Raw genomic sequence first — 72,089 nt, 5'->3', positions numbered from 1 at the left:
GCAGACAAGGCTCTAACCTAGCTCCAAAGCTGGAGGTTACTTCAAAATTTGCCCTGTTTTGAGTGGGGGATGGTGAGCCAAAACCTTACAACATATATGATTATATGACTCTAATTTGTTTGTAGTTGCTCAAGTTGTGGCACAGTCAGTAACAGGATCTATTTTCAGTCTGAGTAGGAAATTACTTTTTCTAGTCAAGCGAAAATGTTGGCATTCCCTAAGACAAAATGCATGCAGTAGTAGTCTGCTATGAGGAGAGTTAAAAACTAATCTCCTGATTACTTTAATTGTCAAGAAACCTTCGAAGAAAGGAACAGGGGAAAGTGCGAATATTTACAGAAACCTGGGGATGCTTGCGCTGTGAAAGCGAACATAAATCCCCAGATTCAGATTACCTTACATGAAGGCAAACTTGAGGACTTTGAACCAGAAGTTTGTCCCCAGCCTGGGGGAAAATGCACTGGCAGCTTGACAACTGATTGTTTCAGAGGGTGAGAAGCTTGAGCTGGTGTAAGTATAGGTAGATATAACTGATTTTCTTTATTTTTTGCATAGAACTGCCTCTAAATCCGTTGTAGCTCTATCATCTATATTTGGAATGTGTGCGTGTGAGTATAGGCATTTTCCTAAGATAAGAACTGAGATAAGAATGGCTGTACTGGGTCAGATGTAGCATCCCCTTAGCTCAGTATCATGACTGACAACGGGCAGCAGGCAAAGCCTGTAGGAAGCCAGTCTCATCCCCTTCCTGCTTTTGTGGATTGCCTCCTCCAGATCTCTGCTCCACAGGCTTTTCTGAATGCTACAGCACAATACTGCTCTTTTTTTGCCCAGCCAAAAAAATCCTGGGACTTCTTTCCATCCCATCAGGGCAAGGTACCCTGATGGTCCATGCTCTGTTCTGACATAATTGCACAGGCCATCTGGCTTACCATTACAAAGAGCCCTCAGGGAGATGTGGTTACGGGGTGTCATGGTGCAGTTCATACACTCACTTGGGACTTCACCTTTCTGCAGCAGGTGCACACTGAGGACTTCAGCCACTGCTACTTGTCTTTATCTCACACTGAGGTGGTCTCTTTTCTCCTTGCCTTTTTATTTATACCCAAGGCTCTAGAAAAGTCTTAAGATCTCCTGCTCCTCATCCTCCTGGCCCTACTGAAGTTAGTCATTCACAGCAGGAACAGTAGGAAGCTTGGCAGAGGGGCTTTCCAAGGAAGGCTTTTTGCCAGCCCTTCGTACATTCACATCAGAGGGCAAAGTGCCACTGATCAGAGTCTACCAGCTCTGTGGATACCTTCGAAGAAATTACACACCTCCGGAGGTGCTCTGCTTTGTCTTCACTCCAGTTCCTTCCTAATAAGTTTTAGAATATGTTTGATCCTTTTGATCCTTATCCTTTTTCCATTTTTTGGCCCAAGTTTTGGTACCCTTGTCCCTTATTCTGGTGAGAGTTTGTATTTATTTGCATTTTTCCCCCCAGATAGGTATTTGCCAATTCTTTCTGAAGAACCAGCTAAGAACAGTGATCAAAAGAAAAGGCTAGAGATGACTATGAGAACAAAGTAAGCATACAGATACACTTTCCCAAGAAAACCTCCATACTGTGAGTTTAAGGCTCCCAGAAGTGATGATTATGTATTTGTGTCTATTTCTACCTTACGTTGTGTTAAAGATCACTATCAAACAATAGGACATTTCATTTCTACTAGTGTGACATATACTTAAAACTTGGGAATTGGATCATTCTAGCAGAGGCCACCAGCCCAAAATACAATAAGATGCTCCTTTAAGCTGTGTAGGCTGGTTTAAGAGCTGGTGTACCACAGTGTACCATGTGTGGGAAAGAGATGCCTCCTATTGCTTGTTGTTAACCAAAAGCACGTTAGGGCAAGCAGGACAGAGGCTAAAGTGCCTGACATCCTTGTTTCTCCAGGAGATCTTGTTATGAGCAACAAATACAACAATGGCAACCAAAGCCAATGAAGGCAAGAATCTTTGATTTTTGAAATGTCCTTTTGCCATGCCTTTTACAGCAGAAACTGAGGACTGTGGTGTTTCACAGCTTCTCATCTCCTATCTTGCACAAACAGCCCACTCCACAATGACTTCTCAAATCCCTTGCTTCCAGCTACGTCGAATTGCTCACTGCTACATTTTACTACACCTCAAATTAAAGTAAGGCACATCAAAAATATAAGATATTTTCAAGGAAAATTGCACAGAGTGAAGCTTAAAGGATGCCTCAGTGCTTGCTGAATCCTTTAGAAGTACTTATAAAACTTCAAAATGGTTAAAAACCACTGAGCATGTACAAAATAACTTTTTGCTGATGTTAAGCTGATATATTGGGCCTGAAATGCTATACATGTTGGTTAATGTAGCAACATTTTTCACATGTAATCCAAGCAGGATAAATTTAACTGCGCAGAGAAGACTTTCCATCACTGCTTTTTCCTTTTTGTTATTCTCAGTGACCATTATCATCTTATTGCTTAGGCTTGGAGGTTATCATGAACAGGATAATATGTGGGGAAGTATTCTCATTCATTGCATGGGATTTTAACTGCACATATCCCATTATAACTGACAAGAATGGTGCAGCTAAAACCCTGTTGACTGGAGAATATGCCATCCTCAGTGGTTTTCGAGTATATCACACAGTTGTGGAAGAGGCTTCTATTATCTCACAGAATACAAACAGGGAATTAAAGCTTGGCACTGAAAACCTTTGAGGAAGTGGTTCCTACTACAAAATCTACTCATACCCAAACATCTCCCGTCTCTGTAGTGGAAAAAGCACAGGAAAAATGATCTTAAAACCTACCATTTAAAATCAAAAGATTGCTCCCTGATGCAATGCCACAGGACAGGTTCTCAGTGTCAGCCTGACCAATACACTCAGAATGATAAAAAAGGGATTATTGCTGTTATAACCCTTGTTACATTAAGAGGATGCCAGGGAATGTATTTTAGGGGGATAGGCTGCGATGGGCAGGCAATGGCCTGTTTGGTTTTTGTGGTTCGTTGACACAAGCACAGTCAGTGTCCTGAGCCTGCAGTTTTTTTTAAGATGTTCCCTGCCTCCTGGATATGTTTGATGGCTCCTCTCTGCTGTTCTCCCTGCAGAGCAGGCATGACAGAGCTCTGCAGAGCGCTGTGACTTGTGTACCCAGCAGGCTGAGGTAACATGATAGCTGTTTTAATGACTGTTTGTAAAGGATTGACTGTACCATTTGCCATGTGAAGTGGTTCACACTAAATACTACTCAGTAGTCTGCAGTCTGTAAATAGCTGGTAATCTCACAGTATGAGTACGGTGTGTAATCAAATTCTGTAAATTCGTATTTTGAAAATATGGTCAAGTTCATCAATGGTTCAACAGTACCAGTTCAGCTCAAATATAAAGACAGCCTTCCTCCTTTCGTGTGTTGCCATACAGAGAGGAGGCAATGCAGGTTAGGAAGTGCCAACTCTAAACAAAAGACAACAGGTTAAATGTAGGCAACTCATCCCTCATGTTCAAACACCAGGAGTCCTGGGACCATAAGCAGGGACTGGAGTAAGTACGGGTGATAGGTACCAGGGGACACCTCTCCTGCCACAATATCCCTCTAACAGCAATTAACTTGGACATTATGATAGACCCTTTACAGGTTCAGTCCTTTCTCTTCCTCTTTTGTGTCCAAATATAAAATCAAAGCCCACCTATGTCTGAACCCACCCACAGATGGAAAAGCAAACACGTTACCAGTGCAGGGTGCTGGAGCTGAAAAGTGCTCCTGCAGTCAAAATTACTGCTGCCTTGCCAGCCAGACCCCTGCACAAAAGTACCATTGACCAAACATTCTCAGAAGGAAAATGGCAGAGCAATGAGCTCTAAATCTAATTGTGGCTTTGCATGTAACGGATGTAGTTAAAGTATTGGCATATATTTGGAAGGCCTATGTCTGATGCTTAATTCTAAGGTTTACATTACATGATCATTTTAAGGTAGCTGTAGGAGAGCAGAATAGAGAAAGCCCAAGCAGAAGTAAAGATCTGAGATCTGTAAGAAAAAAATAGTTGCATGATCTTTTGGAGTTAGACTAGTGATTAAAATAGAGACAGACAAGCAATTCAATACTTGCAGTCTTAAATTTCACTCAGGGGCGAACATAAGACAGGTAGTTTCACTTAAAAACAGGTGTACACCAGTCCTCAGAGACATAGTAGTGATGATACAGCAATGACAAATATAATTCCAGCTACAAAGAAACTCTATCATCTGTCATCAAAGCCAAACATCCAGTTAAAATACAATAAAAAAAAAAAAGACAATAAAGTTGTAAGGGAAGACTCATAGCAACAAAAAAAGGAAAGACTAAAAAGAAGAACTACCCCCCCAAAACAAAAAAAAAACCTGAAAAGAAGAGTTTTAACTTAGTAGGCCTGTCTTACTGTGTACAGCAGGTAGAGGTAACTGGTTGCTACAAACCTGATTTGTATACTGCCCTGGTCAATGCATGCCCTACACATTACCATAATAGACATAATAAAGTGTTATACTACCACAAAAAAACAAAACAAAGCAAAACAACAACAACAGAAAAAACCTTGCACAAGGTCAAGAATTTAAATGTTAGGAAATGTCAAGATGAAGATGTCCCCTGCCACCCAGATGTGGTATTTCAGGTGTATGAATTAATATGGAATTTATACAATAGCACGTAACGATTCTTAGCCTCAGATCTCCTGGATTCCAACTTAACAAGCCTACCCGCAGTCCTTTCTTTCTACTCACTCTTCCTGTAGAGCACCGGATGAGGTGAATTATTATATAATTAGAGATTGTAACAGAATGCATCTGCACAAGGCTGTAAATTAATGCTGTATGGACAGTATTAAATCCGACATTTCCTAATACTGGAGTGCTTGTCTTTGAAACCCTTGTGTTCTTCTCACATTGATTTTTAAAATAGAAACATAAATACAAAAATCTAAGTGGGGAAAAAATGTTAGCATTTGAAACTAATGATAATCCCTAGGGCTGGAGCACACTTTTTATATCAGTTTCATACAGTTAAGGTAGTAATTATTAGCAGTAGAAGGAAGAACTTGTCACATGTCAGTACATGAAGGTTAGCACTGTAATGCTCCCTGGAGGCTTAGTCTCCCAGCTACCCAGGTCAAGGCCATGGATGGAACAGGGACAAGCTCTCTTCTTTCCCACAGAAACTAAGATGTAGAATGGGAAAAAGTACACACCCAGGTCCAGGTCTTTCCATAACACGGACCCTGTAGGCTGCCAAACGCAGGACACCAAGAGCTCTCTAATATCCAGCATATTGGACACCATCTCTGTGAACCAGTTCATGAAGAGGTACATGATACACTTTGTCAATTTACATATTTGTTAGCTGCAGAAGATCAGAAATCCAGATTCCTGGATTCCATGAGCTGATGGTTGCAGACCACATCATCAAGCTCATTTGGCACATGCGGTCTGAAAGACGATGGCTCTGCACATGGCATGTGGTCTGGTAATTTCAGAGGCAGCTGTATTAATGGTGCTGCCTAAGTGAATTTGTGACACTCCCAATTATGCTGTTAGCAAAAGAAAAGGGCTGTTATTGCTCTGCTTCCTAATACAAGGCAACCAGGACAGACTTTTCAAAAGAGGCTGTGGTTCGCTACATGATTCACAATACTCGGTGGAAGGTCTGAGGTTATAATCCATGTTATCCTGCTGCTCAGGATGTCTTTGAGGGAAAGGATAAAAGTAAAGAGAGTCAGTTCAAGTCTTCTCTACAGAATGGGTAAAATTGAACTGCTGCTGTACACCATCCAGGGGAAGGAGAGGGAGAGGGGAAAAGGACAGAGCTGGGAGAAAGCCAAGTTTTATGCTTGTGGAAGACACTCTGCCCCATGCTATCCTCATTCAGAAACAGACACCTGGCTTGCATGTATTGTAAGCAAGTAGTGGGGACTTGCTCTTTTTGTCAGCCCTAGAAGGCTGCTGTCTCTAACAGCCCCCTTTGCTTGTGCTTAGGGGTGGTCTGTGAAGGAGAGACAACACGTATAAAAGACAACAGTATAAACTCAATTTTCTATTTCTTCTGCCCTCAAATATAGTATTAAAAATCATTAATTTATGCTCCTTATTCAAAATGATTATGGCCAGGTTCCATAATTCCAATGTCTTTAATATTTTTAACTCAGCTCATAGAACTTCTAAAATGGACAATTGAAATGAACTTTAACTTGAGTTTTGGCCTTAACAGAATCAGCAATTAGCACATTCTTGCCAAACTGTCCTGGTGTGCTGTATGTACAAAGAAAGTATTACTTTTAGTGTTGTTTTGGAGATAAAATTCAACACTGATTTTCACAAGTTAAAGACTGAGGACTTGAAACTAAAATATTAAATCATTTTCTTTACCAAACCCCTGAAATATCTGTTTAGACAGTGCTCGGTCTCTTGTTCCCCATGTACAAAGTTATGCAGCCCACATTCAGATTTTTTCCTCAAATTCCAACTCTTTAGAAAGGCCTAAGACTTCCTGAAAAGGTTTTGTTCTATTTCATCTGGAAGTGGCTGAATCAAGCTAAAATCTTTTTTTTTTTTGCTGAAGTGAAATGTGAATTCAGGTATTTGAGAACCAAAGCACACCGCACTGAGTGACATCCCTGTTTGTACTGCTTTGCCAAGGTATGCTTTCAGATAAGAGTCATATTTATGGCCAGATAATTTGTCATCAGTTCTTTGTCAGATTTTATCCATCAGTGAATGCCTTATATCATAAACTTCATCACGTAAAAGATGAGTTGTTATTTTAAGACACTGCCATAGAAAACTTTTAGCATATTGTGAAGTATATATAGTATTCAGTCACTGAAAAGTGATTCCTTCCATCATTCCCACTCTTAAAGAACTTAAACCTTTCAACCGGCTAGTTCATTCCTAGCATACAAAGGATTTGTTAATAGTCAAAAAATGTTCAAAGATTATTTTCAGGGCAATCTGGGCATAACATGAGGATATGCCCAACATTCTCGTCTGTTTGAAGCTGACAAAATGAAGTATCTCCTGTAATTCTGAAGTGGATGAAGAAAAAGATGGAAAACTTTCATACTGCAGTCTTCAAAATAATTTGAAAACTTTTATCATGCATTGCTACATTGTGAAGAATATGAATATACCAACTAATAAAGCAAATACCTATGTAGATATAGTACCATTTATTAGTGTTAACATTACTGCCGTCAGCAGGAAATAGTGATAGGTTGTCAAAGTTCAAACAATTTGACTGTAGCACACTTAAATATTCCTAAAGCAACTTCAGTGCTGTCTTTAAAATAATCAAGAACATGATGGATGATTCCCTCTTCAATTGCACAGCAACCAACAACTGTGAGAAATATTTTGCAGTTTGTATGGCTTGAAAAAATCTCCATTTCAAACAAGCCTTTAATTGTTTTCTCAGCTGAAAGGAGTTCTAATGTGCTTTTGGCAATACATGATTCTTTTATCCTATCAAGATGCATCATTTTAGCTGTGGGGAAATGCTGGAAAACAATAGTATTTAATTTGCTCTCATAAACAAGTCTTTATATGAAAGGCTATGGATAATATTACAGTATAATTTTGCTGCTTCCAAAGCAGCTACTTGTCATTTTCTTCCATATTTTCACAGTTCTATATCAATAGAAGGCTTTAAGAGTTTTGGTTTTGGGAGCTAGGGTAGAATTCTTTTAATGAATTGCCTTATAACTTTCATTCTGCCTTATATCTGACATTCCACCATGAGTAACTCAGAAAACTACAGTAAGCTTTCTGGCAATTATTGCTTTCTTTCCAGATCCATGCTAATTGCTTTTTCATGCATCCTGGAAAGTGCAAGAACCTTTTGTTTTGGGATGTGTCTTATCTTAATGGGATGTTTTTACCACTTCTGTAGTCATGATTCTAATAGAAACCAAACTCAACCAACTAAAATGCATAAATAATCTTCACATGTGAACTTAGATCATGAACGTTCTGTCTACTTTGTACTTCCTTTAACTTACAGGGCCAGAAACTAATTATGATAAATATATGAAATATATAATTTTCTGATATCCAGTAGCTGAACAGCTAGGATAGTGCCACACTTGGTCCTTTAGGCAGGCTAAATGCTAAATGCTAAACGCTTTTTTTCTGGAAATACATTTCACCTCAGGTTGCTTTTTTTTTTTTTTTTAATTTCCCAAACAAGACAAAAAATTTCAAATGTTGTATGAAAAAAATATATAAACATATGTATGCATATTTAGGAATTGTGATTAATTTTATTGCAGTATTTTTGACTATAATACTAAATACTGAACTGTTGTTTTTCCGTAATGACACATCGTCTCATGGGAACTGTAATAACCTGATCAAAAGAATCAGAGCACAAGTTTCAGCGGTTTGATGCTTATTTTCTCTACAATGGTCAGGCTTCCTGACTGAACTGCATCTCTTTTGCACCATTATAGCCTGACAAGATGAAAAGCTAGTATGTATTGGAGGAGATATACCCCTCTGTAGAGAATAGTCACAAACAGTTCGATATGTTAATAAACTTAATTTGAAATGGTTTGGGTGGGTTGAATTCAACAAAATGAAATATTCCAACTCTTAACAAAGCAAAAACAAAACAAAACAATCCTCCCAACCAAACAAAAATCCTTCTAAATAATTTCCTGGCAGAAAATCAGGTAGGGTAAAATCAGAATTTTCTGTGAATATCTGTATTTTTGCTCAAAAAATCATTTTGACAGAAGAATCCCAATCAGTTCGAGCTAAGTGTTTGCAAGCACCATAGTGTAGCATCCTAGAAACTGTCATTTTATTAAAAATCAGGTGAACCTGACAGTTTTGCCCTGCCTTAAAGAAAAAAAAAAAAAAGCAAATCTTATTATAAGGATTCATTTGATCTGGTGGTGGCAGTATGTGCCTGTGGGTGAGAGGAATATTCTAAAATAGCACAGGGAGAACTGTACATTAAGAAAAATTCCTGTTAGTGCCTAGGAAAAAAGTTGCTAATAAAAACCCACTGGTCACTAATTCAATGGAAGCAAATCTCACGCACTAAGTTAGAAAAGGAACAGAGTGAAAAGGCTTTCTTTTGACAGTGAATCCACAATCTCATCTCATCTTATCTATTGCTTCTCATCACCTGTGCTGTAAGCTCCCTTGCAACAGCCTGTGTCTTTAAGTGATGAAAAGCGGGATAATGAACTCTGCCTGAGGAAAATGCCTAAGGGCAGTTAATGAGGTTAGTTAGTTGTACCTGTCCTGGCTGCAGGAATATTAGGCTCAGAGAGCTGTTGCGCACATGTAGTGGGTGCTGCGTGGCTGTGCAGGTTGGGATGTGAGTAGAGACCCACCAGTTAAATTAGTTGGGAAGAAATGCAGCATTTCGGTGGAGTTCACTTGTCCCTGAAGCCGCTTTGCTGTTCAGGATTATTCTGAGCTTGTGTGGGCAGCTCTAAAGGACAGAGATTTTGGAAAAATCCACAAGAGTTGTTTTCTTCCTTTAGCCTAAAAGACAAACATCTTTTCTTTCTCAGCCTTTGAGAAATCAAACAGAACCAAAACCAACACACACACACACACAAACACAAAAGATTATTCTTTATATGAAGTAGGAGCAGCCCTGGAGGTTAGGAAGAAGGGATTTTCACTGAATCCCTCCATTCTTTCTTTTTCCTGGGTAGTGGTGCCAGCCAGTGCCCCCGTGCAGAGGGCCAGAGTGCTTCCCTGCGCGCCGCAGTGGAACTGCCATCAGTACAGAGCAGCCGTGGCCAAAGCTCAGAAAAGTTCACATTGCTCAGAAATTGGGATAAAAAAATTTATAGATAAAACAAAAAAGCAAACTTCAGTCTTGTCAGCTCCTAGTTTTCAGAAACCGTGATTCAAGCCAGCAAAGGTAATGAGACTTGCTTAAGAATCAGTAGTTTTGAATTTGTTTCTTGTCTTTCAATTTACAGTTTTATCTCCCCTGTTGCCACCACCCCTCCCTTTATTTTCTGCCTTCCAGGACTGCAGAATGTATTTGATTCCAATATGTTTTCAAATTTATCATCACAAACAGAGGAGCTAGCTGACCACATATATTTGTTTTTCTGAGATATAAGCTAAAGATTGAAAATAATCAAATAATTCCAGGAGTCTGGGCTCTAGGAAAAAAAACCTCAAACACTGTCAGCTGCAATAATATCACACGAGCTGGCAATCCTGACACGTGCTGGGTTTTGCTGAACTCCCAAAGGATGTGCCAGGGGAGTCACATACCTCAAAAGCTATGTGAATATACCGCAGGTTCTCACCTGCTTTATGTCCTTTTTTTGGGTGCTAGCTACTATCGACTCTACGGTTGTTACCCTAAATGTAACTTTTGAAAATGGCAGACTAAACAGCATTTGGAATAACACCCACTGAACAAAAAAATGCCACCCGTACTGAACTTTGGCGTGGCTTGAGGGCATGATGATTAAAAGCGTAATAAAAAAGCTCTTTTTCCCCTTTCCAATTTCTGGCATTTTCTCGTCCTTCTACCTTCTCTCTCCTCTCCTTCCTCTCGCCGTTTCCCTTCCTTCCCCTTTCAGTAATGACGGTAGGTTTTGACAAGAGGCTCCCCTGTCTGCTATGGGCTCCTCCATTTGTAGTGCTATAAAACCTCCTGTTTCTCCGCAGTTAGCTGTGCCAAACGGTCCATGGCACACAAACTTCAGCCCCTTTCCCACACAGATCAGCTCAAAGGATGGGATTTTGGGCTGTCAGCTGTGCTTTGCCTAATGCTTTTCTACAGCTGGTGATTGCCTGCCCCTGAGACGGCTTCTGAGAAATCAGGATTTTTGCCAGACACTGTAACTTGCTTTGTGCAACTATTGGGCTTTATAAAGAGTCTAGAGAACAAGTTAATTGGATGATATCGGCTTTCTGGTAAACTCTGATTCTCATGCAGATTTTTGAGTGTTTGAAGAATTTTCAGATTCCTGAGATTTTTGGAGGGCTGTCTGAAGAGCTTATCCAACCCGCCTCATTCCCTCTTATAGCCCCCTGGAAGTGTCACTGATAACTTACCACCTCTTGTTCTCAGTTCCCCTCGGATGAAATTGTGTAGACCTGCACCAGAGACATGAAGTTTATAGCTCAACTTGAAAACACTGTGACAAGCCACGGCTTCAGGTGATCCAACAGACAGGCTGCTCTGCTTTGGCTGGAGAGCTAAATTTTCTCTGAATCTGCCACTACACTACTCTCTTAAACTTTATATAACTATTCGCCTGCTCAGTGCCTGAGTTGCCTTGTCTGCAAACGCAGATAATGATACCTTCTTTCCTTTCTTTATCCTTTGAGATTTATGTGTAAAATTCAGTTTGTTTGAGGTACTTAATACTGCTTATAACATAGCTTATGGCATTATTCAAAATTTGATCCAAATTCTAAAAACAGCTTTTCCTTATTATTTACTAAGTGACACCATAGTGCTGGATCCTGAGCAGGCACATAAAATCCTGTGTCTGCTATAAAGACTTATGCTGGATTAACCATTAGATAGCAATTTTCCAACCTTGCCTTTAGGGAGACTCTAAAATCTAGTTACATAATTTTTGTAACTCTTTTTACATCAATAATGTGAAATTTATATGCACAACAAATATATTTTTCCACATTGATTTTTGCAAGTTCTGAATTAGGAAGATCTGAGAGGAGGAAATGCTGCATCCCTCAATGCCTATTCTCTGTTTCCTGCTTGATGTTAAAAACATTGTTCTTCTATTTTTTTTTCCAGATATTTGTTAGGCTAATTGGATTCAGGAAGTGGAGTCTCACAGAATTTGTGAGGAACTGGAAATACCAACCTGATGAAATACTCCCTGTGCACTTTTGAAAGTTTTATCTTACAGTAGTTCTTAGCAATCAAACCAGCTCTTTATTACATAGAAGTAAATCAATGAACAGTTGTGCATCCTGACTACCAGGGCATATTTTCTTTTATACCAGTCAACACAAAAATTGATCAACGTTGTTTGTGTGTGTGTGTGTGTGTGTGTACAAGAAGCAATGGAAGGAAGAGTCGAAGAAGGAGAGCACAGAAATCCCACTCTTAAAAGTAGCCTGCAGCAGTGACAAAATGAACCCAGAACTTTTTGACCTAAGTAGAAGGAGATGCTGTTTACAACTGCAGACTCTAGGTGTGGCTGCATTCATTTGAGTGTTAATCAGGGCTTGATTAGACCAAATGCATACAAATCTGGAGGACCTCTGAAATGATAGACTAAGTCCAGATTCATGTTCATATAATTCAAATTGAAACCTAGTAAAACTGTCCCTTAGAACTCAGCAAAGTTCAGAATTTAATAATTCATGTAAACTACCTATCTTAATAATGGTCTACTGGATACATTCAGTTGTCATGCTCTACTAGCAAGAAAGTTAATCAGAGGTCTGACTTTCAAGTAATTATATAACATTTAATTTACTTAAGATCAAAACTGAAAAGGCAAGTAAACAAAAAGTAATTTTCCTTCTGTTTGATTTCCTTCTACTCTGGCTTGTATCTCTGGACTTATCCATGTATAACTTTCTTGTACAAGCCCATGTATAGATATTCTTAGGGGAGATGCAGCAATAGCAGCTGCACTTTTATTTCATACCTTACCTTGATAGAAATTAACTGTTGCTTGTAAGTAAATCATAAGAAGTTCAGAACTAGAACTGTGTAATATTACTATATTCATTGCCTTACCCTCAGGTCATAATTTCTTTTGGTCTTAAGGAAAGGTAGGTCACTGCCAGTATGATGCGTGCAGTATTTTTTTACTTACCGTTTTTAGTTATCTGAAGGTAAACACAAACCCTCAAAGATCCACCTAAAGATACAGGTTGCTGCCAGGAAAGAACACTTGAATTTTTGATTGACCGTTTTTTTTAGGTCAGCACAGATTCAGTGCTAATACTCTTGGCTCTGGGGTAGCTACAGTATTTAGTGGCACTTTGGTATCCACTCCAAGGCTTCTTCCAACTTTGGGATGTCCTCTTCCATTCCTCAGGAGCTCCAGCCCTCTGTCCTAGAATTGTCTTCAGGTTTCTTTTAGCAGCCACCACCTCTTACTCAACCTGGGATGACAGACTTGCATCTCTTCTTTCTAGGCAGCAAAAACTGTTGGCAAGACTTAAATCTGTCTGCTCCCTTTTGTTACTACCTGTTTGGGGCAGGTGCCTCTCTCCTGAAGGACCAGTGAAGAACATTCAAAAACTGCATTATTTGAAGACTCAGATTCTTGAGTCTGAGCCTGACTCTGAATGTGCACCAGATGTACCCTAGGCAACACATCTATGGATGAATACATTTTCAACAGGCTAGGGAATCAAAAGGATCGAAATCTGATGCTGGCCATAATACTAACATATCTTAACTATGTTATTCTCATATACTTCCTAGCTTGAGAAGGGATTCGAGGAAAGTGAACATTCAGATGTATTTCCAGTCTGTACAAATCTCTTAAATGAGAGAGAAACTGAGGCTGGAACCGCCAGTAAAACTTTGCTGCCTTCAACACCATTCATGACCATGGAGGATCTGACTGTATCAGAGCTCAGACTGGCATAGAAAATGTTCTATCATCATTCTAAGAGTAAGATTACTCATTTTGTGAAATTTCACTGTTATTCATTCATACCCAGGCTGGAACACAGCAGCACAGGGATGTATGCAAAAAATTTAAATTTTGCTTGCCTGTAATAAATAATTAATAGACACATAATAGCTCAGATTCTCTTCTTATTTATAAATGCTGTCTGTAGTGAAGTTACTCCAGGATTAAAGTGGTGTAAAAGGAGGAGTGGTCCTATATATATAAACATATATATTATTTATTAGTACATCATACAGAGTTATTGCTTTAACTTTTTCCTGTCAATATAAATACAGTTTTACAACTTGGAAAAGTAATTTGCTTTTTGTTTTCATTTCCTTTGTCAGGAAAGGCAAAATTATTTTAGTGCCATTTCACATGACTAACACTTTCAGAAACACAAAACAACAAAATGGTCATTTGGGATGAGGGGATAATACGGAAGAGAAGACATACATTCTGCAGATAAATTGATACATAGATTGTATACACAGAGAATAAGAGGAAAAAGAAATGAAAAAAAAGCTAATAATAATGTTTCTGTGTAATGCTTTCCCAAATTAAATTGCTCCGATCCAGTGTCTGTCATGAATCACTGTATCAGAAACTGACACATCTAAAATGAGATTCCTTTGCTATCCTCAGTGTGGATTAAAATGGTTAATTTGCCTTTTATTCCTCAGCTTTATCATCAGTATTTCTCAAAAGGAAATGAAAATTTAGATGTGGGGAGACCTCCCTGTGATTTTCAAAGCAGAATTTAAATGTTGCCTGTGTTAATTGGACAAATTTAATGAAACATATTTAAAGTGTACCCTATAGAAATAGTGCTTCTGATGAGTTTCTTTTAAATAAAATCGTTGCCTTAATTTAACATGATAACAGCCAGAAATTTAAATGGTCATTGTTATCTAATTTCATCTTCAGAATCAGTCTCTTAAATTCTTTTTTCTGAGCTAGCCTGAACTATGTGTGTTGCGCATACATACTCTGTAAAGAATATGCATTGAACATACTGGAACATGTACTGCGTCCTGCTATTTCTAGTGGTGTCTAGTTTCAAAAGTTCACCATGAGTGACATTTTGTGGCATTAAGACAATCTAGGCATGTAAAATTAAAATCATGGCATAGAATACCTTTCATCAGATAATTTGGTGTGAGCTTTTTGTCTTCATGAAGCATAAAGGCATCGAAATACTTGTAAATATTCTTGGCTGAACACCTTTGTCTTATTACCAAGAAAGAAATTTGTTGTTTTCTTTATGAAAACATACACAGAAAGAGTTCAGGCCTTTCCCTTGGCTTCAGATCATGAAATGTATTACTAAAATTGTAAATTTTCAGCAAATATTGAAAGGAGTTCAATGAATTTGCACTACCTTGCTTTAGTTTGCATTTATGCACCTGGAGTGTAGCTTGCAGCCTGTGGGCCTGATTCTCAGTGAGTAGAAAGCTCTAGAAAGACTGTATTTGTCCTAAAGGGGTTTGGGTTGGCTCTGTATTTCTGATCAGCTGTTTGGAAGGTTTTCCTGCTACCTCAGGAGTTACTCAGCACAGCTTTCACCTCAGGTTTTGGCCTGGAATCAGCAAATTTGATCAAATAAAACTCCCATATAGAAAAAATATTTGTTCCTTTTCAGGGATAAGTGGTAAGGTAGTCATGCAGCACGCAAAGTTGGCTACTTCACTGATAGAAGAATATTCATCTATTTTCAATTACGCTATACAAATGTTAATTAAACAGAAAATATAAATGACTGTGGAAAAGCCTGTGGTCTCGAGATGACTCTAGAAACATGTTGAATGACATGTTTTTCAATTGCCCTCAGATTAGGTTGCCAGTTTACAGCTGTCATTCTTCTCAGACAGATTTGATGAAAGGGACAGAAAACTGTTGCAGCGCACCTCACATCAGCAGAGGAGGCAGAGTCAGAGATTGGCCCCACACAGTGAATATAATCAAAGATAGAGAGGAGCCATAGTAATTTAAAATTATAGAACGTGAAATTTTCTGGCTGGTAAAGTCAACAGGCTGAACTGGTAAGATGAACTGTCAGAAGGAAAAATAATAGGTTTTTTTCCGCTATGAAGCAACCAACACAGCACTGAACAACCTAATTGGCATACTGGAATCCTCTTGATTTACTGATATGCATTAGGCTGTATGCAAATTGCTTTATTTTGGGTGCTAGCCTGTTTGTGAAAATGAATATAACCTGACAATTGAGAAAAGCCCTGTACATCACTTTTTGGATCACTTATATGACCACTAAGAGGATGTATTCTCAAAACAGATCCAGTCTAAAGATTTTTTTCAGCAAAATAGTTTGGAAGTACACCAAAATTTTTAACTGGAAGTTTCCACTGTGTCCAATATCCCCAGGACTTATGTTGTGAAGCCAGTCAGTCTCCTGGCTAACAGCCTTATCTCATGACCAGCTCAGCTCAGACAGCTGAGTTTAGATTTCTTTAGACAGATCCAAAGCAGCTAGCTCTAATGGGAGTGCAGGAGATCACCACATCACGCTTCTTATACAGCTACAGTACTGATCTATGCCTCCAAAGAACTGTGTGATGTCTTTGATAGTGCTATATATTTCCCCATGATGTAATGAAAGAAATGTTGGCTGACTGGCTGGCATCTGACAAATGTCAAATTCTGTCAAGCTTTTGCCTTTTTTCTTCAGAGAAGAGAGGAAACAGCAACTTAGGCAGCTAGCACTCCCAGAGTCAAATGCCCGCTTTCCTGCTTGGGTGTGGTTTAGCCAAGCTGCTGTTGTCACATCGGTGAGGGGAATGGAACTGGGCCTGGAGGCATGACTCCTTACGGGCATAGGGGGATCCAAGGAAGTTCAAAACTAGTCTCTGGCCAGCATAGCTGTGGAGTTCAGACTGCTTGAATTGTGGCACTTCAGAAAGTCCTGTTATGGAAATACAACATACGATCTCCTCTTCACTCCACAGAGAAATATGAAGCATCAAATGTAAAAGCACTATGTGACATCTTTGTGAGCTTTTTAATAAGAATGTAAGGGGTCTTGTCCTTAGCTTCCTCTGTTTCACCATGTGGAAGGAGAACGAGTGAGCTAATTGGTTATGCACAGGCATCTTCACCTGCCAAAGGCACAAAAGTCTTCAATGAAACTTCTGCTGGATTTGCAAAGCGGTGAATAAAAGAAAAAAATTATGCCATTCATAATTTATATTTTGCTGTTGGCAACAGATGGGATAAGAGCATGGAGATGACTCTGTGTTATATTTAAAATTAGCATTAGCCTTAAATAAGGTGCTTGTTTCTGTTAGTCAATGTGCTTACATTGGTAGCATATATATAATCTCCTGTTGTCAATCAGCACTCATTTTGATGTACATTTATCTTATGTATGATACATGCTATTCCAAAGTGTTTCTTATTAACCTTAGTATGTTCCTAATCACAAAGTTCAATTAACAAATTCTGTTATAATCAAGACTCTGCCTTTGGAAACATTTTTTATTGGCATTTCTTAGTAATGTGTTTGCAGAAGCAGAAAAAAAACACATGTAGCACAGAGATGTCTTGAAGATTTTGGGAGAGGTTAATTAGATTTCTTTTTTAATACCCTTTAATGGACTCTCTACTGTGTTTGTGACAGGTTTTCTGTTTGTGCCCATAATATTCTGTTGCAGAAATGTAATCCAGCAAAACAGTCTTTTAATCTTGATGACTGAGTAACACTAGCTTCAAGGCTACTTTGACAAGAAAAAGCTGAAATATGTAATATGTAATGAGAGATGAAAATGTCTTTTGTGATCTCAAGGTCTATCTTCATTCATAAAGTGAGATTTGCCCTCTCCTAGCCCCCTGAAGCTCATCAATGTTAGGTCACTTCATGACTCCAAGGAGTTTAGCTTTGATAGCCAAGTTTTTATCCCCTCTGGTTCCATCAATATTCTGTGTGTCTTGGTGACATGAGCAAACTTACCTCCAGATTGTATTTAGTGAATTAGAGTCCATGCACCCGCAATGTAAGTAATCCGAAGATGGTGGAGAACCCCAAGAAATATTGGGAAATTTCAGTTTAAAACTCCCCTTTAAGCCATATCAGCCGATCATTGAAAATAATCACTTAGCAGCAGCAATAGCAAGATGTTCAGTGAAAATCCCTGCAGTACTTGTTTTTGTTTCATAGCATCATTTTTCTCTTTTATCCTCCCTGTTGCTGTGATCAACAGAGGGCAGTTGGGCTTCTTTCTATTTTCAGTTTCAATTAAAATTTCAAAACTGTTCTTGATTGAACTTTTGAACATGCTGAAATGTGAAAGCACCCCCGCTGTCGCTAAAACAGTCTGGAACGTGGTTCCTGGGCATGAAAATTTCAAAGGGAAGATGCTGGTTGCAAGTGGCACCACCTCCACTCTCTGCTCTGACATGCTAGTTATGGTCTCAGGAGAGCCCATTTCCTTTAAATTTTTTTCCTAGATAAATCCAGATGGAGTACTTTGATTTAACATTACTGACAAGAAAAAAAAAACCAAAAAACCAATTTAGGTAAGACCTACTGAATGCAGCAAAAACAACAGTCCCCCAAAGCTGCTGGAGCAGGGAGCTTCAAAGGGAGAAAGCTCAGCACAGTCTGAAAGTCTGGCTGAGAGGCATCTTCCAGAAAGGACAGTGTTTTGAGGATGCTATACGACACATCTGGTATAAATTCAAGCACCTGCCTGGCAGCTCTGCTATTTGTTGGGAATACACAGAGAGATTCCTTGGTAATCACCTTTTTCCCCAAGCTTAGCAGAGTTTTTGTGCAGGGAAGATTTTGGGCATCTAAATCAGTAAAGCTGGGAATACAACACAAGGCCTTTGGCATGTTGGGTTAGGTCATTTGTAAGTCTATTTAAGTCATCTCATTAAGTTATTTCTTAAGTAATCTCATTAAGACAACGTATGAACATATATACATGGTATTTCTTGCGAATACAAATAGCTGAGCTGTATTTTGCATTATTATTGTGATATTATTCCTGTGGGCCAGTGTATAATTCTTTTATAAAATGCTATGGATAAGGAACAGAAATAAAGGAGCAAGTACATTGAGTTATGACATTACCTAGTGAGCATTAGTCACAGCCTGTGAGGCGACTATCCTGTTACAGTGCCAAGCAGGAAAACTACCGTAGCATCAGGCGTATTGTTTAAACACTGTTTGAAATTCCACTATATACTATTTCATATAGGATTCTTATCTTAATATATCTATTATTACAGGAGAGCAAACTGTTCAAAAGTTTCTCGTTGACTTGGGGCTTAATTGTGCTTAACAAATGCTGAAACAAATAAACCTCAGAAAGCTGAGATTCAAAAAAAAATGGGAACAGAACACAAAGACATCACAGTGTAATGGAGAGAAACCAGTTAAAAAAGCAAAAAGTTGGTTGCAAGGATGGGAATTAATAAAATGGAATGAACAACATTTAGCACATTTTCTAAAGCACTCAACTCATTTAGGAGAGCAAATCAACTTCTTAGAGATGTCTAGAATCTACAGGATCTTTCTGGAGAAAAGTATGACTTTAGCACATCTGAAGGGTACCATTAAATTAAGAATTATATATAAAACTAAGATTTTCATAGTGACTGAATATAATTGGGTGGCAACAATGAGGCTGTTACCCCAACTGATGAAATAAAATGATGAAGAGCTCTGCCTAAAAGGCTGAAGCTGGTACTGACCACAACCATTCTGCAACTGTGAAGCCTCCTAAGCACAAAAGGACACCACTCCCCTCCCTCAGCTATCCTTGTCAAGGGGCAGAAACATGTTTACTACCAGAGTTTCTAAAATTAAGTGAGACAAATTTTTGCAGTTCATCACATTTTTGAGGTGGCCTCCTCTGTATCTACAATTGCAGCACATCATGTGAAGATAGCTCCACACCTTTGCATTTGCACACTGCTAACAACAGAGATACCTGAATGTCATCTGACAGACAACAGTGGCAGTGCTGAAAACGTACAGAAATGGAGGCAGCTGGTGCCTGAAAGAAAGCAAGGGAAATGAAAGACATCTAAAACCTAGCAAAAACCCAGACAATCCTGAACTAAAATAAGACTGAGGTGTAAAGCTCTAAACTGGATTACCAAGCTTACCAAGCTCTGTGTATTCCCAACAAATAGCAGAGCTGCCAGGCAGGTGCTTGAATTTATACCAGATGTGTCGTATAGCATCCTCAAAACACTGTCCTTTCTGGAAGATGCCTCTCAGCCAGACTTTCAGACTGTGCTGAGCTTTCTCCCTTTGAAGCTCCCTGCTCCAGCAGCTTTGGGGGACTGTTGTTTTTGCTGCATTCAGTAGGTCTTACCTAAATTGGTTTTTTGGTTTTTTTTTTCTTGTCAGTAATGTTAAATCAAGCTTACCAAGGGACACTGAAAGAACTCTGTTGACTACAGAGAACTCCAAGTCATCCCTAAATTGTTGGCTTTGGTGTGTTTCCAAAGGGGCCCAGAGAGAAAGCACTTCTGTGACAGTGAAATGTAATGAGCGTTTCCCTTTCAGTAATTGGGAGCACCCAAGGCTTGTTATTCTTTTTTGCCAAGTGCCACAGCAGCTTCAGAGAATCAAACACTCAAACACCACCTGAGCATGTGTTGCTGGGAAACAACACACCACCTCTCATTATAGGCAGACTGTCAGGGACAGATCTACAGAACAAGAAGTTTAGCCTGAAGTGCCAGCAATAAAGTGCAAAGATTCCCCACCTTTCCAAATGCATGGGCTATTAGCATAAATGCAATTGCTGTAGGAATATTTTTTCAAGTCTGTTTTATGATAGGTGCTCCATACAAGTCAATTACCCTGGAGGCAAAAAAACTATGCTTTTATAGTGTGCTTTTAGCTGTAGAACTCATAATGAGAACATTAACAGTCATTCTGCACGGGAAAAGAAAATAATGCTCAAGAACTAGTAAAAAGATTAAAGGAATGAGGTGCAGAGAAAGTGATTATCCATTTCAAACTTATTATTTTGGGTTCAGGAAACTAATAGCACATGCACATCCAGAGCTGTTAGCTGTTTTGGTAAAATATTATATTTTACTGTGAGGAGATTCTCCTGATGGCATCTTACTTAAATGGACATAGCCTGTTATGAGCGACTTTGTTCAGGTTATCACTCTCATAAACTATAAGTGTATCAAGAGTTCAAAAAGTAAAATAACAAAAAAGGAGAGAATTTTTCTCTGCATAAAGAGCTATCCAGCTTTTCAGTTATCAGATATTACAAAGCAATTCAGAAAAAGCCTTCAGAATATGGATGCATTAATCCCTCAGAGAAGTTTCAAATCTACACTTTTGATCTGTAGTCTTTGCATTATATTAGGAAGACCTATGACACCCTTAATGCAAGAGTCTCTTTAAGGATGGAGATTAATGAACAGAATTGCCAATCCTAACCCAGAAATATAAAATGAAACCATTAATTTAAATTTAACCAGTCTTAAAAAAAAAAAAAGAAAAATCCAAATCCCAAATATGGTTGAATATAATAGTGCTTAGCAAAGCTCTGCATTGTTATTGCAAAAGGGTAATGAGTCACATCAGTGCTGATGGCAGCCTGCAATGAGAAGACACTGAATGGGACCCTTGCCCCCAAATGGCTCCTGTTCAATGAGAGCTGACATGGTTTAAAGCCGTTGATATAGCATCATATCTTCTTTCAGGAAAATGTAATTCCAAATGCCCGCCCTGTTTCCTCAGATTTGCCACTTTTGACAATTTAGCCTCCCACAATAGCAGTTACATCTATTATGTCTTATGCTAGTTAATAATTTAAATGCAGTTTAAAATATTTTAATAAACATGCTAATTGGGCTAGTTTCCAACCTGCATTTCCACACCTGGTCGGGATGTCGATATAGTTCACAATTAGAGAGCAGATCCCTCTGCTTGCACTGAGTACTTTGGTCACATGTTTTTTGTTTTTTTTTTCTAATGAGCTGTCAACAAGCTGTCAAATGCTGATGCAAATTAGAGGGAGTAGAGGTTGAAGGGTTGGTATATAGAACTAGAATCAGCACTGTGAAATGGACTCTTTCTCACAGCTCACATGTTAATACATCTTCCTCGGGAGAAATTCTGCTGCAGTCACTCAAGCCAGTCCTCCAAGCACAGCCTACCCACATGACTAGGGTTTCCAAGGATTTGTCCATGTTTCTTTGACATTGTTCCATTTTGAAAATCCCTGACTTTTCCATGTGCCCACCTTCCATGTCTGTAACATTTTAGTATTTCTGTGTTCATATTTTTACTGAGACTATATGTGCTTCTGATAGAGGCGGGATTGGGAAGATCATGGTGGTGGCTACTTTGCAGCAGCATTCACTCGGTACTCTATTAGGACTCCTCCTAATACACTCCTGGAAGGGTGTTCCTCTCATAAGATACCCCATTTTCCTTGCAAAACACTGATGACCCACATCTTCATCAGCCTGTAAGCTGATTTAAGTAGCAACTTAAATTTTTACCACAGAAGGCTGGAGCGAGTGTTGAGAACTACACTGTTTCTTCTGAGCAGAGAGTCTGAGCACCCCTCGTGCCCGTGGTCCAGGCTCCACTGCGCAAGTGAAGGCCTTTTTAGAGACCGTATACCCAAAACTACATGCAAGGTCGGAAAGCAAACAGAACAGCCTAACCTGGATCCTCATGGACTCCTCAATTAATACAGAGAAATAATAATTTCTATGAATGCTAATGTCACTGACAACTTTCACCTCCCCTTTTTCAAGGGCTACAGCAGCCTGAACTCTGAGAAACTCTGAGTTTATGTTATCTATCTATATACATACATATACATATATATGTCAATACTATACGACTTTGCTCTTTTCCTGCACTCCTCAAGCACATTTTGGAGCAAATGGTTTCCTGCTTCTGACACTGATAGCAGAAAGTATATCTTCTCATCTAATAACTCTGAATCAAGCATCTAGTCTGAATCCTCTTTCTTGGGGGAAAGAAATTAAAATTTTGTTTTGGTTAGTTAAACTAGTCTGGGGAACAGATCCCACCTGTGGTATAAGGTAACCAGGTATTACTGGAAGGCCTGTTACAAAATGTTTTGATAAATATTCTCTTAAAAGTAACATGAAGTCACAATACTGTGCAACTGTTCTCACTATCATGTAGATGTATGTTAGCATTTTTTCCCTTTCATATGTGGTAATCCTATAAAAATCAACCATGTTTCCACATTTCATTTGGGTTTTTAATGAGCAGCTCTGACCTTTACCATGAAAACTCCCTCCCTGCAAACTCTGTGTTAATAAAGAGCCAATGTGAATTTGAAAAAGGATCCAATTCCCCAAAGGTTGTTAAATAGCGTGTTCTAGCACTCACTGACTGGTCTCCACAGAATAATTAATTCACAGATGTGAAATGCATCTGCAGTTCATTTTTGGTGGCCTGGGATAAAAAAGAATGTACTACAGCTAACCTTCAGATAGTCAGTTCTGCAGAAGGATTCACAGTATAAAAAGCTTTGTGCTAACTAATAATATTCCTGGTATGTGGTCAGGCATTTTTAATCAGTATCTGATTTCAAATTGCTTTGTCACATTCTACCAATGACATTATAAATGTGCAGGAATGATCTACTGGACTGAAACAATGCTGGCCTTTTGCACTTAGTTGAGTATTTAATAACATTAAACAATGTAGATATGGTTAACAACTTGGTAAGATACAGTATGAAGAAAGATTCTTGCACATACATACCGTAGATTCATATACTGATAATGTGTTAATATGGTAATAACTACAGGAGGGTAGATTCATTTTACAGACACTACCACTAAAAGATGAGCGCTTGGTGAAATAAACATGTCACCAGAAGTTTAGATTGGTGCTTTGTTTCCAAGTGACAGAACAATAAGTATGTTATGCAGACTGTGCCAAACAAGTGCTTGAAAACAGCTCTCTTTGTCTTACACACAACAGCAAAAGGAACACATTAGTGCAGGTTACACTTATGACATATTTTACAAACATTGTACCATCTCTGTGTTTTAAAGTGTTGTATTAAATCCTGATGTTGTCTACGGATGAGATAATTTAGAAACTTCTTCCTTATACCTATTTTTAGTCTTGTCTTGGCACAGTAAAGCATGATGAAGAAGTGGAGCATATTTATTCTCAAATAAAATGAACTTTTTTGTTGGTATGTAATCAACGCATGCAGTAAGTCCAAAAGAAATTGGCTCATAAGCCCTCTGAAATATGGGAGCACAATGTGAAGGATGTGAATTCCAGATTATGAAATATTTTAAAAAAAATGTTATCAAGTTTGAAGCAGCATCACCTGACTAGAGAATAGTAACTTATCATTAAAAGAAGAAAAAAAAGATCCAAGATGCTGTGGGTCTGCTAGTTTGACCTCAACATCATACAAGACTTTCAAACAAATTTTGCAACAAAGAATTATAGAAGATAAGGAGGTAAAATAAAAAGCAACACAAGGTTAACAAAGGTAGATTTTGACCAATTAATCCACAGTCTTTCTTTTACTAAGAAACAGAATTTCTAGACATAAGACATGCATTATATTTTATTTATCTGAACTTCAGTAAAGCATCTGATGTGAGGTCATGTGAAAAACTATTAGTGAAGATATAAGTTGTGTAAAGAGATGTCTAAAGGGGACAAGACAACAGACAGCATGGAGAGAGGAGCTAACAGAGGTTACTGTAGAAGTTCCTGTTAGATCCATTACTGCCCTTGACACAAAAATGGGAATGTGCTGATGGAGTTTGAGGAACATGCTCAGGAATCACTGGCAGAAAATGGAGGAACAGCGTATCATGTGAAAAGCACTGAGTGATTTTGAAGACTGGAGTAATGGAAATTCAACTGTTAAAAGAGCAAGCTGAGGCACCAGAGATCTGCTAAGACCTGCTAAGAGCTAGAAGCTCATCTGTTGGAAAGAGCTGAACAGAAGAAGACGTGATGTGCTCCAGCTGACCACAGCATGACAATGAAATGCCCATGTGACACAGTCTTGAGAAAAGAAAATGGCATTTTACGTAGAAAATTTCTAGTAAAGAAAGACAATATCAGAATCATTCCTTAAGGCATCTGTTAGACATAATCTGGAATACTGGTTACCTCTCTGGTTACCCCCATTCAAAAAAGGACTCACAGTGTAAAAGGAGCAGATGAAGAATCATGATCAGGGGAACAGTGAGTATATTTTATGAGCAATTAGAAAAACTGGGTTTCATTCTAGCAAAACGAAAGCTGAGAGAGAATGTGATTGCTTTCTATAAATTCATGGGGAGGGTAAACACTAGGGAAGAGCTGTTTAAAAGACAATGTTGGCACAGGAGCAAATGAGTATGAGCTGGCCATGAATAAATTTAAAATGGAAATTGGAAGAAGGTTCATAATCATGAGAACAGTGAAGTTCTGCAATAACCTCCAATCAGTCTAGGAGAAACATTAACTTGTTTTAAGATGGTATTTGACACATTTATGAAAAGACCTATGCAATATGAAGTGGGAACCTCAGTCACCCAAGAACTCCTTCATGTCCCAAATTTCTACATCCCTAGGGGTCTGCAATTGAAAAAGGAGAGCTCTTTTTCTCTCAGCTCTTACCACAGCTTCTAAAATACTTGTTTTAATAACAATAGGGCAAAGCAGTTGCTGACCTGGACAGAGAAGCTCTGGAGCTGCAAAGCCCAAGACATATGTCCACAGGACTGCCAAGAAGATGCCACTGGTCTCCAGTGTGCACAGGTGGTGCCAGCTGAGCCCTCCACTTGAGCAGACCTGGAGACGACCAGACCATTGCTGCATCTCCTGTTTCTTCTCCCTACTGTACTGGAGATGTCTTATAATACAGAGCAGCGGGGCTGCTCTGAGCTCAGGGGCTGAAATCGTGGCAGCTCTTTTGTAGTCTTTTCTCCTTGCAACTCTTCCCTCTGCTTAGGGACTAGAGTGAAGGTTGTGCTGGAGGCCAGAAACATAAGAAGAAATATTGACATAGCAAATAATACCCCCCCACACACACACTATTACTAGTCTATATTATGTGTGGAGGGGTTCTTCTGAGACTATGCCACTATGACTAGTCAGTATTCTCACTAATTAACTGAAGATAAATTGAATCAATATTAGTATTCAGAATTACTCTTACCTTTGCAGATGGTTACTTCCAGAACAGAGGACTACTACAACTTGAGAGCTGTACATCGAACAGTGAGTGTACCAAATAGTAGTAAGTTTTTAAGTGAAAAAGAGATGAATGGAATGTTTTAGTGTATTTTTTTTTTCTGGGAAAAAACCTCTTCCATTGTTGCTGGCATTGCTGAATCATTAGAACGCATTCTAAGGAAACGTGACCTGCTCAAAGTGTAGTGCAGTTGCACATGTTATTTTAGATTTACCAGGAATGTGTTTTTATGCAAAAATGGTTTTATGCTGTAGACTCGGAAAACAGGAACAGTCTTTGCAACAACCTCATTCTTTGCTAACGTTTTGTGTACCTATACTGCATGGAAAGCAATACAACATTTTAATTAAATTTCTTAAGGTCAGTTGAAATGCCATTGTTTTGACAATCAGCTGTGATCACATAAACCTTGGGGTCCAGATGGCTGGCTGTTTAATGGCAACACTGCATTGACAAATTCACCAATTAGATAGACATTAATATTACATCCTTTCAGATTCTGAGCACAGCCTGACCTCGATGAAGTGGGCTGGTGTCTTGCTTAATCCCTTGTGCATGCTCGCAGAATGTTATCGTGCTGTTGTAGTGGATTCATCCATCAAAACCTCCCTGGCTTCTCAGCATGCTGAACATTATTGAGTTTGTAAAAACAGATGTCATAGCACAGTGCTGGCAGGATTGTGCTCTCTCAAGGGACAGCAGAAGAAACCACCCCCTCCACATGCACATGCACATGCATACGCACACACAAACACACACACACAGACACGAGGGGGCATAGGCGTATTCTCTGAATCCTCCCCTTGCTAGTCTGGACCTGACAGTCAGGGGAGGACCCCTAATTTGTAAATGTTCAGAGGCCTGCAGGGAATCACAGTAGTCAGGAGAACACAGAGCATTTCTGTGCAGATAACCAGCTTCCCTACCCGTGACATTATATTCTTCACATGAAATTAGCTCTTATTCCTTTATAGGCCCAAGAAACACCATGTTGAGAATACAGAATTACAACCTGCATTAAACAGTCCTAGTATGATCTTGCATGAAGCAATTCCTCTGTATGACAGTGAGTTACTGGGGACAGAACAAGCTTCCCCCCCTTCACCTCCTCTTAGGCCAGTGGTGCCTTTTGAGATGTCAGGATCCCAAGATTTGAGAGATTACTTGGAATGCAGGGGAAGGGGCAGTGAGACCTGCTGATGCTCCCTTGGTTCAAATACCGTTCCCCCCCCCCCCTTTATTTTTCTGAGTTAAAAATCTGTCCATTTTAAAGAGTTTTCATTACACGGTTCTATTTTCCACCCTCTTCACCTGGGCAGCGGCCATAATAGCAATGTACACTTACAGCATCCTCTTGTGTCATGGAAACCTCAAAGAAGGAATAGCAATTACCCTAATGTAACTTTGCATGAAGCCAGCTCTCATTCTTTCACTTTTCCTGTGGAATGATCCTTTCTTGCTTCCACAGGGAAGCACAGGACCTGGGCTGCTAGCCTGCATGAATGTCCTATGGTATATGTGGGTGACAATTCTGGAAACAAGAACACTCATCCTGGGTAGAAGAAGTGTTCTCCATAGTTACAGTAAGATTATTACAGAATTTGCAGCACTTCCTCAGTTACAAAAGGGTTATTCTTTAAAATCTCTTCCCTTTGGGAATGTTCTAGTCTGCTGTATCTTCTGAGGTTAAAATGAGGAATGCTACTGGATTTGGCAAAAATTTCTCAGAACATGACATTAAGAGGCATTTGCATTTTTTAAATAACTTTGAATTGTCAGGAAGGCATTTTCTCAGAAGTGCTGGGCTTAATGATGACCCAAAGTGCCCTTGCCTATTAAAGGACCAGAGCATCAGGAGAAGGAATAAACCATTGATACAGAAACACGACAAACTAACATCTCTTATTTGTGTTGAAAATGTACCGAAGGATATGCACTCTGTCAGAATAACAATTCTCCAAACAAATAAATTTCCAGCCTTTTCTGTTTCTCTTATTAAGCTAAGACTGTCCTGAACTGTTTTCTGGTTGCAGTGGTCAAAATTACTTTCTGGTAGATTGCTTGATGTCAATGGCAGTGGGAAGAAAGGCATTTTTCATTGAAAAAATGAAAGATGCTTTCAGAAAATACTCCTCAGCCATTATTTTGAAACAGTAACTTTGTATTCTGTTGGTAACTCAAGAGCAAATACAGATATTAAATATCACTTTCACAGCAGTGGAATTTTCCTAACATAAAAGTAGAACTTTACTAACCTAAATGTGAATTTAGATGTGTACATATGCATGAAGTAAACAATTTGTTTTGCTAATAATTATCTGCAGTAGCAAATGACCAGTTTCTTGCTAGTCACAAAAATGTTTGCAAATCTTGAAAAACGTGTAATTATTTCTCTGCTAATTTGTACTAGAAGTGTGTTGTTCACTTAGCTTATCATGGTTTAAAAAAAACCACTCAGAGGCCATGAGGAGCAAATGAGCTGAGTGAACAATCTGCGAATAACTTCAAATTGCAGAAAGTATTCAGCAATGACTTTCACAAAGCACTGACTCATAGCTGGATTTCCAAAAATTAGGTGCTTAATTCCCTTTAGAAATTAATGGGATTTGTGTGATGTAATTTTAGAAGGTCTTTCATGATCCAGAAGCTGATTTTTTTTCTGATGTCACAGAAGAATACTGATACTATTTAAACATGTTGTATGGTAGTTTTAAAAATGAAAACTCTGAAAGTAGCACAATGTCATCACAAGGAAAGGCTAGGTATTTGCTTGTACCTTGGAGTAAAGTATCTGAATGGACTCTGTTTATATTACAGCAGGAGGGTATTATTTACGAGGTTAAATATTAATTTAAATGTAATATTTAAATAATTACTTAAATAATTACAATTACTTAACATAATGACTGAACAGCAATTAATCATTAATAGATGCTAAGTATTTAATGTTCTTAATGTTAACAATGTTAATATTAATTAGCATTAACATTAATGCTAGTATGTTAACATTATATAACATCATCGTTCAATGATAAATAACAATGGATATTAGTATAATCTTGAATTTCAAGAAGAATTCAAACCCATAAAGTTAGTCCTATGAATTTTTAATGCATATAGAAAATTCCAAGGGAATTATGCATGGTCTAAAACACATTCTTTTTTAGCCTAATTTTTTTAAGCTTTTGAGAGAATTGCATAATTTTATTATATTTCATTTTATTTGTTGAACCAAGCAGGCTTAATCCTGGGTGAGGTCATAAAGTACATTAAGAAAGATACTTATAGCAAAGGGTATAGAATTTTAATTTTAAATTACTCATGAGTTTAGACTTCCAGTGAGTTTGCAGCAAAAAGAGAATGCAAACATCTTGTTTGCTTCAGCAGACAGAAAGAACAATATTCACACTGTTCAAATTCTGTTTTTCCAGCCAAAAATTTACCATGGCCTCTTAGGGGTGATTCTGATTGTTCAGCTGCTCCTATATTGATCGCGAGCTACCTGGGTGCCTGGCTGAACCTCCCTAGTGACTGAGTCAGACCTGAACCCGATATACATGTAGTTTTCCACTGTGCATTGGCAATCTATGAGGCAGAACTTAAAACTCTGTCCTTAGACATGTTTTGTTGACTTCCTAGGCAATGAATCATGATGCCACTTAAAACAAGTATTTTTTGAGGAACCCCTCACTTTGAACTGATCCATGAGGGATCAATCACAGCTTCGTCCATCCATTCACCACAGCAGCACGACATATGATCTGAACTATGCCCTCCCAGACTTGCCAGTCTAGATTCAAACCCTGGCTCACACAACCAAGGGGCATGAATTGCAGTAATGCTGTAACTGAGCATGGTTATAAGGCTCATGCATGAGCATGCTGTGATGCTCTCAGACAGAGCTGTGCCTTTCCAAACTACTCAGCCATGAATTATACTGCCATCCAGCAGGAGGGTATCATAGATGTTCTCTTTTTGTTTTTAAGATGAAGAATGCAAGTGTCCAAGCCATACATCCCAAAATCTTAGCTTACCATGTTAGAAATACCTGACTTGGAAAGAGGCAGCCAGTGGAAATTTTGATATAAGTGAGTTGCAGAAAAACAAGAGTATCTTCTCTTTATAGGATAGGTCAGGATAAGAAAATAGACAGAGCCACCTCATTTCTGATCTAACTCTGCTCTTCTCCTGTTGTGCCAACCTCTTGGAGCTGCAGTTCCTCTGTAGGAAAGAGGAGGAGGGAAAAATGAAGCAAGTAGCAGGATCAGAACAAAGAAAGGAGATATTTATTCACACACTGTGCAGTGAAGCCATGAAATTCATTGTCACAGGGATGTTGTGCAGGCCAAGACTTTACGCAGCATGAAAGCAGTCAGACAAATTAATTGAAGATAAATGCATCAATGACTATTAGAACACAAGTTTAAAGGCTTGTTCACTAAAACAGAGATTGGTGGAAAAAGGAATAGTGCCTTGGGGGAAATGTCAGTACACACTTGTCTTGGTCTTATATTCCTCATAAGACGTGTGCTATTACTGGTGATGGCAAGAGAGAGCATAAAGGCTAGAAAGAGTTTGTTCTGACCCCATGTGGTCACTCTCATAGTCTTAAGAGGATAGTTACATACTTCATGAAAAAATTACAGAGTTTGGGGATAGATACAAGAGGGACAGGATGAGAAGAAATCAGTTCACTTTGCTCTTGCTCTGAGTAATTCATCCATTTCAAATGTCTCACATCTCTTACCTGTCCATACAAAAGCTCAGGCTGTGTCGCTGAATCCGTCCTCTCCTGCTGTTTCTGCCTCTCTGTTTGGACGAAGAAGTGAGTTACAGAGTAGGAGAAGCTTTTTATGTGTTAAGGAGGTGAAACCTTGAAACAGGCTCCCTGCAGCAGATGCAGAACCTCCTGCCCTGGGAATTTTTAAACCAGGTCAGAAAAATTTCTGTCAGGTAGGATCCAAGCACATTTTGTCCTGGAACAGAGGGACTGAGTGGGATCCTTTATTTTGCTATGTTCATTTTGTCCCAGAGTTCCTGTTTCTTTTTAAGTCTGTAATTCTGCAGGATATCCCTGTCCTTTTTCTTTTTTCTTTTCTTTTCTTTTCTTTTCTTTTCTTTTCTTTTCTTTTCTTTTCTTTTCTTTTCTTTTTATCTACTCGGTCCTGTGTTTTAGTACTTGGTAGGACTGAGAGAGGCTGAATACACCGATATAACAGCCTCCCCCGTACCCCCCCCCCAATTTATATTTAAACAGTTTAAAGGGGGTGCAATTTACTGCATTTTACGATGACATTTCAACACATTATTTTCCCTTTATTGGATATACAAGTACTTAAATTTAGTTAGACCCAGTCATAACTCCTTTGAATTTCAGAGATGGATTTGGTCAAGGATGGAGGCAGATGCACCTCATTGTGCTCTGCTCCGTTCAGCATACAGCGAGGGCTACCTGCTTTTGTGAGATCCCTCACATCATAGGCTCCCCCATTTAGAAGAAAGGTGCAAGGTCCCTTCTGCCTGCAGCAATCACATGAACCAGCACCTGATACTTTCTCTGCCTGATGTGACAGCCAGAGAGATTTGGGCTCTTAAAGAACAGCAGCAAAAGCCAAATCACCTTCGCTCTCAGAAGAGAACTGTTTGCTGGAATTTATAGATAAAGACTCTGAAAACAAGCAGATGTTACATCTGTGAACCGGGGGCCTTGCAAAGTTCTGCAAATGAGGGGCCACACTTTCAGTTACACAACTAAGAGGAAATAAGTAAATAAACAAATAAAGCTCTACCATCTAACAGCCCCCATAAAGGTCAAGCTGTTCTTGGCTGTTCTCTCCTATTCTGCAAGGGGAGTCTATTGCTATTTCAAGGTGTGATGATATTCTTCTTGGAAAATATCCTGTCTCCCTGGGAAACAAGTTCAGATGTAGTCCTTGGCACTGCTGATGCAAATACCTCACAGCTATCAAAAGATACCCTTTCAAAATACATTTTTGCCTGTGTATCATAGTCCTTTCCCCCCTGTTAGGTCCTTAAAGAACAAAAGCTCAAAAAGTATTTCTATCACTCTCAAAAATTGGTCTATAATAAATACATTTCTCTTATAATTCTTTCTACAAACAAGCTTAAACCCTTTCAAAATATGTCTCTCTCTCTCTCTCCCATTTTATGGCTTTCTATATGGACAACACTTTCTGTGAATTTCCTTAATATTGCTAGTATATTGTTAAAAATAAGTATCATAAAGCTGCCAAAGATAATCATAAAACAAATATTAATGTGTAGCTCATGTAGTCAACAGAGAGCACAGTTCCTTCATACAATGAGGTGTGTTATTTGTTGTGTGGGTTAGGATTAGCAGTGAACACTCCTGTGTTATCTAGTTCAGCCTTGTCTACATGTCTGTAGCAGACAATCATGCTAGATTATCTTTTTCATGATTTTGTCAGGCTCTATTTGAAATGGTTCAAAGCTGCTTAGTTTTGCTGGTTTTGCAGTATTTGCACTGTAAAGCTCTTCTAAAATCTGACTGAATTTTAGAAACCTTCTTCTCGCTTTTAGACTCACATAATGTGTCCAATTTATATGAACAGTTCTTCCCTGTCCCTGGTCTTCATCATCCTGCATACTGTGGTGTGCAGTCACATTTGATCCCAAACTTTGATTTCTGTAAGCAAAGGTCTTCTATCTGAAGATAGAGTCTCTTCCCTATGACCACGGTGGTAAACCTTTCTGCACATCTTCCATTCTGGGTTCATCGTTCCTGAGCTGAGATGATCGGAACAAAGCTCGGTGCCATATGGCAAGAGGATTATGTTTGCAGTTTTCCTTGCTGTCTTGCAGATGGATGCTCTGTGATCCCCTAACATGGCCAGGGCTTTCTCTTCCTCCTCCTCCTCTTTCATTTTCAGCTGCTTGCAGACTGCTGCCCATGTAGCATGTCTTATGTGTACTCGTATCTGAGTACATATAAACCTTTCGGACACATGCATGCCCCCATCTTCACATCTGGATGTATAGAGATTATTCCTGTGAACTGTGAAAATATGGGAGATTCTCACCCTCTGCAGAACAATAAAAACTGAACAATAATATGCACGAAGAGAGAAGATGCTCCTTATCCTCTTGTTCCCAGTAAACGTATGACTGAAATAGATGACAGTAGGACATCCTTACAGAAACAGTGGTTAAGTCTTCTTATAGATTTTTTTTTAAATATATAAGACTGGTGTTACCTAGGTTTTTTTTGAGGAATCAGCCCATTATGCAGTATATATCCTACAAAAATAATTTTTTCTTTTTTTTTCAAACCTAAAGGTGAAAATCCTTGCATTGTATGTCTCATTATTAATGAAAAACAGAGCAACACAAATTAAACTCAACCAATATTTTTGAATCCCTGGCTTATTCACTGTTCACTGGTATATTTCCCAGTCCTTAAAAACCATGAACATAGCTAAAATACTGATAGCTTTACAAACTAAAGAAATAAAGTAAAATAAACATAATTCTTTGACTACAGGGCTGAGAAGGCATTGTTTCCTTTTCATAGTTGCTAGATTTGGGTCATTACAAGAATACTGACTTTCCTCTGGAAAATCAGGTATTGGTCATATCAGACATGGAACATTTAACTAAATGAAAAAATTATTTGTCCTATAGTAAATATTATGATTTTTTTTTTATGTCAGCCAATCTCCTGTGATTCAGAAAGAACCTCACTGTCAGTTTATAGGGTATCAAAATTAAAGAGGATTCTAACTGCAAGGAAAAGAGTGGGTCTTGTGTAAGCAGATTGCAATAGGCTGGCTTTTCATGGACATTTAAACCAAACAGGAACTGCTACAGTTATTTAGTTGGAGGCCAAATACAGACTCTACGGCTTTTCCTGATAGCTCCTGTTAAGGATTTATTTGTCTGTCTTCTGTAGGTTACAATCAGATCTAATCTTGATTTACAGACCTTGAGTGCTAGATAATTTATTGTTTTCATTGGAATGCTCCTGGCACAAGTGTACATGGAGAACCACAGCTGAATCCGTGTATCCAGAATAAACACACAAAGTATACGAAAATGTGCTTGGTTCACCAAGATCCTTCTGTGGCGTTGACTATTTTGCACAGTGATTGCAGCTGACTCGTAGCCCCAGACTCCCAAAGGTACTTTTTTACAAGAAGTAGAGCTGAAAGCTACTGCAACACGAACAAGCTTTTCTCTGTTTCCCTCATTGTTACAGAAAGTCTTCTTTAAAGTGAGAAATGGAAATTACTTTCCTGCAGTCAGTCCTTACAGTAACGCACGATTCATTCAAATGCAGCATACATCCTGTACCAGTTATGCAGTGGTCATCTCTAAAAAGCCAGGATGTATCAGTACTTCCCATAACACAGAGGCTGTTAGCCCTGGTTGGTAGAAGAAGAGAAGTTAAGGTTAGCTGGGATAATGGATAGCACATAATGACTATGGGCATCTTTCTCTTGCCTAGCTTGAGCTATGTAACATCAATGTCTCTAACCAAAGCCTCTAAGCTCTTGGCTGTCAGTGGTAATAAACACCTTCAAAAACCAGCTTATGGTTCAAATATTAAATTAAATGTTTGATATAGGTAGAATAATCTACTCTAGGTTGCTTGAATGGTGCTGCTCTCATTCCATTAATTAGGGGAGAAGTCTGTATGACTAACCTGAAAAGCACATAATACAACAGCTGTAACAGGTAAGAATGATGATCCAGCTACCCCATTATTCTGTCTCTTCTGAATAAGGAGGATAAAAACAGGCCAAACATAAAACTCTTTCCTCTGGTAAGGGGGTGAGAATGTGGTAAAATAAATAATTAAAACAGAATAAATTACATCTCCTTTAACTGTTAAATGTAAAATGTCAGTGGGGTAATAACTGCATCAGTAATAGAGCCTTCAGTCTCTGCCAAACTTCTCAGATACTGATATCAAAAGACAAAAGAATGGGATAGGGAAATCCAACAAAATACTAGTTTAAAACACAAATGGGATCTCAGGAAAGAGAACCACCTCCTCTATCCTCCTGCTCCAAGACAGAATAATGGATTCATACGTCATACTTGATAGAAATTTGCCTCGCCCAGTTTACAAATCTCCAGGGAAGGAAATTTTCAATTTGCCCAATAGACTCTGTTCCAGTGTTTCATGATGGTCCTGGCTTGCAGCTTTTCCTGATGCATAATGTTCCTGTTTTGCTGAAAAGAAAAGCCAAAGCCAGTTTCCTCACATTCTACCTCCACTGGGCATGGAGAATAATTGCTCACCTACCTTCCTCTGGCAACTTTTCCTATGTTGGAAGATCACTGCATCTCCCAACAGTCTTCTCTTTTCTGGTCTGAGCAAACCCATGCCTTGGAGCCTCTCCTCACAGGCTGTGTGTAATCAGTGACAGAATTCCCATTGCTCAGCTCCAGTTTATAAGACTCTGCAGTTTATGAGACAGCTTAGCCCCAGATCCTTCCTGCTTAGGCATTGACACTGCAGGGACAGGAGAGTTTACTTCAATCTTTTTGTGGTTTTGACATTTTGCATCTGATTGTGGTTACTTTGAGACAGCGGTGCCTTGATTGTTGCAAGGAGCTGATCAAGTGTCCCCATACATGAAAGTGGGTTCTAACATCTGCCCTTGTGTGTGTTCTCAAACTCTGGATTTCCACTGTGACAGCAGTGATGTTTCTTGTAGGAACAGCTATGTGAAATCAGCCCAAAGAAACTGTAGCCCGGTTGTCTTTCCCCAAAGCTATTCAGTCAGCTTCCAGAAATCTGTTTGAAGAGCTTCCTGAAAAAGAAGTTATACAGTTCTGTTTAACAGTCCCTCATAGATTTTTCTTCCATGAACTTGTCTAGTTGCTATTTGAATCTGGATGAACTTGGACCATGCCTTGTAGCAATGAGTTCAATAGTTTGATTGCATGATATGTTGATAAATACCTCCTTTTGCTTTGAAGCTGCTTCCTGAGCATTTCATTCGGGCCTCTGCAGACCTATAGGGTTATGGGTTATGGGATATGGTGAACAACCATTCTATCTTCACTTCCACCAGGTCACAACTAATTTTATGGACCATTATCTTAGTGCCTTTCTGCTATCTTTTCCTGCCCAAAGAATCATTGTCTAGATAATCTCTTCCCTTACCTAAACAATATTTTTCACCATTCTTGCTGCCCCTCTCTGTACTGTTCTTGGTTGCATGTACCTTTTTTGAGGGTAAACAGGAGGGAGTATGACTCCAACCTGGCACTCAGCCAGAAAAATGAAAGCCTGCTGACAAAACTATTTCTGTACTTTACCTGCTGATTATTTAATAGAAAATATGATACTGGAACTATCACATACTGACTTTTGACTGGTCAGAACTGCACCTGTGTATTAGAGAAACAAGGTCGAGGGAAGAGATGGCTAATATGAAAATGTTACGGAAGAAATGTTTAAAATATCTTTTTTTTTGTCATTTGTGTCTGTACTACAGTATGAAATTATACAATGGAAAAATGTACCAGGAAGAGTAGACTTGCAGAACAAAAAGAAATCCTTAGCTCCATTTGGGAATCTTATTAAGATCCATATTGACAAAATAATAAACATGCCTGGTTCTGCAAGCTAGCTCTTCCCCAGCAAAGCTAGAAATGAGGATGTCTAAAGATATATACTTTTGGAAGGTTTCTAACCTTACGTGTGCTCCACAAGAATCTTTATTAAACAAGATTTGTTATGTGTCATCTTCATGGTATTACCCACAAAGATTTTAGAAGTAAATTGAAAGAAAGCTTCTAAAATTAATTTATTTTAGTTGTGGCAGAACACCTGATAAATATTTGAAAGAGACGTGAGGCAAACTCCCCAAATATTATTAGCAACAATGCTTTTAATTTTTGAAAGGATAATACTGGGTGAAATCACGTTTTAGGAAATTAACACAAATAAACCTGTTTTCAGTAATTCTTTTATTTTGGATATTGGTGTTACCTGATATGCCTGTAATATCCTCTCTTTTATGGAATGTTTTTAGAATGTCAGTAAAACCACCTTTCTCTTACCACATAAACCTCTTATCCCAGGAAGCAGTAAGCAAGTCCCCAAGTGGTAATAATCTTCTACCAGATACCTGAGTGTAATTAGCATGTAATTAGCACCAACAAACTCTCTTTTAAAGTCAGCATTTTAATATGTTTCATCTGTATAAAGTCATTATTTGAGAGAAATTGTGTATAACAGACCAGTTGCTGTTTAATAGATGTCAATGAGAAGTCCAGGACACTGGAGAGAGCTGTGAAAACTGTGGAACAGCATACACTATTGCAGAAATCAAATATCATATAAAGAACGTAAGGTGTTTTCCCCAACCTGAAGAATGGCAAGCTCTGAGTTTAAAGGCCAAAGGATTAAAGCCACAGTACTGAAATAGTTTTCATAAGCTTTCCAAAATGATAATTAGAATCTCCTAATGGAAATTCATGGTGGCAACAATACATGGTGGGACTTTGCATGGTAGCTGTAGTACAGGGAGAGATACATGATGACAGAGCTGTGATGGGGTGGCACAAATCAGTTGAGAGGGGACAATGGGTGTGCAGCAAATGTGCACTGGCTAACGAGGAAAGGAGGCTTGCACAAGGAGGAGCTTCTGCGTTGAATATGCTGGAGAAATAAAGGCCGTGACTACGAGGGCAGGACAGAGTGGGTGTCACCAAGACTCAGCTACCTCTGCCCTACTGGGATGATGGGAAATAACCTGGACTGCGTGGTTGGTCACCAGTAACTGGACTGTGCGGTTGGTCACTGGTGGTGTGGATGGATGTGGTCCCTCATTCAACAGTGCTTGAACGCAGCACAGAAACTTAGCCCTGCTCTGATGCTCCAGGGGAAGGCAAATACCAGCTCATCTTTTGGGTATATTTATTAATGAAAGCAGATGGTATTAAGTTCAGTTGTATCATATAGCTTCCTTATTTTGTTGTCATTTGAAAAGAAAAGTGTGTTTTCATTTTGCCTTTATATGAATTAAGTTTTAAAAGTTTGAATTTTTCTCCACATTTTAATCTAATGTCATTTCATGTCACTCTGCAGCAAGGCCTGTTTGTGTAATGTGTTTTGAGGGAGGAAGTGAGATGAATATGACTGATATTTATATAAGGAAGGGAGTATTGCTTAGGTTAATTTTTAATGTGTTCATTACTGTTCAGTGTGGAGCAGCTGCTGGATTTCTTTTTATTCGATTGCATTTTTAACTTTGGTAAAGGTACCTGAAGTTAGATTACCTTTTGTGTGGTTAGAAATCTAAAAAAAAAATCACAGTAAATCAGGACAGAACTAAATATTCGTTGCACTTACTATTTCATTAATCATTGATACTTCATTCATGCGGTCCTTAAACTGAATAATGTGAACAACTGATATGGTCTATTTTTATTTATTCCTATAGGGTCTGTGGTGGATAAGGATGGATCACAAGGATCTATACCCTGTCCTTGGCACCTGCTGGTGTGTCATTCCACCATGTCAGATGGCTGAAGTTGCTAGGACTTGTCAGACTATACCTCCTTTACTTACTTATCATTATTTTTGTCTCTTTGAGCATATTAGAATGATGCTTTTCTTTAAAGCTAACAGAAAACAGCTGAATATTCCTACTGCATTTTGGTGTTATTGTATTATTGCATTTTGTCACAGTATTTTATCATTTTTAAAGTCTGACTTGTACTTTTAGTGTCCATGTGGATGGGACATCCTCATTATACAGGAAAATTTTGTAGAAATAATGTGTTCATTATACTAAGGATTAAATGGTCTGGTGCCATCTTTGTCTGTGCTCATCTAATCTGAGCACATATTACTGGCACCAACAGTAGACTTACTGATTTCGGTAGGCTGCTCTGAAATTATAGTATTTACACAAAATAGAGAATAACAACCAAATCATAGCATTGGGGCCCTTCTCTTTTTTTTAGCTTTTTTTTCCACCAGCTTTATGAACATTTCAGATGCCCTCACCTGAACTGGGATTTAACCTATAAATTAAATTTACTCTGCTAAATTATTCTATACTGATTGTATAGGCTGGGTGAAGACTTGTATGTATAGATGCAAACTCCAGCACTCTCCCTCTCCCCACGATGCCTTATCTGTCTTTCAGCTATATATATTTATACCTACTTTTACATAGCTACAGGCCAGGCATGCACTGTATGAGTTTGCATGCATGTATATATGTGTATTGGTAGTTCAAACACCAAGGCAAAAAACTCATAGCTATGAGGTAGAAAAGAGTGAAAGTAGTGAAGATAAGAAATAGGAAAAAAAGAAACAGGCAGAATAAATGTTGGAAGAGAAGAAAACATCTGAATGGTAGCAGTAAGATTAACTTTGTCAGGAAAATATTGGAAATATGCTGTTTGGAACAATCGAAGGCTGTGGTGGTGGGAGGTCTACACAGCAAGCATGTTATAAGACACACGTCTGCAGTGGCAAGGGTAGGGAAAGGATGAGGAAAAAGTCTCTAACTCAAATAACCGTTCCGGTCTGCCTTTTTAAGGCTCTGTCAGAACTGTTTTTGTCATAGCCTATCCTTTTTAAAGCCTGGCTTGTATTTTTAGCATTTCTGTAGATGAGATGCCTAATAATAAATCCTGACTTATTCATTCCAGACAGTAAAACTGAGGAGAAAATTAAGCCAGGTGAAAAAGGCTTAAAAGATTTTATATTCTGGCAACATAATCTGGCAATACACAATGGTATTCCCAACTGGCAATAGCAGATGACAATATAGTTTACGGAACAACATACTTTTTCTTCTTAGTGTTTTTAGAGAATTTAACTTAAGGAAGAAAAGATTTTCCAGGCACTAATGACAGAGCTAAAACTGGAAATTAAGTGTCATTGTATCAAATTACCTCAGCTTTGTTTGAGGAGCTGTTCTCATCCATGATCTTCTCACATTTAGCCTCCTCTTTTGCACGGTCATAACCAAATACTCTGAGGGACCTTGGAATGATAAAGCTAGTGTCTTCTATTTACTGCAATTCACAGATAACTCATCACTTGGTTTCTGCAAGTATGAAATGGTGCTGATGCAAGATGCTGAGCTTGATCTCTGTGTACTTCAGTCAGTCTCATTATCCTGCAGTGACCAAGGTAAGCAAAACAGCTGACTATCCCTAACTGAGGAGGGCACCCTTCTCTAGACAAAACCCTGACAGACTCCTCATGCTGGATGGTACCCAAGGATACCATCCCTGGAAAACTGAATGATTCCACAAATTGTTTCTTTGGTGGAACTGATCTTCTCCATGTTCATCCCTATTTCAGGCTTGCAGCCCTCTCAGATCTATTTGCTTTCAGAAGACAGGTCCTAGTGATACATATGTCATCAGGCCTGTCACTCTCATGTTGTCTCCTGAAGGACCATGGCAGTTTTATTGAAAAATGCTATAAAGATGCAAACTCGAATAGACAGAACTATGCATGGACCACGGTCCGAAATGTCAATCCGTGAACTTCCTACTTACTCCCAAGTAAGCCAGGGTCAAGCACAACCCCCCCTTCTAACACAAGGGTTAAATTACATCCTTCTTTTTTGGGTTTGCTACTGGGCATCTTAGGGAGTTCCCTACTAATGTTCTGGCTTATGTGATTTCCCTTCCTTGGAGCGTAGCTCAAGACAGTGGCTTCCCCACCTAGCGCAGTATGGAATAATAAGGCTGGTGCTACGTACACCAAACCCAAGTCTGCATTAGGTCCAGTGATGTCAGTCAAGCAGAGGTGCTGATAAGTTTTGTGCATGACAGAGAAATCTCCTCCTTTTCCCCATTCTTCTTGCTCTGATCCTTTGTGGGATAAGGGTAGCTGATGGCTGACACAGGAACAGGGAGCGGAGGGGAGGAAGACACAGAGATTTCTTGCCCTTTCCCCAGCTCTGGGATCAGCTGAGCTCATAGCAATAGCACCCTGAGGCAGGGAAGTTAGAGCAGTTTCCAAACTGCTGCCCCTGCAGCACTTCTCCCTCCCTACTCCATCCCTGAATCTTTGATGAAGCATCCCTAGTGTTTCCAGACCCTGACTGGGGGAACTGGAACCCATGATTAGGTCTTACCAAGAAGGCCTAACCATGGGGAAGAAGAGGGAGATTGGAGGATCTTGGGTAAACACAAGATTCAGAGTTACGTCAATCTAAAAAGAAAAATATGGTCAGTACTGGGCCTCTTTTCCTTTTCTAGCTCTTCCCATGGCTAATAGGAAGGAAACATAGGTAAGCAGGCCAGAACGGGACTGAAGTTCACTGCAGCTCCATTATGGGACTACCATGGACATTTGTCCACAGGACAGCTATGTACAGTCAGAAAGTTGTCTGCAATGCATCTGCACTGTGAGGACACTTTCCCTTAAATCATCAAGGCATAGAAGCACTTTGGTTTGCTGCAGCAATTAATACAACACACCAGGAGGAACCACACTGTGAAGAGAACCCCTCTGTAACTGCTTATAAAGTAAGTTCTCTAGGAAAAGGGAATACTTTTTGTTACGCCAACCAATATAGCTGGAGAAAAAGGACAAAATTTGGGTTTCAGCATTGAAATGAAATGTAATTTCTAAAAATTGTCCTGGTTATGGGGAGATACTTGTTACTTGCAAATGTACAAGGAGTACAGACAGAAAGACCCAGCAGGCGTTTTATAGGAAGATGACTGCTCATTTTGCTGGAACCAGGTAACTGAGAGTCATAAGGCAAAATATGTAGAAAGGGAATATTTATAAAGACTCCCCTGCACAAGTAATTATAAACTAGTATTTTATATATCTTACATATATACACAGACAATTGCTTGATCTACTGAGCTTTTTCATGCCTAAAATATACAACAGGTGCTGTAACTGCAGATAGTTAGACCTAAGTACAGAGTCATGGACTGGTTTTAAATAAGCAATCAGAAGTTTTATGTTTTGAATGCTACTCTTGGAAAATACTTTTCTATGTTATAGTGATAGGGAGGGTTAAATTATTACAATGCAGATTACTATTTAGATTTTATATTTGATGTTTTTGCTTTATTGATTTTTCACGTTGTTACCACTAGAGCTTGCTACAATGCAGTCAGATAGAGTTTAATATATTCATTTCAAATCACTGAGCAATACAGATATCAAATTTACAGCCTTGTAATCCCCAAATTAAAAAAAGGATTTTAATGTGTAGGGAAGGTAAATTTCAAAGTGGCCATCAGATAATCATATAGGACTGTTGTTAGGGGTTTCTCGGTATTCGCTTTGAGAATCCTATTAGGCAAGACTTATTAGACAAGCTGAGAGAGAGTTAGACAGAACCATATTCCATCATATTATACCATTCTGTTGAAATCCAATTACTTTCTGAAATAAGATATTGTGTCTGGACTTTCACTTTAAAAAGAACAGGGACAAAGTTTCAGCAATATCAGAATAACACATTTTGACTTTTTCTGGATGACAGGTTTTCCTTTTTTGTTTGGAAAAACTGTTTTCATCTTAAAATCCTGTTTTGTTTTATAGCATACTTACCTTTAAAAGTTAAACATTGAATTAAAATTATATGAATAACTAGAAAAACTTATCCCGCCTCTCCTGGATTATTTTTTTTAGATGTCATTTTGAAAAGGTCAGTTTCTTTTCCGATTTGGATAAGCCAGATTTCAAAATCTGTAAATTATTTGCAAACTACAATCATCTGTCTTTCACACAGCTTCTCTTGTGATAAAATTTGTTAGGTCATTACGTGACAGTTGGCCAAAAATGACATTATTTTTTCATCATCACGAAGATTTGCTTTGTGACTCTGAATGCAATGGCACATGAAGTTATATGCCAAACAGGTCACCACCTCCAGCACCTCAATCTGGAGAAAAAACACCAGTGAAACCAGCTAGAAAAAGAATGAATATAAAAGTCTCCTTCTGTGAATGCAGGAGTTTTTTTGAGAACTCCAGCTTCCCTTGATTTGTTCACTTTTGTTTTCAGTGGTCGAAACTATGGATCATTCAGTCAGATGGTTCAGATCTTAATACAGCTTAATGACTAAAGCCAGTGTAGTTCTCTCTTACTTTCATCCCTTATAGGCATGAAAGCATACATCCAACACACATCTTTTCAAGCAGCATTTGAAGGAATATTATGTGTAAAGGGAAAGTTAAAATGGAAGCTTAGTTCCAAGGGAGACCACTTCAAGAATGGTTCATTTTTGCTCCTGTTTTGAAGACAGCGGTGTGAAAATGTGAGAAAAGGTGACAGATATCATGCAAATCATAGTGGAATGGGTGCTTTTTTCTTCACTGAGTGAACTGCTGTACTGTCAGGGAAAGTGGGCAAAAGCTTCATGCAGAAAGGAGACCCCTGTCCAGGGATGTTAGGAAGTTGGTGGAAGACTTACTGTAGGCAACTACTTTCACCTTCTTTCTCTCATGTTTCCGATCTCTGTTGCACTCTTCAATTCAGCATGACACAAGGAATTAAATATTTTTTAAAATTATTTTTGCTCACATTGTGCCTCATGTCCAAACGGGTTTGGGTTTGCCAGTACTCTTCTGGTAATCCATAGTCAGTGTGAGCTGCTGTAGCACTTCCTGAAGGGATCATGGTAGCAGAGTTTTGCCCACGCAGCCCACTATTATATTGGTTTTCATTGCTGCACACTCCTTTGCAAATTCTTGCATGACTTCCGTTCCTCAAACCCCCTTTTCAGTCACTTTGTTTTCTAAATATCTCCCAATCACTGAAATTCTAGTCACATCAAAAGCAGTTAGATATTTTTTCTTTGATTCCAGTAGGTCTAGCATGACTTCTGGTGTAAAAACTTGTACTCCAGCCAACCTTATCTGTTTTACTCATTTCATGCTAATTGTTCAATCCTTGTAGATCTTTCTTTACTTTGTCTCTTTCTTCACTGGTCATTGATTTTTATACAGTATTGACTTGAGGTTCTAGTAATATAGTGGGTTTTCTTCCATTGGATTCTTAGTTCAGAAGACAATTTAGAATGGACCAACTAGTTGGTCTATCTGTAGTGCTCTGTGAAGAATCCAGCTCAGTACCCTGCTGTCTCCTGGTCATTTTGTGAGTTTAGTCATAATGTTTGCTCCACTGCTTCACCAGGAATATTGTTAACCTCACAGAATGGCAGCTGGAAGGATGTATCATTTCTTCTTGTTTAAAAATTGATAGGAAGAGGAAGGAAAACATTTACCTCCAAAACCAGATTCCTGTTAGATTTCCTGATATTTATGCTTGGATGTCCTTTCCTACTCTATGTATTGCCTTCATGTATATCCTAAAGCACTTTGAAAAGCATGAAGTTAGATGTATATATTAGCAGTGCAGTAACTTTTTAACAGTCACCAGAACCAAAATGACACAATTTTACTTTTTTTCAGGCAGCTTCCGCATCACTTGCTCTGTGTGCTATTTGTGATCTACCAAGGATGTACAGAAAAAGAGACACCAATGAGAGTTGTCAATGAATGTGTTTAGCATTACTTAAAAATAACTGTTTCCTTCACATGTCCTTATTTATATGAATTACAGGCTTATAAAAGGAAATAGGCTAGAAAAAACGTAGGAATGGGTGAAATCACTTTTCTGATTCAGACAATGTAGGATGATGATAATAATAATGGACTATATCTAGAAGACCTTCACTTTTTCACTTATACCACATAAAATGATCCACAGTCCTCTTCAATACATCATCCTAACTCTCTACATCCGAAATCGAACACAGGCAGAACTAAATAGATCACCTCATATTATTTTTTGTACCACACTTGCTGCGTAGGATAGCATATGACAGCATGGTAGCAAGCAAGTTGGAGAAGATCAGACGGATGCTCTTTGCTATCCACAAACTCTTTTTAAATTTTCCCATGGAAAGAAAAGGCCATTTAGAAAAGGCCATTGAATTTTAGAGCACTATACATTGTATGAAAGACTCACAAAATGTTTTTTTCTGAGCCTGAAATGCATTAATCCATTGATTTTTCCTTTGATCACTAAAAATCGATGACTCCACTGTTTTATGTTTTGTGTATACATGTTCTGTCCATATTTAATTTTAGTCATTTCTTTAATACACATGGTTCTTTTATGTGATGTTTAAGTATTTCTGAGATTCAGCTTGTATTTTTAGGTAGGCTTATAATGAATTTTATACTTAAGAGGGTCATCAGTGCAAATGGGCTGCACAATATGTCAAACGGCAGAATCTCTCCTGTTCACTGTGACATGGTTTCAGCTCTCTACTGAAAGAGGTCACCTTTAGAGAAGAGTTAACACTCTGCTCTGTGATGTTCATAGAGTGTCTTTCTCTTTTTCTGTTTCATTGTACCATCTATTCAAGCAGTTTTGGTTATGCAAGAGTGTTCCTCTAGGAGTATTCTTGACCTCTGCTTTATGGTATAGGATTCTGTTTTACCCATAAAAAAATAGGTCATGGCTGATTCATATAATTTCATTGGTATGTGAAACCAAACTGCAAATCAGCAGATGAGAGCTATATTTAAATCATGTGATATTTAGATGTCTTCTCTTGACTTTTTGAAAATTTCTAGATTTTTTTTGTTCTAAACTATTCTTGCTTAGAAATATAATGATAAATGAACAAAATAATGTTCTATAATATTTTAATAAAATATTTCAGTCAGTTGACCCAGTCTTATTTTTTCCAGATTTTTGATTCATTCAAATTTTCAAAACTCTAATTTTTTTGTTCCTACTCAGCAAGAATTCTGTTTGAAATCTCAAAACCTTTCATAAGACTGAAGATTATTTTCGTATCAGTTCCAACGTCAAATTTAGGCTGTGAACATCAGTTGTTATTCATATTTTATTATTTGGTATTTCATTAGTCTTTTTGAGTGTTTAATAATAAAAAGATAATTATAATATTTTCTCCCATTCCTCCCCCCTTGTATTCAAGGAAAACAAAGGGGTTTTTTTAAAGGTCTATCAGGCTGATAGCTTTTATAGAATGTCCAATGCCTATATCTGTCTATATGCTCCATCATCTTCTTCTCATAGTACTGAGCCTCCTGATGAACCACCCAGTTCACTCCCTTCCGCTAGGAATAAGGAGTAAATGTACAGAAAACGCTGAAGTTTTTGGGCAGCCTTCATTTCATCTGGTGTTCCCAAATTGCTTCTTTTTTTTCTGCTAACTGGCAACACAATGAAATCTTTTCTTACAAAAGTAAAGGAAGAAAACAAAGCAGTAGACAAACTTTTCAGTTCAGTATTCAGTATGAATGACATGAAACTGCTCTGTCCTAAAAGCCACCACAGCAAGGGAGTATCTTAATTCGTCCCACACATTTTTCTTCTAGAAGAGAGTAAGTCATTGAAGCCTTTCAAAATGCAGCTCAGCACTCCTTACTAAAGGACAAATGACTGCCTGTTTCTTGTCCATAGCCTTTTTTTCTGAGAAAATATGATGTTCCTGAAACAGAAGAACTAACAGCTTTAATTCATTCGAAATAAATGCAGGGAATATATCTGCAAACTTTCACAACACTGTTTCACTGTGCTGTCTTTTTACTTACAGAATCTCTGTTCTAATTGTGTCTAATTCTAGCATAATATTTTGCAGTATTAGGAAATAGTGTGACACACATGCATTCTCTGTTGGCTTGTTTATGTCCATCTTCACATTTCCTAACATGATGTCTCTTGGCTGTAGAACAGTCTCTCAGAATCTGAATATACATAATCATCCCAAATCCTGAGCAGCACTAATGCAGCAGCGTGATTGCTATGACACTTGTTTGATTTTGTAGAATTCTATAATTTTTGAGCAACATTATAAATGTTCAATTCTTTGCCATTTAAAATGGATTGAAAAAATGATGGAGAATGTAAAAGTTAATGTAGGAAAGCATCCTGTGATGATACAGGTCACCCCTACATTTACCTTCCTGTACAGCTTCTATTGTTCTTTTTCCATAGAATGCTAAAAGGCAGTATCCTTTTTGCAGTTACTAAGGTTTGCAATGAATTCTGGATGCATAAAGCTGGATGCACTCCCACAGAAAACAAAAAAGAAAATGTTATTTACATACATTTTAAGGACCTGGAGGTAGACAAATACAAAAACAGGGGCAAGGAAAGGGGAGAAAGAGTTGACATATGCTTTTACCTACAGTATTTTTTCAGACCTTTATAGTCTGATGAATTTTAGTATGCTTGCAATATTGTTGCTGGAAAAGACTTTCAAACATAGAAAAAGTTTGGTTTTTACAAAATCCCAAACCTTTTACTATGGTCCATTATGCCTTCCAATTTATGTCTCAAAATGGCTGCTGCTGAACAGCAGCATTAAGTTACGTAAAAAAGTAAATGACTTTCTGCTTTTGGATGGGTTTTATTAAGTACTGAAAATTTTGTGCCTTTCAGAAGACTGATGTAATATTTCACTACATTGGCTGATACAGTGCCGTTGGGGCAACCTCTCCCTCTGTTGCAACCCCTTTGCTGCCTTCCCAGGGCATCAGACCTTCAGCTGGAGAGGCGCCAAGTCGTCACTACTGAAAAGCTTTAGCACCCTTTCTCATGCTATCATCTCATGGCCCTCTCTCTTCTTCTGCAGCTTGCGTCCTGGCCCAAAGGTTGTGAAATTTGCCGAGTGTTTTATACTTTATAATTAGGCCTGACTACATGTAAATGCATTTTATTTTGCTTCTCTGGCTTTTTTTTTTTTTGTGTGTGTGTGTGTGCCTTCATTTCACGAACATCTACAGATGAGATGTTCTCTCACTGTGTGTGCAAAAGCAATCATTCACTTCCAGTCCAACCGCAGAGTAACTTCTCCTACCTAAAATTACTATGCTGATCTCTTTGGCTATACCATCTGCTCTCAGCTTTGCATGTGTTCTCTAATTATTTGCACTGAGTTTGCTTATATTAGACTGTATGCTTTCTAAAGCAGAGCTTTCATTTCTCTGATTGACTGTAGCAGAAACAGTTATGCTTCCTCTGCCTGATCTCAAATAGTGTGACAGTATGTGTAGGAAGAAAATCCTGGACTTGGAGTGATAATCTGAAACCTTTTGTTCCGTGTTAGATTTGAGTGTGATCACCTGGAAGAACCCTGACTTCTGTAACTTCTGGCTGTAACTTTCCTTTTGAATTTAATGTTTATTAAGCAGGTCCATAGAAAAAAACTTTTTTTTTTTAAATTTTAATTTGAATATGATGGTTGGAAATCACAGGTAGTTTAAACCTGTGGACATCATTCTCTGGTTGAAGTTTCAGGCTTTTTCTTTTCTCCTAGAGATTTTTGTAAAAGTTGGGGGATTAGAATCTTGAAACTGTCCTAGCAGACAAACTCAGGATACTGTAATCAGTAGTGTACTGCTAGCTCAGAATCGTAAATCAGAAACTGGATACAACATTCTGACCCTGAACAATTTGGATAGCTCAATATGACACAGGAGTTATACTTTTAATAAGATTTTGTTGGTAATCTGTTCCCACAAAAGACATTCTTCTTTTATTCATACTGTAAAGGGGAAAAATGACAGCATTAGTCAGATTCTACAGACTATTATATTCAAAGCTCATTTTTCTTTGGGGAAAGCAAAAGACTTGTGAATGATTTTTGTTTAGCATCATTTATAATTTTTTTGCATTTGAAGTTACTGATGCAAAAGCACTAGCTTTAGATCCTTAGCATGACACACACATCTTGGAAATTAGAAAATAAAATAAAACTAGATGAAAGTGAAAGGGAAAAAACACTATTGCTAACATCACATAGAGAAAAAAGATAAGCTGGCAGAGATCACGTACATTCTACCAGAGCAGACCAGGTGATGCTGCTTCTGCTCAGCAAATGTTATGGTCCTATATGGAAAGGCAAATAATCCTAAAAGCCTTGTCTGCCATGTCTGTCAGAGATCTGAAAGGGAGGTTGCTTCATACCTAATTTTTCACTCTAAATCTCATTTTAATGAGCATGTTAACTGAGTGCTAGCTAAAGGTATTCAGGTGTGTATTCAGAAAGGAACATGTAGGTTCTGTTTTTATTCCCACTAATGTTTGCTCATGTTTAATAGGCAGTAGTTCTTTAAGGGATACTTGGGAAGATAGCAGGAAAGTATGTAGCTGTGCTTATCAGGATCAGAAAGGTAACCACCATGTGCTGCTAAACCAAAGCCTTAGAAATAACAGCAGCCCTGCTACTTGTTACATTTAAAAACTTCTTCAGGAGAAAAGTTCTAACAAATTACTTCATTTTGACTTTTATTCTGTAGATTTTTAGACTATTAAACATAAATGGCAGTAACTTTCTGAAACTTTTCTTATAATGCACAGGAAGGGGATTATTAAGACAACTTTGATTACTCTGGGGCCACTTAAAAATTAAATGACATATTACCCTGGTTTCCTGCATACTTTGGTTATAAATGGACAGAGCTGGCTGTACAGGTAGCATTCCTGATATAAGAGGGAGGGTATATTTTGAATCATGTCCGAGATTAAACCCTTTTTTCCTGCTTGTCTTAATGATCATAGTTTCTAAGTTACAATGCCTCATGACAATGTACTGCACTGGAATAAATGAACAATTAATAAAATACTATTGTATTAATTGAGACACAGAGAAGTGTTATAGGGGTTTTCCAGTTTTTACATAGAAGCCCTCTAAATATACACAGAAAAGGACAGAGCTAGAGCAGGTGCAGAGCTGGACAAAAATAAAGCAGTGTGTTTTGGATAAAAAAAATTAAAGATTTCAGGCATTTTGACAGGAACTTAACCAGCTATTTAACTCAAGGAAAAATGAGATATCTATCTAGGTATATTGACAAAAGCATTAATTTACAGCAGTTATTGTTAGAATTTCATGTGTTATTATTATCATTATATTATCATTATTTATTATTTTTAATATTTATTATTATTAGGTTTATATCTTATTAATACTTAATACTTAATTATTAATTTAATTATTACTGTGTGAATCCATGAAAAGCTGGAAAGAAAAGAAGAGAACCGCCAAAGGGTGTCTCTCAAGAAACTGTTGGGGAGGTGAGAGGAGAAGCTGGAGAGGCAAGTGTTACAGAAGCCAAGGGAGGACAAAATGCTGGGCATGGTCAGCTGTGTCAAACAGGTCAATGGGAAGGATGGAGAATTGGCTAGGAGGGGTCAAGGGAGCTCTAGTTTATTTGGGGGTCAAGGATGGATTGAAGATGATTTTAATTGGGACAGCAAGAAAATTAATGATTTAAACATGGAAAGGGGGCCACAGGTAAAAAGATAACTACACAAAAAGGGCATTTTTAAAGAAGTGAATGACTAAAGTATGCTTATTTTGAGTGGGAAGGAGAGTCAGAGAACACTGTGAAGCTGAGGAGAAGACGGTAAAGAGAAATAGGAGGATAAAGTAGGATCTGGGACAGTGTGAAGGAGTTTGGGAAATACTATTGCATGGAGTGAAGAGGTTAGGTGGGGAAGTCAGAAGGGAACAGATGAGATCTGTCAGGAGGGCAGCAGCAACGGTAGTCAAGATAAAGGTGAAGACGCAAGTCCTATTAGTCAGTGCAGTAGGAGCTTTTTATCAGTAGAAATCAATAACAACATCAGAAAAAGGATCTGGTTCTTTCTGTGCATTTGTAGCTACTTCTGATTGTAGACGAACATGGCTGAATGAGAAAGGTGCTGGAAGCCTGGAGCAGGAACCTAAATTTTGAATAATCATAAAGTCAGTACAGAACCTAACTGCACCACAGAGAAAAACTAATCTGCCGGGGTGTATTTTACATGTAGATAATAGATAAAGATCTATGTTAAAGATGGACTTATATTAAAAACTCTGCTCAAATTCAGCTGCAGTCCATGACAGCTGTCAATCACTTTAAACTAGCTTCATGAATGCTACCAAAATCAGCCTTACTTCTTCTTTCAGAGTATCCTGGATAGCAGGTACTGATCCTAGGTAGGAAAACTGGACCCACTCTAAACCCACTGTGGCCAGTACATTTGAGACTCTGAGCGATTAAATCTTCAAAAAATGTGCGTTGTGGTTCCTCATAAATTTTAGTAAAAACCACTGGAGGAAGCTGTGGACTCATGGAATGAGAGGACTTCTGAGCCATCCTTGGATGGAAAGGCAGCTCAAAGGGTTCACGTGAGACTGTCGTACATCAGTTTACCCTGTGGATCACAGAGCTGTGAAGCTGCTTCGGGAGCCATATTGGGACTTCCTAGAAGCACTGGACAGTGGAAATCCTTTTTCCTCTTGCAGTTCAGGCCACATCATACAGATCAACCTCAAGTTCTCTCGAGCAAGGCTCTTTGCACTTCACTGCTCTTAGGGCATTGCAGGGAACACTGTAGCCCACTAACATATTCACTTGAAATGTGACTATTACATTCCTGGCTGTAGGCAGTTAGCTGGGAAAGGTGACATGGAAGGACAAGATGTAATAACTTCAGTGAATACTTTCTCAGACAGAAGAATACTAAGGCCAGACCAGAAGTGATCATTATGATAATCTGTTCTGAACTTCTATAAAGCACAGGCCACAGTGTTTCATTCAGGGACTCCTACAATAAGACCAATACTTAACAACAGCTTCAATGAAATGTCAAAACTTGGAAATTCTTAAGGGTGTTCAACACTCTAAGTTCAGAGTAAGCACATAAAAAAGCCTCAAAGTGTGCTGTTGTATTTTAGCAACAGATTTTCCTTTTATGCTCTAATTGAATCTGGCATATGCTGCTGGCACTTTGAATAGCATTGCCTTACATATCATGCAAGCCTGGCATACAAAATGCTGTTCTCTTCCTTCTCATTTCAATCAATTTTTGGAAATTTTTTATTTAATAGATAATAAATACTGTATATACTTTTAATAGCAATTATGTCCTGGGAAGGTACAGACAATGGCTGATTAAAACAATGCTTTTGTTGTTTCCACTTGTCAAGTCAGTACCTAGCCATGTGAGGTCCAGAAAAAAGTAACTAAGCAGAACAGAGTGAATGAAAAAGAAAAAAGTCTGCAACTCTCCAGGACTGACTGATATTGTCCAGCAGGACAGCAAAGATAATGGAAAGCCTGTCTTCTGTTTGTGCTGTTTCTGCGGTGACAAGCCTGGCTACTGATCCTAAAAATTTCAAAATTATTGAGTGCATCTCTCAGTTGCAGAACACACAAAAGTCAGATTTAGTAAATCTTAATATTCTGAGTGTGCATGTTTTAAATGGTAGCAGGCACATCTTCTCTATCTTGTTAATTAACATCTTAGAGGAAAATCAAGCTGGCTGGTAAATATAATAATGACTTAATTTTTTGCTCAAGGAGTCTGAAGTTGATTTCAATAAGGTCAGATCCTTTCATTAAAAGATAAAGGTGGACTTTCATATTTCTGACAGGGAGTCTATATACCTTGTTAACCTGGATGAAAGAAAAAGATAATATATATTCTTTTCATGCTTTTATGATATAGAATTTTTAAAATAAAAGTTTCACTGATGGTTCTTTGTTTCAGTTCAAGTTATTTTTATTATGTCTCTCATTTGAGAAGTAAGATTCTTTGTCATGGTTTAGATCTTTTCATTCCCTGAGTCATGACTGCCTTCAATCTCTGGAAGAATTGTTTCAAATTAAAGTTGACACTGAAGTCATTTGTCTTTGCAAATACAAAAGTCCCTTCCTTCCTATTACATCAAGTATCTGCCCAGAGAGCATTTGCCTTTTGGGTTTTGTGAGTAGGATACAACATATGTGCCATTAATTGGCTGCTTTTGTCAAAAGAAGAGTATTTATTCATAAAGGCAAAAGGCTTTTGTTCTCTGCAGAGAACAAGTAGTGCTAAATGAAGCTACCCCTTCCCTTACCATGTCGTATATCAGCTTGAGATGTGCCTTTCCATATTAATAAAATAGTAATTAAGGTGAGAAAATCAGAGTTTCAGAATTATTCAAGAAAGGATAATGACCTCTGTAATATTTTACTGCATTATACCACATTTGCTCTACATTACACATGACATTCTCATTCTCATCCAGACTTTTTTATGGCTTGCCCCTCCATAGATCTCTCAAATTATGTATTTCATGGGGGTTGTGTTCTCTTAATTCCTTTGTTCTCCCTATAAATCTGATCCTAAATCTATCTACGTAAATAGGTATTGTCTGTTGACTTGAAGCACTGTATCTTGCCTGTTCAAACCTTAGTCTCCTTTTTGTGCTACTCTCAGCGGCCTTGAGCATCCTCCTTCTTCACCTTGGCTTTATGACCTTACGGTCCTTCAGATCCTTCTCTTTAAAGAAGACAGTGTTTTTTTCGCCGTTGTAATTAAATTTTTAGTTTTCTTCTGGAAAACCCAACGTACAGTTTTTATTAGTGAAATTCCTGTAAAAGTAATTTTTTATTTTGCACATTTTTACTGCTGTGCTTGGCCATCATATCTGCATTATTTGATGAACTGGACTCTCAAAATAGGTGCCTAAACACTTACTCCTCATAAAACCATGCACCTAAATAGCAGAGCATTGTGTTCAAAAATGTTAAGTCATCTACAACTTACTCTGCTCTCAGTGACAGGATGCTACACTGTATTCAGATATTGTGCTTTGGTGTTTGTATACCAAAGACGAGATTCTTCTTTCCTACATTCAACTTGAAATCTTGTGTGCAGGTTAAGTTAGTGATCTAATCTCTATCTGTGGTCGATAAAGGGAGAAGATGATTAGATTATTCCGTCCTAAAATAGGTGGTGACTGAGAGAAGTTGAGGATGATTTGCTGTCTGCCGGTGTCTCCTTTCCTCTAGCAAGGACAATCAGAAGACATGCGTGCCCAGACAAAATGAGCTTTTTACTTGATGGTCAGCAAAAATTAGGTGAAATGAATCCCACCCTGCTGTAGAAAAAAAGAAAAATTCCATTAAAGAAAACAAACCTAAGTTGATTTGCATACTGTGTCTTTTCAATTTCTTTTTATCTATAAGATGTTCAGGGCATATCCTACCTTAATATCAACTTCAGACAGCATAAATCACCTTTTCCATGCAAAACCAAATGTTCTTACTTAATGAATACAAGTATGTTACAATCTATATTGCAAAACATTTCTCGTGCTCCATGACTCACATACATAGTTAGTAATACAAGCCTAAGAGAAGATCTTCCTAGGAAAAATGTCCTTGGGTTCCCCACCATCTTGTGCAAGAGTTCAGTGGTATCCCTTTCTGTAGCCTGAGCACTCTTGAATAATCATAAAGACATCCTGTGGTGTAAAATGCATGAGAACCCTTGCAGAGCAGCATGAGTATGTGTAAGTAGGCCTAGTATATTCCACATAGATAGTAGAATTACTGAAATTCTATTCAGTCTATGTGGTTTTGTCGATCTTTGCAAAGAGCAACACACCCATAAGCTTCTCTGTTATACATTACTGAAAAGTATTTTAAGCACAAAAAGTTTGTGAATATTGTTATAATGAGAGTGAGTACACTGCTGGTAGTTTGAAGATGAAGAACTGTTAATGAAATCTGATTTTCAAGGCTTAAATTCAAGAATGCTGTGTAGTATTTTCCATATGTCCCCTTTATAGAATTCAGACTTTGCTGATGAGAAGTCTATGTTTGAAATGCATGACAGAGGGTTGTAATAGCTTCCATATTATAGCTAATTCTAACAAACAGGCTCTCCACCCTAATAGATAAAAATATAAATGGAAGAAAAAGCTAATATGGTAGTTCTGGATCATACTGTATCTAAAAAACAATGACAATATCTGTGGGGTTTTGCTTATGACCTTATAATAGGCTTATCACAGAAATATAGCACTAGGGCTACAATCAAAAGGGAGGTAATATACTCAGAGTTACAACACAAAATATTATAAACAGTCTTTAAAGACCCTCAATATTTTGAGGAGATAAACTGACATTTAACTCTGCTAGAAGCAGCACAGAGAAAGTTACACTTCCGTTCACCTTGTAGGGGGGATTTCAGATACATATCATTACTTAGAAGCTGGAATGCCAGAGGCAGAGTACTGGTAGGATTAAAAGCCTACAGTCCCCTTCATTAGAAATACCTAATATTGTGTGTATGCTAGCATATGATGGGAGTTAGGCAATGCCAGTACCCAAACCCCCATCAACTGCACCCAGGCTTGGACGTCAAAAGCAAAGGGACCTCCAAATCCCTTTGCAGCTCATCATTGAATTTAGCTCCCAGGCTGTGCAAGTAAGTCAGGTTCAGAGATGATCTGGAGGGGCAGACTCAGGGGTCAGAGATGTACCTTGGTAAGACGATGAAAGCTAGTGTTTAAAACCTCAGTCCTGCAATATCAAAGCCTCTGCATGGAAGAGTGAATAAAACACCCTTATCCCAATTATATGTAGCTCCACAGATGCAGCAGAAGTGGTAGGTGGAACATGAAGGTTGAAGGACTGAGGGTTTTGTTAAATATATCTGAGAAAGACTAAAAAGGTGGCTGGAAGGACTAACCCCCTCAAGAGAAAATGGAGCCTGTGTAAGACAGAGTGGGGCCATGTGAATATAGAGCAGTCAATGGCTGATTTGCCTTGGTCTGAAACAAGATAAACTCTGAAACTAGATTCTTGAAGTTTCCCAACTTTGAGGAATCTGATCATGACACTAAATACTTTGGCCAGAGAAATGGTGGATTTGATAGCAAATGCTCTGTGATACTCAGTGGAATATCTGTTTTGGCCAACAGCCTCAACTCTTTTTAAAGATTAAATAAGGCTGAGAACCTCTCAGGAGTGATTTGACAATCTATCTTCATTAATTGGGCTTCTGTTAGGGTTGAGAGATTAAGCTTGGCCTACTGCCTGTCTAGATCAGAGGAGCCAACAAACTATAATTTAAAAATAAATATACAGATTCTGATTTAGCTTTTGTGGAGGTCACACAATTTCTATTGACTTAGCCTTAGTTTCTCATAATTTTACTCTAAAAAATGATATAAAAACAACATGCAAACTTTCACAAAGAAACTTTTTAACATCTAGAAATTTTGTGTAATTTTGGAGGATGTTTTGAAAGCTTGGGAAGCCGTATATTTTAAAAGTTTCACCTACACTAATAGACCCTTGAACATCTGCTTTAATCCAAATCCTCCTTCCTTCTCTGCTCATTTTTTACTCCTCCCAGTGTCTCACAATAGCCAACAAAAATACCAACAACAAAAGTGAAAATTAATTTGCTATACTATTCTCTGTTTTTTTCAGTTGTGATATTTAAAACCTGTGAACTAATTAAGAAACCCATCTAAAGATTTAGAGCAGTGTCTTCCCAAGATGACCTGCAGAATAATATTGCTTACAGAGTGTTTCCAGCTAATAGTTTGATGATAGTGCTGAATGACAATCTGCAAGAATTTTTGAGTGCTGACAGTGGTTATGGTCAATAAGTTTGGGAAGTGCTGTGTGGAAAAATATATCTAACTTTATGACTGGCCAATCTTTGTCTGTCAGAACTGTTTTGCAGTGGAAAACAGGGATTGGAAATGAGCTGAATTTGTGCTTTCCATGGGATATTCCAGCTATGCTTTATGGGATTTGTGCTGTGACTTTACAGCCTCATCTATACAGCTTTGTCCAGTCCTTTGCCAGACTTCATATCCTCTTCAGGCGTCACTAAGTGCCATCGCTGTCAGGGCAGTGCTGCACTGGAGGTATTATGGCCAGAAGAAAAATCATCATTTCCCAGTCAGTGTAAATAATTCTTGAAGCTCAGGATGAGAGTTTCCTTCTGCAACCCTAATCTGAGAAACCATTGACCTTCTGAGGAGAGCTGAGTGCCCATGAGTTACAGCATGGACCGCTGGGAGTTCAGAAGCTTTGAAAAGCCAAGCTGTTCCAGGTATGATCTGTAGCAAAGCTTTTGCAAAAACAAGAGCTTAGAGTTAAGGTTAGATTATTAAGGCTAAAGGTACTTAAAATGTTCTTATCACTGAGTTGCAAATATTACATTGACTTTCAAATACATATTTAGCTACTGAAATGGTCTGATTTTCAGAGCTTTTTTTTTGACCTACACTGAAACCACTTATTGCTCAGCCCTTTTGAAAAATGAAGCTCTTTCTTTAGTTAGATCCTAAAGATAGGTTTAAGAGCCCAAATTATTCTCCTCTTTCCTGTGTCAGCTTAGCTCTGTGATTACATTAATTTCTAGGTGTAAACATTAAAAGGTATACCATATATTTGGAACAAGGGGACAAGTGCTGTTTTCAGGAAAAGTTTAAGTAATTTTTAAAAGATTTACTGTGAATGATTATGTTGCAAGGTCATGCATTCACCTGGGTAGTTTTCTGTATATCTGTCAGAGGAAGAAATTAAACATACAGAGTGGAAAAACAAATATGCCTTCTCTGAGGAGTTTAAAGGGATTTAGAGAGTGCAGCACAATGAATCCAGGTTTTTCCTGCTGCAGTTGAAATCCTCATTGCTCTTGGCTTCCTAGCAACAGTGCCTTCCTAACTCATGACTGGAGACAGTACAGACATAAATCAGTCTGTCATTCATCATAGAATTGATCAATCTATTGGGGCTCCTTACAAGAATTAATCTATATCCTTTAGCAAAGATACCCAATGGCAGCAGTGAGCACCAACATCGTATGAAGAGTATAAAAAATGACATTTCTGGTAAGGTTTCTCTATCCTGTTCTGTTCTCTCTCCCCCACCTCAGTATATTCTGAATATTTCAGAGGCTATGGATATCATATAACATGTCAAAATCCCTCCTTTGAAAGAAGAAATGTTAGGGGCACAACTGTCTTTCAGAGCATTGCTTGCCCTTCAAGGGCAGCTCATGCAACTGTATCACTCACCACTGTTAACGAAGTACTAGGTGCTTCTGCCCTCACAGTCCCTTAGAAACCTTTTTTTTTGCTAGGTCTTATGGACTAATGTCCTTTCTCTCCATTCAAATTGCCCCACCAAGGCCAGCAATTAATTATGCCTAATCTTCCAGAATAGCTGATCAGGTGCAGATTTGCCGGCAGGAAACTGCATTTCTCCTTCTCCTACTTTAGTTCCATTCTCACTTTGCCAGTGTGACACTGGACACTCATATGATCCCAGATATCTGGTATGTCAGGTTCTCTCTGATTTTTGAAAATAGGAAGGTGATCTGAGCTGTCTTCTTCTTTCCCTTGTCACCTTCAGAACTGCACTCTCCACTGCCTCTCCAGTAGGATTAGCGGGAATCAAAAATCCAATTAATTTTTAAGGTGCAGTTGGATTAGTTCATTGAGATGGATTTTATGAGGAGGCAATCTAGTACATCGTACTGATGAACTGATGATGAACTTGATCCCTGAGATGCTTTCCCAAATTTTATGCTCATACAAGCTGAGACTGTCCATTGCTACATTGCTTGGTCTTTTTTGTTCTTGAAAGCAAAAAATGATTATTGTTAAATCCACCTTGCTTTACACTGATCAAATTCTAAGTCTGCATAACCTTACATTCAGTTTTCTTGCCCATTCTTGTCTGCCTTTGAGAGTTCTTTGTCTTTTATCTAGCCTTTCTTTAGATTGTCAGATCTCCAGGTCAAGGACCTTGTCCTCACATGTTCGTGTTTCTCTATTCAAAAATGTTCATGCTCATATTGAATCATCTCTGTATTGCCTTTCAAGTTTATGTACAATTCAGAAAGCTGCACACAGCTGAACAAAAAAATAATTATTTTGAGATAAGGCAGATGTTTTCCTTCTTGGGGGCAATTTTAGTAGTAACCAGCATACGGTTTAGTTTACTGAAGCCTCTTCTAACCGCGAGAAATGGTAAATTCCCCTGGCTGATGTTAGGGATAGAGATAAATATGAAGGCTGAGTGGTTGAGATGAGAATAACACACAGTGTGGCTTGATATCTTCTCTGGGAAGTGGGTTTAGAATATTAATTCTGCAAGTGATTTTACATTCTCTGTTGTACTGAATTCCATTCTCATGACCAAGGGTGATAGAAGGATTTGCACTTCCAGATATTTAAACACCATGCAGATCAATCCCTTTAAGATCTATCTATCAGGCTTTACAAGACTGAATCTTATCCACAGTTACACTTTTGATAACTACTTCATGTTTGTATAAATTGAATAATCTTAGTTTTACTTAGCACCAGTACAGAAAAATCCCTATTTTTGTAGAACTACCTGAAGGATGGCTCCATAGAATAACAGATATGACATTTTGTCATATTCTTATGTTCATTGCTCATGTCTCAGTTTCTGAACTTTTAAGTATTTTGTCTCCAAGTAGAGGATACAGTTCAGCTGCATATGCATATCTCTTGCCAGCAGAGAAGTAATCTCAACCCAATATCTGTTGGAAAAATCTGTTATCTGTTGGGATGGTTGGGGAGGTCTGGAGGATGGGTATCATAAGTCATTCTATGAGCACCAAAGAAACAGAGATTTAATGCACTGTTTAATGGCAGGAGTGGCTGACAGCCAATATAGTGCCTCGAGTTCATCTTAGGGAGAGATCTATATTGGCAATATGTCATTGATTCATAACATGGCTTAGAGTATAGTAACTTGACTGACTGTTTCTATGAGAAATGCTTTTGTCTTACATAATTTCCTGTCCATGAGATTTTGCTACTTAAAAAAAGCTATTTTTGTAGAGTCATAATAAGGGAGTCTGCACTCATAGGGGTTAAAAATTTGGCTACGTGAGTAGATTTTATTGAAGCCAAGGGGACTGCTTGCAGTAAGGGATGCTTCCCAGCAGGAATTAATACTCTTTAAGCAGGTCCTGAATGAATAATAACTCCACATGCTAAATAAATATCCTGCAGTTTACATCCCAGATTTTCTGTGCTATTCTGATACTGCCCACGATGTTGCAGCTTTCATGCCAGGATTCTAATGAAAGTTTAAACTTTTTTTCTTTAGAAGACTGAATGAAGTTAGTATGAATGAAGGTCCAGAATCATTCATTGCTTTTGGTCTTATTGATTTTACAGAAAGATTGATGAGTATTTTTTTTTGTTCTGAGTGATAAAACTGTATTTATAAAAGAGTAAAGAATTTAAAGCTCCAAAAAGGATTTCTCAAGCCATGAATAAGAGAAAATGTACAGCAAATTCAATTAGTTCCAATGCAACAATGTCAGAAATGAAGTCAGTTATTCACAGTTTAAATACATTACCTGAATTTAGTGTTCCAACTAATAAACAAAATAATTGTTATTTTCATCAAAGTGGTACTCCAAAAAGTCCAGTGGTTTAACATCAGGCCTGGATAGTATGTGTTGCTCTAGAGAGAGATCAGAACAACCCATTTAACTGCAGAGATTACTATCTATTGCAGAAGTGACCTCTAAAAGGTCATCTGGGAAAAATTTGAAACAAGGTAGAGACAAAAAGGTCAAAATTTCAAATCATACCACTTCTGAAACTTTTGTTAATTCCTGGGGACTATTTTGAAGATTTTTTAAATGCCTTTTTAGCATTCTACTTTGTTTTTGATATGAATATGATAATATTCATGATTAAAGCAGGATTCCAACATAAATGCAGTAATTGAAAGTATAGTGGGAGCTGCTTGCAGCAGTAACTCTACACTAATAGTGGTGTTGTAATCGAGTAAAAAAACAGCCCATGCTTCCCTCATTCCCTCCTGCTTTCTTCCTTTGCTCTTGAAGTTTCTCGTATCTTTTTGGATATTTGCTTTCCTTAGCCTTCTTCAGGATCTCCCCTATCTCTACCTTTCCTCCCTCTAAATATATTCTTTGTTATCTGCTTTCTTTAATTCTTTGCTTTGCTCAGGAGATAAGGATTACAAAGATGATCATAGCTATGAAATGGCATCTTTACAAGGAGCATTTAAGTGGGCTAGGACTCTTAAGTCTAGACAAGATATGGCTGAGGGAAGATATGACAGAAATATATATAGTTTCATGGCGAAGGTGAGTAAGGATGTTCTAAACAACCAAAGGAAGGTGATTATCTACCACTGCACGTAATTAAGCTGTGGGATTCCTCACTACAACATGTTGTAGATGCCAAAAGTTTGCATAGGTTCAACAGGCAACTGGAAGAATTCAATACAAAAACAATATATCTCTGTCTTATAAAGCTTGTGAGTTGCAAATTGTTGAGGGCTGGGAGATTCCGATACCCTAGACCTCCATTTGTGACTACTGTCAGAAACAAGACAAGGGATGGACCTTTATCTGGCCCAGTATGTCAATTCTTGTGTTCCTACTTGTATCTGCCCTCATTAGTCTATCCCTTTTTTCCATTTGGCTCCTCCCCTTCTCTTTCAGGCCACGCTTACAATCTCTTTTTTAATTACCTTCGACTAGTTATTTGGGGTGAGTTTGTTGTCCCTTCTACTGCTGAGATATGACATCATATTCACTGAAGTTAAAAGAAAGACTTTGAAAAGTTGACAAAATGAGTTATTTGGTGGGCACCAGAATATCTATGAAAAATCTGTGATACTAAATGCTTGCTGTAAGAAGACAGCAGGGATGGACTACTTGCAGCAGGATGTTACTCCAGTCCTGATTGCCCCTCCACATCAGTTTCACACCAGCATTTTACAATTAAACCAAAAATCTGTTACTCATGCCATTCCTATAACTCTGTCTTTCTTGAGGCACTTTGCATCCTACCCACTTCAGGTGCCAATCTAGCTGTCCTGTAGAAACTTCTAATATTGAATTGAGGCCTTGGCTCCTAAGGTCCCTTGACCCACATGCACATTTCAGGTTACTAGAACACATCTGACAACAGCTGTCTCAGCTCTGGGTGGATGCCTTTCCCTACTCCATTTGACCTTACTTATTCCATTTGCTGAAGGATGTTGCTGACACTTAGGAAGTATGAGGAAACAGGAGCACTGGGATGGCAAGGAAGACCTACTGGGGAATCTGCCATAGCTTGACTTGGAAAGTTAAACAAAGATAAACCTCTAAAATATTCACATGCAGATGTCAACTACAGTTGATGCCTACTTCAGCTGAGTTCATGTAGAAATGGGGTGAGTCAAATGGCTTTTATGCTAATGAGAAACTCATTTGTTGGGTGAATATCTGATGGTACAGTTGGGCTCATAGGAACACATTCATGACAACTTATTATTTAAAGCACCACCATAAAGTCTGAAATCTACATGTGTTGTGAAAGAGGATTAGCAGACTGATTTTAAAGAATAGTAACTGAAAAACCCTTAATTTTTACCTGTGGTACCTGATGACTTGGCAAGTGGGGAATAGCTTGTGCTGACAGCCACTAATGGATCATTAGAGAGACAGAACTCCTGGTGATTCTGGTGGGTGTTATAACTGCATACAGCGGACACACAAACACCACTTAGGAAATACAGATAGGGGCTGCAAAGACATTTGGGGGCCTTTTCCCTGGTCAGATTACAAAAGTAATCTTGCTGCAAAATGCCAGCTGTTTGAATCACCCAAAGTCAGTACCCATTGCAAAGTCAAATGCTAATTTGACATGTGATGGAAGGGAAACATAGGAGGATATAAGCAATCAGAGATTTCCGGAAGGTGTCAGGGATAACTTGTCACAGGTACTAGATGAGCAGCCAGAAGTGATACACAGCTGGATCTGTTATTCACTAACAAGGAAGAACTGTTTGGGGATGTGGTAATCAGTGGCAACTTTGGCTATAGTGACCAAGAAATAGTGTTGTTCAAGATCCTAAACAGGGTGAGGAAGGAGCATAGCACAGTACAAACCCTGGACTTTAGGAGAGCAGATTGTGGCTTATTTAGGAAGCTGACAGGTGGGATCCCATGGGACACATCTCTGAAGGGCAAAGGAGTTCAAGAAAGCTTGCAGACCTTTAAGGACAGCATCTCCCAAGTGTAGGAACAGTCCATCCCAACACTCAGGAAAACCAAAAAATGTGTCAGGAGACCAGCTTGGCTAATCAGGAAACTCATGGTGGAGCTCCAGTGCAAAAAAACCCAGTATATAGGAGGTGGAAGCATGAGCAGCCTACAACGGGGAATTTAGAAATATTGCCTGGTCATGTAGGGATGGTGCTAAGAAAGCCAAAGCTTAGCTGTAGCTGAGATGTGCAAGGGGCAACAACAGCTTCTACTGATACATTGGTAATAAAAGGCTAAAGAAGAAAAATGTGGCCCCATTGCTGAAAAGGGTGGATGATTTAGTGACCATGGACACAGATAAGGCTTTCCATCAGAAAAGTCTCCTAGCCTTCTGTGCTTATAGGTAAGGTTCAAGGAGAGAACTAACAGCAGTGGGTGGGACTCGAGTCAGGGATTACTTGAGAAAACTCAACCCATTCAAGTCCATGGACCTGACGGGCTGTGCCCAAGATGCTGAGAAAACTGGCTGATGTCCTTGCAAGTCCAGTCTCTGTGACAGAGCAGAGGAGGTTCCTGACTGGAGACACTCATGTTGCACTAATTGTCAGAAAAAGGCCAAAAGAACAATCCAGCGAACTATAAGCTGTTCAATCTCACTTTGGTCCCTAGGAAAAATCATGGAGCAAGTCCTCTTGAAATGCACTGCTGGTCACAAGACAAAGGTATTGGGAATAGTCAGTACAGATTTACTAACTGTAAATCATGCCTGCCTGATCAACCTGATTGCCTTCTGTGATAAAATGACTGGATTTGTGGATAAGGGGAGAGCAATAGATATCATTTACTTTGACTTTAGCAAAGCTTTGGACGCTGCATCTCACAATATTCTTGTGTCCAAGTCAGGACATTGTGGTCCTATACCATAGGAGCTATAGATGGGTAGAAAAAATGGTTGGATGATAAGGTAGTGCTTAATGGGTCATACTCTACCTAGCAGCAGGTAACAAGTGGAATACCACAAGGGAACTGTCCTTTTTCAATGACCTGGAGGAGGTGACACAGTGTGCTCTCATGAAATTTGCAGCTGACAGCTGGACAGATGGAGCAAGTCAAAACACTGAAGGGCAGGGCTGCCATCCCGAGGGACCTACAAGGGAGGGAGAAATGGGCTAACAAAAACCTTATGAACTTCAGCTAAGACAAAGGCAAAGTCCTGCACCTGGGCTGAAAGAGCATCTGGCAATGGGACAGACTGGGGAGCATGGCTGCCTGGGGAGCAGTTTTGCCAAAAAAGTCCTGGTGCTCGTGGAGAACAGCAAGCTGAACATGAGCCAGCAGTGTGCCCTGGCAGCACAGCAGGTTAAAACAACACCTGGGCAGGATTAGCAAGAGCACAGCCAGTAGGTCAAGGGAAGGGATCGTAAGCACTCATTAGATCACATCTGGATGCTGCACCCAGCTTTTGCCCCCACAGTACAGGAGAGGCATTGATAAACTGAATTGAGTTCAGCAGAGGGCCGCCAGGATGGTCAGGGCTGGAGCATTTGCCCTGTGAGGAGAGGCTGAGGAACCAGGGATGGCTCAGCCTAGAGATGGGATGGCTTCTGGGGCACCTAGCAGCAGCTGCCTGGTACCTATGGGGATGTTATGCAGAAGAGAGAGACGGGCTCTTCACAGCTGTGCATGGTGGGAGGATGAGAGACAGCAGGCATGAGCTGAAACAAGGGAGGTTCAGACTGGTTGTAAGGAAAACCTTTTTCACCCTGAGGACAGCTAGGCCGGGGAGCAGGCTGTCCAGGGAAGCTGTTCAGCCTCCACCCTTGGAGGTTTTCAAGACCTGACTGGATCCCAACTGCTGCCCAGAACAGCCTGGTCTGATCTCAGAGTTGACCTTGTCTGAGCAGCAGATTGGGCTAGAGACCTTCTGAGGTCCCTTCTTGTTTGAATTATTCTGTAATTAAATGAGTCCATTTTGAAACCTGTCTACATTCAGTTCCTTTCTGGTTTCTATGATTGTCAACTGCAGGTTTGATGCTGCTACCAATGAGGTCAATGCAAAGCTCCCATTGATTTAGGCTCCAATTCAGCAAGGTACCCATGGAAACGCTGAATATAAATTTGAGTCTTTAAATGTTTCTGGCTTAAATTAATAGCAGTCAGGATATCAGATAGCTTAATAAACCCTCATTGTAGACTGTGCTGAACCAGTTTTTCCTACAGTTGTTCACCAATTCTTCAATTAGTACACTTAAGAGAAAACCTTGTCTTCTTTGTCTTCATCAAATTCTATGGATTTCAAAGTCATTAAGAAGTATTCCTATTCCATTTTTCAAAGTGACTTTCTAAAATTTTCAGAGTCAATATCCCTGGAGGAACTATGCTAATTTAAAGACCAGACATCTTCTCCTGTTATTTTTTGGTGGGGAGATACATAATACCATTTCCAATGGATATAATAATTCTGACTGGTTCTCTTCATTCCCAATTAAATTTGGACTAATCTTTTAGGAAGGTCAGTTGCTATCAATATTAATAAAGTCAAGATCACAACACCTGCAAGATTGCAATTAACTAAATCTATGTGTCTATGCTGTGATAGAACTATAGCTCATCCTAGCACCAGGCAGTCTAAAAACCTGAGAAAAAAATGGGATCGAGTTCCACCATAAATCAAGTGGAATTTGAAACCGTACTATCCAGATCTGGACTCTGTTCATCTGACCTGCTGTCTGTAAATCTGCTGTCTGCCTCAAAACGTCTGTTTTAGGAAAAGCACAAGTAAATCATGCATGCTGTGACCACTGAAAGCTAGCAAAAACCCCTAACCATGTATTTGAAGGTAATCTTTAATTTCGAAAGGGTCAAATTTAACAGTTAGACTAAAAAGAAACTGATTAAGTTGAGAATGATAACAGGTAAGATCTAACATGTTCAGAATTAATATTTTCATCCAAGCAATAGTCCTGTTATCATTTATTTATAATAGCCTGCAGTACATGTGGTTTCCAAATATTTCCAGGACAGAAATAAGGCATAATCTGAGTATTAGAAGCTTAAAATGTAGTGATGAGATAGGATCTCCCCCGAAAACCAAATCTAAGCAACAAGACCACAGACAAACAGATAGATTAGGAGAAAGAATAGATGCAGCAAAAGTGATTTAGAGTTTGACAGTACAAACTAGATAGGATTTTTGTAAAAAGCATTGTAAATGGGAGTTTGCAGAAGCAACTCACCCTCACTGATTTAAAGGAATTTAACAGCCATACCACCATAAGGCAGTGTTATTTCCTTATCTAGGGAATGACATTGGATATCTTATCACATACTGTACTCTACCAAATCCAAAAGCGAACATTCAAATCACTACACAGAAGTCTTGGAGAGTGGGGGTGGGACAGGGGAGGAGAAGAGATAGGAGAATTGGCAAATTTGGCTCTTCTTCCCTGGGCCGAGTCACCTAAGAACACAAAATTACATTATATGAAGGCTAGAGAGAACTTTCAGCTGTGCTACCCAGGATCTACCAGGTTCCATTCCTCAGACCATGCCCGTTCTCAGAGTTTGTGCTCATTAGGGAAAACTGGCCCACTTGCATGAACTGCCTTTCATCATGGGGACTTACAGAATTTACAGGATAAGGGGAAAGCAGTGGCAAATAGCAAGGAGCATCAGCCTGCGGTCACTGACTCAGATACTCTAACGAAGGATAATGATAATTGCAGTGTCTGACTTGGATCATACTGGCCACCAAAGTTCACCCGGTCATTTTTTCAGTGAGCTCAGTAAATAAGCTCAGTGAACCCCAGACAGTTTTAGAAGTGAAATAGAGACCTCAGATCTTCAAAGAGGTGGCCAGAGCTTAGAAAATGGGAGAATGTTATCATTATTCAGATTCAGGCTCTGTGAAAGATGAACTTGGGTGCTTCATTTCTCAATCCAGGTCAATCTGTGAATGCTTCTCTTTTACCCTTTCTACTCTAAAGCATCCTCCTCTAGGCAGAGTGGAATGACAGTAGATCAGCTTTGGCAGATTGTGTACAGGGCTTGTAATTAGAAGAAAACTTTTGAACTCAAGATTGCTTCAAACCTCTCAAGCATTTTATGAGGTACTTAAAATTAGATTAAAGTAATCATCATCAGTATGCCATTTTAATCTCTAAGAAAAATGGTCATGTTGTCAGTTTGATAACTATTCCAGTTGTTTGAGACTGCTCAGATTTAAATATGTCCTTAGGAGCCACCAGCTCTTGCACATTTAGATGCAGGTCTTCTTTGCCAAGGAAACATCATTATTGTCACTTATAATAAGCACCGATGACCGTTTGCAATATGTTTTATCCTCAAGTGTCAGAGTAATGACAGCACAATTTTTTTACTGATGAGCAACAAAGAGCCGTACAGGAAATTTTAATTTGACTGAGACTAAGGTTTTGTGGGAGATACTAATGCCCATTACTTTTCTTACTAGAAAATGGGCCAGATAAGTGGACTTAGATATCTAGACTTCACTTTTTTTCCCTTCATTTAATCTGTGTTTTATCAAATTATTTCCATTATGCATTACTAGTGTTATTTCACAGATGTTCCAGTCAAGACTGGAACTCATCATGCTAGGAACTGTATGAACACAGGAAACTTGGTTACTATCATAGACACATTTCAATACTGAGGTCACCTCTCTCCTTGGAAATAGCCTGGGTTCAGCAGTTAGTTCTCAGTGGTGGTAGCACAGTTGTGCTTTCGCTTCATGGCAATGACACAATCATCTGTTGCTGAAGCTCGGTTATTCTGAAGTGGAAACATGTCCCTTGAGGATATATAATAGAGGAGCATGTGAAATGAATAAATGCTATATATGAGAGTCCAGGCTGACGAATGAAGAAGATCTCAACTGAGACAAAGATAATTCCTCATGAAAAGGCTTACGTTTAAATAGACCAAGTAGTAAGACATCATCAATGGACATTGAGCATTTTAGATAAAGATTCACAGGGGAATTCCTGATAACTCTGTAAAAGTTGCCTCAGAGACCACAATTATGCTCTAATTCCCCACTCCACCTGTGCTGAAGGAAGGAGAAGCTCTATGTTCGCTTTTGTAGGCAAGATTCAGATGTAACTTGCTCTCAGAATTTATCGGTTTATTAAAATTGAAATGAGATGGTGCAACATTGATGCTGTTCCAAACAAACATGGGCAAGCAATCTGCCCAGCTCCTCTGCAGCAATCATGACGGGCTGCCTTACATCCAGGGCACTGGAATTTCAAACTGTCTTCTGTTGCAAATCAGAAGGGGAACTCCACAAAATATGGAAATCCTTAGTGACTCTACCATTCTCTGTCCAACTTCACTTTCTGTTCTAAGTATCCAGGCTGTCGGCCCACAAGAGATTTCTTTAGACTGAAAAAATCCTATGCCAGCTGGATTGACCAGGCCCATGGTCTCCTTGTACTATTGGGCTGGCACAGCAGGTTTCTAAGATTGGTGAGAAACTGGCCTTGAATCTCCATGTGAAAGAGCAGGAAATTTCTCTGCAGAAAATTGTTTTAGCAGATAGTGATAAAAGTCAGCACTTGCCCATTTACAATGATTTGTATTTATTTTTATCAGAAAGGACCATGGGAGGACCAGACAATTTTAGAAACAATTTATTTCAAAAGAAGTGTGAATGTAATTCCTGGTATCTTGGTATCAAAGAAGAGATGGTGGGCAAGGATACCAAACTCTTCCCTCCTGTGCAAAGTTGGAGCCAGCTGTGGTCAGGATAAGTGGCTGTATGCCTGGACGTGATACTACACTTGCCAAGGCTTTAGCTGTGTAGCCTCCTCACCCTCCTGCTAATTCTTTACCTACCCTAGTGGCTACATTGCATAATGATTTTAAATGGGTACACACAACACTTCAGTTAACATAGTCTGGTAACAAGCAGGTGTCTTGCCTGCACCTTCCCAAAAGTATCTTTAGACACATTGCATGTTAATGATCCATACAAGCACTGGTGTGGCCCGAGTGTCATAGGATATAGGCCAAGTCTCAAATTTAATCTTTTTTCATAGGTTGCTTGTGGGATCAATAGATTCAAAAAACAAACTAAAGTTCCAAAGTTCGGAATGTGTGGCTATCCTATTTTTCCCCAAATTGATTGTTTTATTTATTAACATCCAAATTCTGACTTGAACCAAAAGCGTGCTGGAAACTTATAGGAGAAAAACTGATTATACCATGCCTGCACCTCCAGGGAGGCAGGGAAGAATTTTTACAGAGAAGAAGGAAAGGAAACCTTATATGCAGCACTGTGACTCCAGCTCAAGTATGTAGGTTCCAATGACTGGAGTGATTCAAGAGACTTTGGTACCAACACTTTCGGAAAGTCTTAATCACTAGTCAGGTATTGAAAGGTCTAATATCATAGAAAAAAGAAAAATATTCAGCAGTGTTCTGTGAATCATTTTAAATGAACCTCCCTTTTCCAAGACACAACAGAGGTATCCAAGGAGTGTTACATCCAGGGAAAAAGCAGGCTGCAAAAAAGGCCTACAAACACAATAATATGCACAGCATTTCCCTGGAGTCCGAGATCTTTTGTACATGCCCAAACTAATTGTACTGGGAATATGTATGAAAACTATTCATATGGCAGGGAACTGGTGATGGACTGTGGTCATCTTCTGGTTCTACAAGCAGGTAGGAAATCTATTTAGCCAGAATGATTGTACCAAGCCAGTTCAAAGCTCCATGTAGACTGACATCCCTTTTCCATCACTGGCTGATGTGCATGCCTAAAGAGGAATACAGGTAATGGGCAGCCATATGGTGATCCTTCACCTGGGATTACTCTCCCAGTCTTCAGTGATTTGTGTTGCAGAGACTTCCTGAGCTAGAGGTAATGTCTTTGTGTCTGTGCTATGCTGCTTCTCTCCTGGACCTTTGGTAAGGCTTGTCACTTTAAGCTGTTATGCTGGCTCTGTGTCCTAACCATAAGCTTTGAGGTGGTTTGGTGTTCTGCAAAAATACATTAGGATAAATTTAGATTTCCTTGGATTTCATAATTGTAGATTGAGGTGGTAGCTATCCCCCAAAGGATCTATTTTGTGAGCTGAATGAAACAGTCTATTTCTGTCAGAAAAAAAAAAACATGAAAGATCATGCACTGAAAGACTCCAGTATGCTGCACTCATCTGGGGATGGGAAGAGGGGACAGAGACTTGTATCAGATTTGAAGAAGCATTCTGGCATTTTCTATTTCTGTCCTTGCCTTGCAGCACTGCAAAATCTTCAATTAATATCATTCCTCCAAGGAGGACGTGATCAGACCTTGCTGGAAGAGCATTATTCACCAATTTTCACCATATTGTTGAGACCACTGTGGTACAAGGAACCTTGTGTTACTTCCATTGTTCTTCTGCAAGAATGTGTGCTCTTTTAGTTTTGCTGTTGATGGACTTTTCAAGAATAATTGTCTTATTTGACCAAGACATGGGCAAATTGCTTAACAAAGCTAGTACTCACAAGTATTTTTTTATCAATAAACAATTCCTTCCTTTTTAGCTTTTCTTTTTTTTCTCTTTTCCTTAATCATGTTTATACACTGCTTAATGGACTAGCTGATCACTGGACACCCACCCAAGACTTTAAATCATGCAACAGACCTTGCAATAGAGCATGGGATACAGTTATATTGGGTTCCCAAGCATGAACAGCCTCTGCTGTGTTAGATTGTTCCAGGGCTTTCTGGTCAAATTCCTGAAAAAAAGTGGAAGGGTTGTCATGATTTTAAGTGACAAGTTTTCAAAAGAGTTTGGTTTGTTATTGTTTTAAGCCATGATTTACATAGGAAATGTTCACAAAGTATCACTATTTCTTCAGACAGTCACAAAACAGAAAAAATGCTCTGCTGATATCTTTGAATAAAAACCGGATTGGCTTCCAGTGAGTTATCCCAAAGAGATGAAAGTAATGAAAAACAAAACAAATTTAGACATTTTTTTCTTACATTTACTAGTGTCTATCCAAGAGCTACAGAGCAAGACTAAAATGATAATCAACCTTATAATGTATATTTCTGAAAGTTCTTGGGCAGCTTGGCACAGAAATCCAATGTATAGAAGCCTGATGTAATTTTTTATTGAATCCAGCCCCAGGTGTTCTCATATAATTAAGTGGGAAATATTGCAACACTTACACCATATTCTGTATTAAATCTCATTGTTTCAAAGCTCTCACAGCTAGCCTTTTTAGACCTGCTTTCACATCTTATTAATGTCATTCAAAAATAATGAGCATATTGAATTATGTTATAAAATGTGAATAAAATAGAAATGGGCAGGAGTTCTAATACCAGCGCACCTCCTTTGCCATCAGATACATTGCCCATATTTTCTTTTCATATGGGATGCAAAAGTGATATATAAAACAAAATAAAATAACCATAGAAGAGGAACTATACAACTGTACCTCCAATCTTCATTGTTTTATACAGTCATTATCTCTAAATTCTGAAATTCAATGCAAGAATTGAATTTCTCTCTTGTGCAAATGTGTTTACAGAACATCTATAATAAAGGTGTGTAGGCATGGAAACAGAACAAGAAAAAATTATTAGAATTGTTTCTCAAAATGGCAATCAGATATTAGTTATTTCTTCATGAGGTTTTCTTGTATAGCTCTGAGACACCAGAAAAGTAAATTGAGCAATATCATCCCTGACAGGATGCAAAGAAAGCAAGCAGCCTTTGTTTACAGAAGTGTTTGCAAAAAAGAAACTCAGAATAAGAAAAGAACAAATTAATCTTCGATCTCAAAAGTCATGTAAGGTCAATGGACCTATACCAGGAACAGATCTCAAATAATAAAGACAATAGACTGTATTAATGCATATTTGCATTTTAGAATGGAATATTCTTCCACTCTGTAAAAGGAACAAGGAAGAATGAGATATTTTGCGGAAGCTCAATCACAGTTCTTTTGTGCCCTACTGAAAAAATAGGGGGGAAGAATAGAACCAGTGCTGAAATGTCTGAAGTGAAACAAATTAATAGAATTTGTGCAAGTTTTTCACATGCACGCATCATCCTAGAACGGTTGAATCTTTTGATGCTAACTTCTGCTGTTGTCCGTTTCCAGCCTGGCCACCCACCTGGTCAGAGGCAAGGTAGAGCCTACCATATCCCAAGTCAAAAGGAAATTCCCTCTGCAGACTAAGCCATTTCCCCAGCAGCCCGTCTGCTTCCTGGTCCAGTCTCTTTCTGTTGCAAAAATAGAGAATAAGGATGAATAAGGAATAAGTTAAAGAAATCAAGCCTGCAGTGGGGACTCCAGCATTTGTACTTTAGGGTGTTTTTAACACCTTTATTCTTCTTTCCACTGCAAAATACTAGCTGTTAATTTTATAAGGTTGT

Source organism: Apteryx mantelli, chromosome 2 (genome assembly GCF_036417845.1).
Source record: "Apteryx mantelli isolate bAptMan1 chromosome 2, bAptMan1.hap1, whole genome shotgun sequence".
Classification (NCBI taxonomy): domain Eukaryota; kingdom Metazoa; phylum Chordata; class Aves; order Apterygiformes; family Apterygidae; genus Apteryx; species Apteryx mantelli.
The sequence above is the reverse complement of the archived record's forward strand: the minus strand, read 5'-3'. Positions refer to the sequence as shown.